Source organism: Oncorhynchus nerka, linkage group LG15 (genome assembly GCF_034236695.1).
Source record: "Oncorhynchus nerka isolate Pitt River linkage group LG15, Oner_Uvic_2.0, whole genome shotgun sequence".
Taxonomy (NCBI): domain Eukaryota; kingdom Metazoa; phylum Chordata; class Actinopteri; order Salmoniformes; family Salmonidae; genus Oncorhynchus; species Oncorhynchus nerka.
The window spans coordinates 62803795-62875883 of record NC_088410.1 but is presented as its reverse complement, the minus strand read 5'-3'; the positions used below and the strand labels follow the sequence as shown (position 1 = coordinate 62875883).

General features: G+C 43.0%; 2 protein-coding genes and 1 pseudogene across 4 annotated transcripts; 2 read left to right on the top strand and 1 right to left on the bottom strand.

Annotated features, from left to right (window-relative positions):
* LOC115143691 (single-strand selective monofunctional uracil DNA glycosylase-like) overlaps positions 1-2518 on the bottom strand; it is a 3276-nt pseudogene extending 758 nt beyond the window's left edge.
* Positions 2519-42652: 40134 nt separating this feature from the next.
* LOC115143094 (heterogeneous nuclear ribonucleoprotein A1-like) lies at positions 42653-49739 on the top strand. 3 transcript variants are annotated; one of them, XR_010458811.1, is made up of 12 exons: positions 42653-42807; positions 43499-43615; positions 45659-45805; positions 45973-46183; positions 46297-46374; positions 46464-46505; positions 46642-46716; positions 46828-46992; positions 47116-47322; positions 47467-47536; positions 49406-49507; positions 49647-49739. XR_010458811.1 is itself a non-coding variant. In XM_029683166.2 (11 exons), exons 1-10 carry the CDS (start codon positions 42796-42798, stop codon positions 47526-47528), a joined length of 1116 nt encoding a protein of 371 aa, XP_029539026.1. In that variant the 5' UTR covers positions 42653-42795; the 3' UTR covers positions 47529-47536; positions 48057-48762. The 3 variants fall into 3 exon arrangements, 1 of the variants encoding a protein (XP_029539026.1); XR_010458812.1 differs by lacking the exon at positions 47467-47536; XM_029683166.2 differs by lacking the exons at positions 49406-49507; positions 49647-49739 and adding an exon at positions 48057-48762.
* A 2851-nt stretch (positions 49740-52590) lies between these two features.
* LOC115143093 (coatomer subunit zeta-1) lies at positions 52591-62923 on the top strand. The gene is made up of 9 exons (XM_029683164.1): positions 52591-52676; positions 52950-53018; positions 56154-56235; positions 56449-56540; positions 56643-56698; positions 58126-58203; positions 60843-60894; positions 61014-61052; positions 62212-62923. Exons 1-9 carry the CDS (start codon positions 52659-52661, stop codon positions 62257-62259), a joined length of 534 nt encoding a protein of 177 aa, XP_029539024.1. The 5' UTR covers positions 52591-52658; the 3' UTR covers positions 62260-62923.
* The last annotated feature ends 9166 nt before the right edge of the window (positions 62924-72089 follow it).

Below are 72089 nucleotides of genomic sequence, written 5' to 3'. Positions count from 1 at the left end.
TTGCAATGCTGTTACAAAAAAACGGAAACTAGTCTACATTCACTCCCAATTTGCAAACCACTGCTGAGACCAAGTGGGAAACAAGAACAACTACCATAATGACCACAAGAAGGACCCTGGTTTAAATTGAGAGTAAGATGTCATTAGCCTCAGGCTAAATCAGTGGTTCCCCAAACGTTTTCACTCGGGCCCCGTTCCTCATTGGGGAACACCCCTGCATATATATTTTTTTTGGGGGGTGGGGGACATGCCCCTCCTCCCGAACCCTCACGTCCCCCCCAAGGATCACGCCCCACTGGGCTACATCATGAAGGCAACATAAAGTTATGGCTCTTCATAATAGCGGGTCATTATTGGTAACAAGCTCTGCTGTTTGAGACTGGGTGAGGGAATAGAAAACTCATTAGGAGGTGTGATTGACAAACTACGTTTACCTGGAATATGTAGTGAGGTATTTCTTAGCCAGACCTGGGTGTAATTGCTTCAAGGTAATATGCTACAGAATGTCCTCACAAAGGTCAGAGGTCAGAGACAGGGCAGCTGTCTACATGCTGTGAGGCAGTACACACCACAGTGAGGTAAATACAGACATTTATCTTCTCTGTAATGGATATAACAGGATCTGAGGAGAGTCATTGTGATGCAGTATGCTTCCACATGGCCTATAAACATGAGAGCTCTGGGGGAAATGCTGCTCAACCGGGAACTGCTGTGTGAGAGGGCCTGGGAGAGCAGAGAGGCAGGACAACACCATCTGACAGCAATGTTACAGCAGAGTGATGAGTCATTGAACAATTTGTAAACACAATGTGAGTGTGTTCAAGTTAAGGTACAGTGGAGGATAGTGATCCCATCAAACATAGCCCGTAGATGCTGATCTAAGGCAACTCCTACCCCCAGGCCAGCAAACTGCATTGTTCATGGAGGCAGCTTGGCTAGAGGTTATGTGCTCAGTAGGGATAGGACGCCTTGTTCCTCCAGTTTGGCCTTGGACACCGCCTCCCAGCAGAGGAGTGCATGATGCCCTCCACTCGTACCTCCATGCCCGCAGCTTGCTGCTCTGCAACCCCCAATCACCATGGTCACGCCCAGGGCAGCCACGGCCTGGCACAGTGCTATGTCACAGGGGGCACAGGAGGGCCTCACATTCCCCAATGACTAGCTCGGGGGGGCATCAGGTTCTTGCCAGTGGTACCCATGAACACGTGGGCACGGGTTGTGTACGAAGAAATGGCAGAATAATATAGCTGGCTCAGCACACAGCTTGCGGAAGAAGTTCCAGAAATGGGTGACTCTCACTTCCCTCTGAATGCAGGCCATGCCTTTAATTAGTCACTTTGGATGCTCCGAAGGGGGATGTCCCACCTCACCAGTGATCTTCAGCCAATCATGGGCATGGTTCACCTTACCAACGGGGACCTGAGAGCAGAGGACTGATGATTAGGTGGATAATAATACAATACTCTACTTTACCTTGAATTTGATCAGATTCAAACAGAGTGGACAATGTTATTTAAACATTCTTCATGTGTACCCTTTAATATCCTTTTCATCCCAATTCCAGACCTTTTCATTCTGCAATGGTGAAGATGAGAATTACCAGTATTCATACATGATAAGAGTTTACATTATCCTCTATCAACCAAAATCTCCACTATTTACCTTTTGCCACTTACAATGACCTTGGAAAGAATGCAGAGTAGAGGGGCCTTGAATGGAAGAACTAGGCTAACAAATCACGAGCATTCCAGTGGCAATCCACGACCTTGGAAAGAGTGCAGGGTAGAGGGGCCTTGAATGGAAGAACTAGGCTAACAAATCACGAGCATTCCAGTGGCAATCCACGACCTTGGAAAGAGTGCAGGGTAGAGGGGCCTTGAATGGATGAACTAGGCTAACAAACCACCAGCATTCGTTGACCTGCTTGCACATCCTTACCCCGGCCTGAGCCATGCCGAAGCGTCCCGGATTCATCAGACAGACGCGGCTGACAGCCGAAGGGAATCGTCTGTCCGCAGCAACAGTATGTCTAATCGAAGCAGCAGGGCAGTTCACAGGCATACGCCAGTGGATTGTAGCGCACGGGCTCACTAAACGACAGGTGGCGAAGGTGAACTTTCAGCTCCAACTCCACGTGCAGAAAACCGGAGGCTACCATGGAACCGTACAACATTGACCACCTGACCCAGTGTGAGTGAACAAATGTGGTTCTCCTCCGGTTTGTCCTTCTCCACAACTCCCTTTCCATCTCTGCAAAGAAAGCAATGGTATTTAGTTTATTAATGGGAGTGCTAACTCAGTTAGCCCTCAACGTTAGTGCCTATTACATTCAATATCCACATACACAATTACGAGTTATTTTAAAGTAGGCATAACAGTGATTTATGCGCAGCTCTCTTATACCAGAACGGTTGCATTACTGTCTTTAAAACAGCACCTTTGTCGCTCTGTACCTTTGGGGTTCATGTCTGTTCATCCTGAACGGATGTTTTCCGGCAACAAAGCCAAGCAATTGCATTCTGGGAGTGGTAGTTCCACGCAGATAGGCTACTAGCCATTCTGAACGAGGTGGTGCTTTTTGTTTTATGTAAACAGCACCACCTACCGTTGACTGCACTCATATCAAATGGCATGTTTCTCCGGGAACACAGAAGTATGCCTATTTTATCCTGTTTCAAAGCTCAATGGTTTTCCGTCTCTGATAAGAGTGTCCTCGGATCTGTACAGAGACAGGTTCGACAAGACGACGCACACACACTTAAATAGGTAACACTACAAACAAAAGCTATAGTAAATATGGGTAGTCTGTTTACTTGGAGCCATCCTCCCTCTCTCTCTTTATTTAATTTATTGGCATGTGAAACATATGTTAACATTGCCAAAGCAAGTGAAGTAGATAATAAACAAAAATTAAATTAACAATAAAAATAAACAGTAAACATTACACTCACATAAATTCCAAAAGAATAAAGACATTTAAAATGTCATATTATGTCTATATACAGTGTTGTAACAGTAAAATAAATAAACATCAATATGGGTTGAATTTTCAATTTGTTTGTTCTTCACTGGTTGCCCTTTCCTTGTGGCAACAGTACAGTGATGTACTGGGCCGTACGTGGGCTGTAGTGCCTTATGGTCAGAGGCAGAGCAGTTGCCATACCAGGCAGTGATGCAACCAGTCAAGATGCTCTCGATGGTACAGCAGTATAACTTTTTGAGGATCTGAAGACCCATGCCAAATCTTTTCAGTGTCCTGATGGGGAATATGTGTTATCCTGCCCTCTTCACAGCTGTCTTTGTGTGTTTGGACCAGAATAGTTTGTTGGTAATGTGGACACCATGGAACTTGAAGCTCTCGAGCTGTAGATAAGAATGGGGGTGTGTTCGGCCCTCCTTTTCCTGCAGTCCACGATCATCTCCTTTGTCTTGATCACATCGAGGGAGAGGTTGTTATCCTGGCAACACACTGCCAGGTCTCTGACCTCCTCCCTATAGGCTGTCTCATCGTTATCGATGATCAGGCCTACCACTGTTGTGTCGTCGGAAAACGTAATGATGATGTTGGAGCCATTGCAGTCATGGGTGAACAGGGAGTACAGGAGGGGACTGAGCACGCACCCCTGAGGGGCCCCCGTGTTGAGGATCAACGTGGCAGATGTGTTGTTACCTACCCTTACCACCTGGGGGCGGGCCATCAGGAAGTCCAGGATCCAGTTGCAGAGGAGGGTGTTTAGTACCAAGGGTCATTAGCTTAGTGATGTGCTTTGAGGGCACTATAGTGTTGAACACTGAGCTGTAGTCAATAGCATTCTCACGTAGGTGTTCCTTTTGTCCAGGTGGGAAAGGGCAGTGTGGAGAGCAATATAAATTGCATCATCTGTGGATCTGTTGGGGCGTTATGCAAATTGGAGTGGGTCTAGGGTTTCTGGGATAATGGTGTTGATGAGAGCCATGACCAGCATTTCAAAGCACTTCATGACTACAGATGTGAGTGCTATGGGTCATTAGCCATTTAGGGAGGTTACCTTGATGTTCTTGGGCACAGGGACCGTGGTGGTCAGCTTGAAACAAGTTGGGGTTTGTTATTAAAAAAATGTATTTCACCTTTATTTAGCCAGGTAGGCTAGTTGAAAACAAGTTCTCATTTACAACTGCGATCTGGCCAAGATAAAGCAAACCAGTTCGACAAATACAACAACACAGAGATACACATGGAATAAACAAACATACAGTCAATAATACAGTAGAAAATAAGATGTAAATACTGTATACAGTGTGTGCAAATGAGGTAAGATAAGGGAGGTAAGGCAATAAAATAGGCCATAGTGGCGAGGTAATTACGATATAGAAATTTAACACTGGAGTGATAGATTTGCAGAAGATGAATGGGCAAGTAGAGATACTGGGGTGCAAAGGAGAAAAATAAATAAATACAGTGTGGGGATGAGGTAGTTGGAATGGCTATTTACAGATGGGCTATGTACAGGTGCAATGATCTGTGAGCTGCTCTGACAGCTGGTGCTTAAAGTTAGTGAGGGAGATAAGAGTCTCCAGCTTCAGCGATTTTTGCAGTTCGTTCCAGTCATTGGCAGCAGAGAACTGGAAGGAAAGTCGGGCAAAGTAGGATTTGGCTTTGGGGGTGACCACTGAAATATACCTGTGGGTGCTGCTATGGTGACCAGTGAACTGAGATAAGGCGGGGTTTTACCTAGCAAAGACTTGTAGACGACCTGGAGCCAGTGGGTTTGGCGACGAGTAGGAAGCGAGGGCCAGCCAACGAGAGCATACAGGTCGTAGTGGTGGGTAGTGTATGGAGCTTTGGTGACAAAATGTATGGCACTGTGTTAGACTGCATCCACTTTGTTGAGTAGAGTTTTGAGTAGAGTAGGCTATTTTGTAAATGACATCGCCGAAGTCAAGGATCGGTAGGATAGTCCGTTTTACGAGGGTATGTTTGGCAGCGTAAGTGAAGGATGCTTTGTTGCGAAATAGGAAGCCGATTCTAGATTTCATTTTGGATTGGAGATGCTTAATGTGAGTCTGGAAGGAGAGTTTACAGTCTAACCAGACACCTAGGTATTTGTAGTTGTCCACATATTCTAGGTCAGAACCGTCCAGAGTAATGATGCTGGACGGGCGGGCAGGTGCGGGCAGCAATCGGTTGAAGAGCATGCATTTAGTTTTACTTACATTTAAGAGTAGTTGGAGGCCACGGAAGGAGAGTTGTATGGTATTGAAGCTCATCTGGAGGTTAGTTAGCACAGTGTCCAAAGAAGGGCCAGAAGTATACAGAATGGTGTCATCTGCGTAGAGGTGGATCAGAGAATCACCAGCAGCAAGCGCGACATCATTGATGTATACAGAGAGTATAGAGTGGGGTGCCACAATTGTGGCACCCCCATAGAGACTGCCAGAGGTCCGGACAACAGACCCTCTGATTTGACACACTGAACTCTGTCTGAGAAGTAGTTGGTGAACCAGGCGAAGCAGTCATTTGAGAAACCAAGGCTGTTGAGTCTGCCGATAAGAATGTGATGATTGACAGAGTCGAAATCCTTGGCCAGGTCGATGAATACGGCTGCACAGTACTGTCTTTTATCGATGGCGGTTATGATATCGTTTAGGACCTTGGGCATGGCTGAGGTGCACCCATGACCAGCTTGGAAGCCAGATTGCATAGCGGAGAAGCTACGGTGGGATTCGAAATGGTCGGTGATCTGTTTGTTAACTTGGTTTTCGAAGACCTTAGAAAGGCAGGGTAGGATAGATATAGGTCTGTAGCAGTTTCAGTCTAGAGTGTCTCCCCCTTTGAAGAGGGGGATGACCGAGGAAGCTTTCCAATCTTTGGGGATCTCAGACGATATGAAAGAGAGTTTGAACAGGCTAGTAATAGGGGTTGCAACAATTTTGGCAGATCATTTTAGAAAGAGAGGGTCCAGATTGTCTAGCCTGGCTGATTTGTAGGGGTCCAGATTTTGGTATTAAAGACTTGGTCAGGGACAGGTTGATAATGTCAGTGAAGACACTTGCAAGTTGATCAGCGCATGCCAGAACAGAGAAGAGCTTGGACTGGGCTGAGCGGGAGCTTTGACTGGGCCAAGAGACCAGAGGTGGCAAAGCTCTGGTTGGGGTGTAGGGTTTGAGCTTGAAGGTAGGGAGGGGTAGTTCCTCTTGCTGCTTCGTATGCAAGTACCATGTTGTTATATTGGATAAAAGCATCGGTTGGAAACCAGTGGAGTGTGAGGAGGAGCGAGGTGACATGGGTGAATTAGGGAAGGTTGAACACCAGGGAGGCTGCAGCTTTCTGGTTAAAACCACTTCTGGGAAAATTTGAATATTACATTGAATGAACTACAGGACAAAATGCAAACCCTCTAACCCTAAAAGGCCTGTGGTGTTGATGGTATCCTAAATGAAATGATAAAATATACAGACCACAAATTGCAAATGAATATACTTAAACTCTTTAAGCTGCTCTTCCTCCTGGGGAAGGCCTGCCCAATCCAAGACCTCTCCATCACAGTTGACAACTCCATGGTGTCTCCCTCCCAGAGTGCAAAGAACCTTGGCGTGACCCTGGACAACCTGTCATTCTCTGCCAACATCAAAGCAGTGATCCTCTCCTGCAGGTTCATGCTCTACAACATCTGCAGAGTATGACCCTACCTCACACAGGATGCCTAGACTTCTGCAACTTGCAACTTATTTTCTATGGATTCTTCAATTACATTGAGATGGTGTCTGACGAGCTGTTCCTTCTTTTTCCTTACTGTTTTTCTGTACTGTTTTAGTGTTTCACCACAGTGAAGGCTCAGATCTTGGTCTCTGTGCTTTTGGTTGGATAGGTTTCACAATTTATTTATATGGTTTCTCTCTCTCTCTCTTTCTGCAGACAAGTAATACAAAAATGTAAACTAGTAAAGTAAAAAATGGCATTTGGATCAACCAGTCTATAATCTTAATGAGCAACAAGGAAACAAAGGAGAAAGAAGACATACATGGCCAGTTTGGTGGCTATCAGGCTCAATTATAAACTGATGATTGACTTGTACAATTCTCTCTCTCTCTCTCTCTCTCTCTCTCTCTCTCTCCTTGTCCTTTGCATGACCTGGAACACGGAGAAAGTAGCATTAGCAAAGCTTTGACACTCATAGCAAGATGGTAGACGAACCCTGCCATCGATCTTTGATGTTACTAATGGCTGCGCAATTAGTTATTACTGACGTGTGTCAGTGTTATCTCCTGTCCTCTGAGACTCCAGGTCAAAGGTTAAACACATTGCTACAGTTTTTTTATTAGTGACATTTATGCAATTACTGTTGGCATTAAAAGCTTCCTATCTGCAAAACAATACTGTGGTAAATACTACATTTTTGTCCCCAAAAACACTACACTTTTTTAAAAATATCGTAAATACTACAGTATTTAATAAGCTTATACACTGCCCATTCCCCTCCCCTATATCACAGTTTGTGCCACCCATAACCATAACCTACATATATACAACTATAGACCATATATTGTGTTCCCTACAGGTTATAGAAAAAAGCAGAAGCTCTGAACTATCCTATCGGCAGGGTAGCCTAGTGGTTAGAGCGTTGGACTAATAACCGAAAGGTTGCAAGTTCGAATCCCCGAGCTGACAAGGTACAAATCTGTCATTCTGCTTCTGAACAGGCAGTTAACCCACTGTTCCTAGGCTGTCATTGAAAATACGAATTTGTTCTTAACTGACTTGCCTAGTAAAGTAAAGGTAAAATCAGACCCAAGTCCCACCTGCCTACAGGTTATGGAAAATGTGCTCTTTTAGTATTCCTCCTGTATGGAAGAGTCCGCAAAAACACTACAGTAAAAACTACAGCATACTACAATCTGCAAAAACACCACATTACTATAGGATACGGTATATTACAGTTTTCTTTTACTACAGTATATATACTATAGTTAAATACTACTGTATACTACAGTATAGTCTGCAAAAACCCTACAGGTGAATACTATAGTATGTATACCATAGTATACTATAGTTTGTAGTTTCAGCTTGTGAAATATTGCCATGCTCTGAACCTTCCCACATGAAGAAATACTATTCAGTATTTGTCTACAACATCCTGTAACTGTTTCATAGGCGTTCTGGACCATCTGTGCAAATTCTAGGTGACAATACACTCAACTGAAAATGGATCAATGTTTCTACAACACTTTCTTTGCACTTTTATTCATGGCAGTGGTCCACAGTTTTTTGAACAATAATTGAACCACTAATAAAGTATAACAAACACATTTTTAACACTAATGGCGTATGTTCAAAGGTGATGTAATTATTTTCCGTATTGATGATTTATCATAGATTTTTCCTTGTGGGTGTATCTTCGGTTTTTTATGTTGTACATCTCATGATCCTCTCTTCAATGCAGAGATACACAAACCAGCGAAAGAATGCTGAAGAAAAACAGGAGAGACAGAAAGAGAGATATACACCTGGAGGAAGAGTAGGACATGGGGGAAATTGAAAAATAGAAAGAGAGGGAGGGAGAGAATGCAGTAAAGGAGTGACTGGGAGAGATGACAGGAGTGTTACATTTGAGACCAGGGCTCCAGCTCCTCCGTGCAGCCCGTCTGGTGCTGTTGCCATGGCAGCAGCAGCAGCCCTGTATCCTGTATCCGCAGCACAGGCAGAGAGCCTGCAGTCCCCAACAACACACACCCCTCCCACGCCTGACCTGCAGCTGAACCTGAGTGAGGTCGTAGGTCGATGGCTGGCAGCATATGGAGGACAGTGAGCAATGAGTAGGGGATAGAGAGAAGGAGGGAGTGAGAGAGAAAGAGGAGTATGTGCCACACAGATGGGGAGAGGGAGGGGGGACGGGGACTGAACAGAATCTAATTATCATACAAGGAAAAGATGGTATTGACAGTGGAAGGGTTTTTGTTTGTTTCGCCATGAAAAAAGAGACTTCCTATCTCTTGTTTTCCTATTATTATTTGAGGGGTGGGATGGCCATTTTTGCTTATTCAGTGTTCTTTATGGATATGTGCAGGTGTTTGAAGAAAGGGGTTGAAACATAGCAAATCGAAATACCGACAGACACTTCAATCAATTTAACCATGGATCATTTAACCCCCGTGTGCATGTATCTCTATGAGTGTGTGTTGGCGTCTTCATGTTGAAGATGAGTGAGGATGGAGGAAGCATAGGTGATGACTTGTTCCTGTCCACCTGACTGAAATGATTTTGCCTGCATGTTTGAACTCTTGTCATGTTCTGTTATAATCTCTACCCGCAGCCAGAAGAGGACTGACCCCATTTGTCTTGGTTTCTTCCTACAATGTCTCACAATGGTGTTTTGAGATATCAGCGATGTACACATTTAAATTTGATTTGCTATGTGTTGTTCAAGATGAGTGAGGATGGAGGAAGCATAGGTGTACCTGTCCTGCATGTCTCTGTTCTGCGCCTGTGTATGTCTCATTGTGTGTGTGTGTGTATCGTAAGTGTGTTTGCATTTATTCATGTCTGAATGGCACACTGTTAGATGAGCTCGCTTGATAGATGGTATTTAAACATCTCCCTGTAATTTCCCCTATCAAGCTCAGGGGGTCTGTGTGTGCCTGTGTGTGCCTGTCGGGTGCCTGTCGGGTGCCTGTGTGTGGGTGCCTGTGTGTGGGTGCCTGTCGGGTGCCTGGTTGTGGGTGCCTGTGTGTGTGTGCCTGTCGGGTGCCTGTGTGTGGGTGCCTGTCGGGTGCCTGTGTGTGGGTGCCTGTGTGTGGGTGCCTGTCGGGTGCCTGTGTGTGGGTGCCTGTGTGTGGGTGCCTGTCGGGTGCCTGTGTGTGGGTGCATGCCTTTTGGGGGCCCTAGGCGAAATTGGCGGCAGAGAGAAACATGGGCAATTTTACAGGTAATTTCCTGCAATTCTACACATTTTGCCATGACTAACAAAATCAATAGGGTCCCCTGGAGGTCAGGGTGTTTTGTAAAAAAAAAAGAAGTTGTCTATTTTGTATTTAAAAATGTTTTTTTTCAAGAAATCATATAACTGTTTGACAACACTGTTTGTAAGCTTTCAAATGATATCAAACTCAACCGCTTCTCTTTTGGATGAAGACATGGGCGTCTCATGGTAGGGTGGGATATGCAAACGGACCAACTTTGAGCCCATTTATCTCCTGCATTCTGGTCCAGAACGTCACTTTCTAACCACTTCCACCATGTGCAAACATGTACGGAAGGTTTTGTTCAAATCAAATGGGGTGCAGTCAGGGAGTGATTGATATCGCATGGAATGACCCTATAGTATAATAGTTTACTCCTCTCTAAGATATGAATGAAGTGATGCCCTACGGTCTCTGTCAGTGTTTCTATCTGTTCTAGAGGTCTTAACCGGATCTTATCCAGGAGGGACTTGGATACAAGGGGGTCAAGTGAGTTCACCTTTGACTCCTCACCTTACTAAGGGGTCATAGCTGCAGGTCTGATTGTGAAGTGTCCTAATATTTAGACATACACAGTGTATACATCATAAAGTGTATACATATCTTGTTTTGAAAATAACGATATGGTCATCATTAAAATAATAACCAAATGATCATTGTAATCACCCTTCAGTCATTGTAATCAGTCATTAACAACAATATTCATATTATTAACAATAATATCATATTGTTTCATTATCATCAGTAGCAATAATAGGCAGGGTATTTAGTCAGTACTTGATCAGTAATAGCTGCTGTAAAACCAAGTATTATCGAAATTCTGAGGAAGCAGAGAAAGAAGAGGATAGTTGACTGGAGCCTCCATAGAAAATACATCACAGAGCGCCCTCTAGTGGCTTGCTGATATCTCATCATTACCTACACAAGGGCTGATTGTCAAGTGGTATGATGACAATGCAAAGGATGCAAGTGTCAGAGAATATGTCTCTCTCTTTCTCATTCACTCGTTGGCCTTCAGACATCTCCGTCATTCCCCTCCTGTGTTGGTCCCCCGCCACCAGATCCTCGGTCACGGGCCTCTAAACATGTTAGGGAGGTACAGGCAGACATCCACAGGAGCCTCTCCATCCATCAGAACACAGGCAATAACTTTAGCAGGGCTCCCTGGGCCAGTCTGGAATGTGCAATGACACAAAGCAACCACACACACACACACATGCACTAGTAGAATGGACACACGCACACACACATACAGGTAAGCCTCATTCCAAGGTATCTCACACGGGCAAAATGGTACTCAACCACACACGTATGCACACACACACACACGCACGCACACACGCACACACACACACACACGACACACACATCTCTGCCTCATTCCAAGTCATCATCCCATATATGCAAATACAACACCCTGCAGTGATGATCCCGATCGTCTACACACACACACACACACACACCTTCCCAACTGTGACCTCTAGAAGCTCTCCGACTAGAGGCTGGATGAGGGGCAGTGAGAGGGTCATCATCCGTCTGCCTCCCTGTGACCATGCCCTGACCCCAACCTCTAACCACACACACACACACATTACCCCAGACAGCTCTCCCTCTCTCCCCAGTCCTTCTCTGTTCTTTCCAAATGCCAAGCCTATTGGTCCCATTCAGCACTGCCTAATGAGTCCCTTACAAAGCCATCAGCTCTACTGCACTGGCTGAGGTAAGCTAGAGGCTAGAGGAAAATGTTCACTAATATACATGATCTGCTTTCTAATATCTATTGCCTTATTAGTTGTAGAGGGATCTTATTGTGGTCAAGTGGTTAACCAATATTTTATTATCTGTAATATAAAGTTTTGAAAGCAAAGAAATCTGTAACTGGTATGTGGCAATGTGTAATCTGATTGAAGTACTATAATGCTTTATTGTTGATTCCTCCCTGTGTATCTCTTTTTAAGTCCAGACCTGGGTAACAGGAACTAGATTCCCCCCCTGAGCTTTCAGAGTGATATCTAAGCTTTTTTCAAAAAAGATTTCCCTTTCTACCTAAGCTATCATATGCATTAAGACATTATATGCTATTATACTATCATTTTCTGTGCACTGGCTATAGATAAGAGCAACAGCTAAATGAATAAATGTAGTACAGTAAGAGCATCAGTGAGGTCTGATGTGATCTCCAGGCCAGGCAGACTAAACGAATGCAGATCCTGCGTGGTGCCTGGTACAGTGAGTACAGGATGTGGACCACATGCTCTATCTGATGATGATTAGGCTGTGCTCCTGGATTACCCTGTCACACCACTCAACTCCTACATCATCGAGCCTCTGTTTCATCTTCAAGTGTCTCCGCTGCCTGAGCCGGGCTGCGAGTACCCTCGGTGTGTGTGTGTGACTTCTTTGCGAGTACCCTCGGTGTGTGTGTGTGCGTTTGTCTGTCGACCTTCCCTGTCTCTGTGCACAGCTGTTCCATACTTTCACCCCCCATTCCTCTTCTCCCTCTCCTCAGGGTGTATACAAATCTACACCAGAAAAAAAGTATCTCTCCCTCCATCTCTGTGCAGCCTTTAGCATATCTTTCTCTTGTCCTCTACTGCTCACCTCCCCTGCCTCCTCCCCTCTCCTCTTTTCTTTATATCTTTCTCTCTTACTCTCCATTCTTTGTCTTCCCCTTTCCTTCCCTCTCTTTCTCCTTTGCGCTTTCTTCTCTTATCTCTAGCTCCCTCCCTCACCTCTCTCTCTCATTCGCTCCCTCCCCGTCTACCCCTCCCTCCCTCTCTCTCTCTCTCTCCCTCTCTGATGGATAACCTTCCCCTCCCGTTGAACTCCTCTGATAATCCAGGGGAAGCAGTAAGAGAGCTTCCATCAGCAACGCTGACAGAGCCGCAAGCCGCTGCAGTCTGACATACCACCACTCTCTGTGTAGTGTGTGTGTGTGTGTGTGTGTGTGTGCGTGTGCGTGTGTGTGTGTGTGTGTAATCAACGTTTATTTGTCACATGATTTGTAAACAACAGGTGTCAGCTAACAGTGAAATGCTTACTTACAGGCCCTTCCCAACATTGCAGAGAGAAAAATATATAGAAAAATCATAGAAGGATAATAACACAAGGAATAAATACACAATGAGTAGCAATAACTTGGCTATATACATGGGGTACCAGTACCGAGTCGATGTGCAAGGTAATTGAGGAAGATATGTACATATAGGTAGGGATAAATGCATAAATGCAGATAGCAGCTATTTGGTTAACTATTTAACTAACTATTTAGCACTATTATGGCTTGGGGTAGAAGCTTTTCTGGGTCCTGTTGGTTCTAGACTTGATGCATCGGTACTGCTTGCCGTGCGGTAGCATAGAGAACAGTCTATGACTTGGCTGGCGGAAGTCTTTCACAATTTTTTAGGGCCTTCCTCTGACACCGCCTGGTATAGAGGTCATGGATGGCAGGGAGCTCGGCCACAGTGATATACTGTACCATACACACTACCCTCAGTAACGCCTTGTGGTCGGATGCCAAGCAGTTGCCAATACCAAGCGGTGACGTAGCCAGTCAATATGCTCTCAATGGTGCAGCTGTAGAATCTTCTTGAGGATATGATGGTCGATGCCAAATCTTTTCAGTCTCCTGAGGGTGTGTGTGTTTGTGTGTGTGTGTGTGGTGCGCACGTGTGTGTACGTGCACACACAGGATAGATGCAATATTACATTATGCATGTCTGATGTGTTTGCTTGTGCTCTTTGTAGCATAACAACTTAGCTGAGATTTTATGAACATGTGTGGATACACTGAGTGTACAAAACATTATGAACACCTGCTCTTTCCATGACATAGACTGACCAGGTGAATCCGGGTGAAAGCTATGATCCCTTATTGATGTCACTTGTTAAATCCACTTCAATCAGTGTAGATGAAGGGGAGGAGACAGGTTAAAGAAAGATGTTTAAGCCTTGAGACAATTGAGACATGGATTGTATCGAAGAGCCTTTACTGCTACTCGATCATCCTATTTTTCCAACTTAATTGAGGAAAATAAGAACAATCCGAAATTTCATTTTGATACTGTTGCAAAGCTAACTAAAAAGCAGCATTCCCCAAGTGAGGATGGCTTTCACTTCAGCAGTAATAAATTCATGAACTTCTTTGAGGAAAAGATCATGATTATTAGAAAGCAAATTACGGACTCCTCTTTAAATCTGCGTATTCCTTCAAAGCTCAGTTGTCCTGAGTCTGCACAACTCTGCCAGGACCTAGGATCAAGAGAGACACTCAAGTGTTTTAGTACTATACTGTATCTCTTGACACAATGATGAAAATAATCATGGCCTCTAAACCTTCAAGCTGCAGACTGGACCCTATTCCAACTAAACTACTGAAAGAGCTGCTTCCTGTGCTTGGCCCTCCTATGTTGAACATATTAAACGGCTCTCTATCCACCGGATGTGTACCAAACTCACTAAAAGTGGCAGTAATAAAGCCTCTCTTGAAAAAGCCAAACCTCGACCCAGAAAATATAAAAAACTATCGACCAATATCGAATCTTCCATTCCTCTCAAAAAAGGCTGTTGCGCAGCAACTCACTGCCTTCCTGAAGACAAACAATGTATACAAAATGCTTCCGTCTGGTTTTAGACCCCATCATAGCACTGAGACTGCACTTGTGAAGGTGGTAAATTACCTTTTAATGGCATCAGACCGAGGCTCTGCATCTGTCCTCGTGCTCCTAGACCTTAGTGCTGCTTTTGATACCATCAATCACCACATTCTTTTGGAGAGATTGGAAACTCTAATTGATCTACACAGACAAGTTTTTGCCTGGTTTAGAGCTTATCTGTCGGAAAGATATCAGTTCATCTCTGTGGATGGTATGTCCTCTGACAAATCAACTGTAAATTATGGTGTTCCTCAAGGTTCCGTTTTAGGACCACTATTGTTTTCACTACATATTTTACCTCTTGGGGATGTCATTCAGAAACATAATGTTAACTTTCACTGCTATGCGGATGACACACAGCTGTACATTTCAACGAAACATGGTGAAGCCCCAAAATTGCCCTCGCTAGAAGCCTGTGTTTCAGACATAAGTAAATGGATGGCTGCAAACTTTCTACAGATGCTTGTTCTAGGTCCCAAGAAACAAAGAGATCTTCTGTTAAATCTGACAATTAATCTTAATGGTTGTACAGTCGTCTCAAATAAAACTGTGAAGGACCTTGGCGTTACTCTGGACTCTGATCTCTCTTTTGACGAACATATCAAGACTGTTTCAAGGACAGCTTTTTTCCATCTACGTAACATTGCAAAAATCTGAAACTTTCTGTCCAAAAATGATGCAGAAAAATGTATCCATTCTTTTGTTACTTCTAGGTTAGACTACTGCAATGCTCTACTTTCAGGCTACCCAGATAAAGCACTAAATAAACTTCAGTTTGTGCTAAATACAGCTGCTAGAATCCAGACTAGAACCAAAAAAATTGATAATTTTACTCCAGTGCTAGCCTCCCTACACTGGCTTCCTGTCAAGGCAAGGGCTGATTTCAAGATTTTACTGCTAACCTACAAAGCATTACATGGGCTTGCTCATACCTATCTTTCTTATTTGGTCCTGCCGTACATACCTACACGTACGCTATGGTCACAAGACGCAGGCCTCCTAATTGTGCCTAGAATTTCTAAGCAAACAGCCGGAGGCAGGGCTTTCTCCTATAGAGCTCCATTTTTATGGAATGGTCTGCCTACCCATGTGAGAGACGCAAAGTCAGTCTCAACCTTTAAGTCTTTACTGAAGACTCATCTCTTCAGTGTGTCATATGATTGAGTGTAGTCTGGCCCAGGAGTGTGAAGGTGAACGGAAAGGCTCTGGAGCAACGAACCGCCCTTGCTGTCTCTGCCTGGCCGGTTCCCCTCTTTCCACTGGGATTCTCTGCCTCTAACCCTATTACAGGGGCTGAGTCACTGGCTTACTGGTGCTCTTTCATGCCGTCCCTAGGAGGGAGCATCACTTGAGTGGGTTGAGTCACTGATGTGATCTTCCTGTCTGGGTTGGCACCCCCCCCCCACCTTGGGTTGTGCCGTGGCGGAGATCTTGGTGTGCTATACTCGGCCTTGTCTCAGGATGGTAGGTTGGTGGTTGAGGATATCCCTCTAGTGATGTGGGGGCTGTGCTTTGGCAATGTGGGTGGGGTTATATCCTTCCTTTTTGGCCCTGTCCGGGGGTATCATCGGATAGGGCCACAGTGTCTCCTGACCCCTCCTGTCTCAGCCTCCAGTATTTATACTGCAGTAGTTTATGTGTCGGGGGGCTAGGGTCAGTTAGTTATGTCTGGAGTACTTCTCCTGTCTTATCCGGTGTCCTGTGTGAATTTAAGTATGCTCTCGCTAATTCTCTCTTTCTCTCTTTCTCTCTCTCTCTCGGAGGACCTGAGCCCTAGGACCATGCCCCAGGACTACCTGACATGATGACTCCTTGCTGTCCCCAGTCCACCTGGCCGTGCTGCTGCTCCAGTTTCAACTATTCTGCCTGCAGCTATGGAATCCTGATCTGTTCACCGGACGTGCTACCTGTCCCAGACCTATTACTTGACCATGCTGGTCATTTATGAACATTTGAACATCTTGGCCATGTTCTGTTATAATCTCCACCCGGCACAGCCAGAAGCGGACTGGGCACCCCTCATAGCCTGGTTCCTCTCTAGGTTTCTTCCTAGGTTTTGGCCTTTCTAGGGAGATTTTCCTAACCAATGTGCTTTTAACCTTTGGGCCGCCTGTTGCTAACCCTGCTTAAGGAGTCCACATGCTTCACAGTCTAAACAGTTAAAAAAAAAATCAAGAACCTTGAGACCTGGTGAACAGCACTGTAGGACTTTATTAAACCTCTTAATCTCTCTGAATTCATTTCCATATAACAGCATGTTGTTATGATGCGTTTGTATTCCAGTCATTGCAGCCAGAGCATCTCCAGGTCTCTCCGCCCGCTGTGTTTTGTCCTAAATGGAGCAGTAAGCCAGGCCTCATTTAGCTCTCCATGGGGAAAAGCCATTTCCATCTCCATCCTCCTCTCCTCATCTATTTCCCACATTAAGAGACCCAAAATAACAACAGACAAAAATATCCAAATCACATTACATTGTAATGTAGTAAAGACCCCTCATCAGAGTGCTTCAAGCGACACCTAGTGATGAAAGGGGATATTGCATGGTCTGCCTATTTCGACAAATTGCCACAAATAGCCACAAATAACCACAAATGGCTATTGATGTGGATGGGGAACACAAAGAGTACTTCAATGCAAATTGTGTACAAATTGATCCGTTATGTAGAGGGGAGAGTCAATAAGAGGACAAAGACTGTGTAGTGGAGCAGCTTGTGACCTCATGCACAGGGAGAACAGACTCTTCCAAATCAAAAAGGATTGGGGATATAGAACACACCCTCGGTCCACACTTAAGAGTCTATAATTACGGCCCAGAGTTTTCCTGGCTGTAACGACGACTGCTTACAGTTTGAGCACATAACTCAAGGCCGAAAGCTACCTGACGTCCTGACAGCCTCTAATGATTATAATCAAGTCATTTTGACTGTCAGGATGATCACTGTCTGACTCATAGGAAATGTACATTCTTTATCAGGGACCTCAATGGAATTTCAGGTATTGTCATAGAAATGGCCCATCAGTTATTTAACTAGGCAAGTCACTTAAGAACAAATGCTTATTTTCAATGACGGCCTAGGAACAGTGGGTCAACTGCCTTGTTCAGGGGTAAAACAGCAGATTTTTACCTTGTCAGCTTTGGGATTCGATCTTGCAACCTTCCAGTTACTAGTCCAACACTCTAACCACCAGGCTACCTGCTTATGTTATGCCACTAGTGAACTTTGTGAGAGTATTAGAAAATGTCTGAACATGAAGTAAGTATTTTTGTCTTTGAGATTCGATTGAGGTGTTCATTTGTGTAGTGCTTGAGCAGGTGTGAGGTTGAAGAATGTGCATGTGAGTGAGTGAGTGAGTGAGTGAGTGAGTGAGTGAGTGAGTGAGTGAGTGAGTGAGTGAGTGAGTGAGTGAGTGAGTGAGTGAGTGAGTGAGTGAGTGAGTGAGTGAGTGAGTGAGGGATTGAATCTCCAAAGAGGACAGATTGATTGATCACACATAGGTAGTTATGTGAGTGCAAGTTCCACTGTTCCCCTGTCACTCAGCTCCTCCTCTGTGTGTGTGTGACTCTGTGTGCATGTATGTGTAGTGGGAAAAGTTACCTGTACGCAGGTGACTCTTCCTCATCTTCTCCTCCTCTTCCTCTCTCCTCCATCCTCCAACTCCACCCCTAATTCCTCTGACTGCGGCTCGTTTTGAGCTTCCCCATTTCTTGTTGACATTTCAGAAGGCTGGATATAGCAAGAGCACGATGACCGCGGAGAGGTGAAGAGAGGTGAAAATCAGAGAAGGTGAGGGAGGGATTCCAGCACCATCAGAAATGTCAAATTATTCAACCTGTGAACATTCTGTACAATGTTGATTGTGATTGAAACAATATGTTTGTAGAATACTATATTGTGATTAATAGAATATAATTCAGTCTAATATAACGGTCTATATATTAGATACTGTTTTTCTAAAATAGCTAGCTGCCTTTTGGTGTTTGTACCTGGCAGGTCTGTTTTAGTGGCGCTAATGGACACAGAGAATAGTTCAATGTCTCCCCCTGGTGGTTAATTTGTCCTCTTCAGTTATTTTTTTTATTATGGACTAATATAGCTGCTTTATGGGGATCTACTGAGTCGTGAGTCATGACTTCATTTTTCGTTTTCGAAACATTATATAATTTATGTAAATCATCTCAGCTAATAACAATCCTCATATTTCCCTGGATACTGTTTTGGACTCAGTCAGAATTGTAGCATGTACAACTCTAAGAGCAATTGATGTTTATAAAAAAAATGTAAAAAACGGACTGCTGCACGTACATTTCCACAGCCCACTGCTGCACCTTCACTCCTTCACCTTTAAGTCCCAACACGAGCACGGACGTACAGGCGGGAGCACGCGCACACACACACACACACACACCTCCCCTCTAGCTGCAGTGTTTTTATGGCGGGCAATTTAGGTGCAGCTGCTCTCTCAGTGATCTCAGAGCTGGGGAGGCTGAATTTAGGTGCAATAAACGGCAGGCCACTGCAGATGGTGCAGATAGACAGAGAAGAGAAATAAGGGAGGAAGAGAGGAATAGAAAGGGGGAAGGAGAACATTCTGCTAAAACATCCTCTGTGTTCAACATTTAAAAAACACTCAATAATGCAGCAGAGCAGAATTAGGCCGAAACCCGCTAATTATCAAAAACCAGAAAAGCGATGTTAAATTCTACAATTGCCCAAAAGGAAGCAAGCTGGTCTTGGGAATCTGTTCACAAACACAAACAGAGCCCCAGGACAGCAGCACAATTAGACCCAACCAAATCATGAGAAAACAAAAAGATAATTACTTGACACATTGGAAAGAATTGACCAAAAAACAGAACAAATTATAAAGCTATTTGGCCCTAAACAGATGACTGACCCAACATTAAGGAAAGATTTGACTATATACAGACTCAGTGAGTTATTGCTATTGAAAGAGGACTCCATAGGCAGACCTGGCTCTCAAGAGAAGACAGACTATATGCACACTGACCATAAAATTAGGTGGAAACTGAGCTGCACTTCCTAACCTCCTGCCAAATGTATGACCATATTAGAGACACATATTTCCCTCCGATTACACAGACCCACAAAGAATTCGAAAAACAAATCCAATTTTGATTAACTCCCATGTCTATTAGGTGAAATACCAATTTGCCATCACATCAGCAAGACTTGTGACCTGTTGTCACAAGAAAAGAGCAACCAGTGAAGAGCAAACAACTTTGTAAATACAACCCATATTTATGTTTATTTATTTTCTCTTTTGTACTTTAACTATTTGCACATCGGTACAACACCGTACATAGCCATAATATGACATTTGAAATCTCTCTATTCCTTTGAAACGTTTGTGAGTGTAATGTTTACTGTTAATTTCTGATTGTTTATTGCACTTTTGTTTATTATCTATTTCACTTGCTTTGGCAACGTAACCTATGCCAATAAAGCCGTTTGAATTGAATTGAGTCAGAGAGACGTCTGGGACACCATAATAAAGGAGGTAGAGAAAAGAAGAGAGAAAAAAGCTTCAGCCAGTGCTTCCGTGGTCTGTCTCATCAACACCCACCTGGCTGCACATACTCAGTACAAAGATTAGTCTACTGTCGTCCGGTTGGTTTTATGTCTTGTAAGCCCAAGCCCATTGCAGAAACACCCAGAGGAGCTCATTTAAACTCGCCCCCACAAGCCCCCCACCTCACGCGCACACGTATGTACGTTACATACATACATACATACATACACACACACACACACACACACACACACACACACACACACACACACAAACACACACAAAGGTTTAGGACTCAAGACTGAGATAAGAACAAGAGGAGAGAGGGTGAAAGGGGGAAGGGTTCTAAAGATGAAAGGAGGACAGGGCTTTGAGACAGAGGGAAAGGAAAGGAAAGGAAAGGAAAGGAAAGAAAAGAAAAGGAAAGAAAAGAAAAGGAAAGGAAAGGAAAGGAAAGGAGGACAGGGCTATAAGACAGAGGGAAAGGAAAGTAAAGGAAAGGAGGACAGGGCTATGAGACAGAGGGAAAGGAAAAGAAAGGAGGACAGGGCTATGAGACAGAGGGAAAGGAAAGGAAAGGAAAGGAGGACAGGGCTATGAGACAGAGGGAAAGGAAAGGAAAGGAGGACAGGGCTATGAGACAGAGGGAAAGGAAAGGAAAGGAAAGGAAAGGAAAGGAAAGGAAAGGAAAGGAAAGCCTGTCTGTCAACTATGTGTCTGACTATCCCTGTTCTCTCCTCTCTGCACAGACCATACAAACGCTCCACACCGCATGGCCGCGGCCACCCTAATCTGGTGGTCCCAGCGCGCACGACCCACGTGGAGTTCCAGGTCTCCGGTAGCCTCTGGAACTGCCGATCTGCGGCCAACAAGGCAGAGTTCATCTCAGCCTATGCCTCCCTCCAGTCCATCGACTTCTTGGCACTGACGGAAGCATGGATCACCACAGACAACACCGCTACTCCTACTGCTCTCTCTTCGTCCGCCCACGTGCTCTCGCACACCCCGAGAGCTTCTGGTCAGCGGGGTGGTGGCACCGGGATCCTCATCTCTCCCAAGTGGTCTTTCTCTCTTTCTCCCCTTACCCATCTGTCTATCGCCTCCTTTGAATTCCATGCTGTCACAGTTACCAGCCCTTTCAAGCTTAACATCCTTATCATTTATCGCCCTCCAGGTTCCCTCGGAGAGTTCATCAATGAGCTTGATGCCTTGATAAGCTCCTTTCCTGAGGAAGGCTCACCGCTCACAGTTCTGGGCGACTTTAACCTCCCCACGTCTACCTTTGACTCATTCCTCTCTGCCTCCTTCTTTCCACTCCTCTCCTCTTTTGACCTCACCCTCTCACCTTCCCCCCCTACTCACAAGGCAGGCAATACGCTCGACCTCATCTTTACTAGATGCTGTTCTTCCACTAACCTCATTGCAACTCCCCTCCAAGTCTCCGACCACTACCTTGTATCCTTTTCCCTCTCGCTCTCATCCAACACTTCCCACACTGCCCCTACTCGGATGGTATCGCGCCGTCCCAACCTTCGCTCTCTCTCCCCCGCTACTCTCTCCTCTTCCATCCTATCATCTCTTCCCTCTGCTCAAACCTTCTCCAACCTATCTCCTGATTCTGCCTCCTCAACCCTCCTCTCCTCCCTTTCTGCATCCTTTGACTCTCTATGTCCCCTATCCTCCAGGCCGGCTCGGTCCTCCCCTCCCGCTCCGTGGCTCGACGACTCATTGCGAGCTCACAGAACAGGGCTCCGGGCAGCCGAGCGGAAATGGAGGAAAACTCGCCCCTGCGGACCTGGCATCCTTTCACTCCCTCCTCTCTACATTTTCCTCCTCTGTCGCTGCTGCTAAAGCCACTTTCTACCACTCTAAATTCCAAGCATCTGCCTCTAACCCTAGGAAGCTCTTTGCCACCTTCTCCTCCCTCTTGAATCCTCCTCCCCTCCCCCCTCCTCCTCTCTGCAGATGACTTCGTCAACCATTTTGAAAAGAAGGTCGACGACATCCGATCCTCGTTTGCTAAGTGAAACGACACCGCTGGTTCTGCTCACACTGCCCTACCCTGTGCTCTGACCTCTTTCTCCCCTCTCTCTCCAGATGACATCTCGCGTCTTGTGACGGCCGGCCGCCCAACAACCTGCCCGCTTGACCCTATCCCCTCCTCTCTTCTCCAGACCATCTCCGGTGACCTTCTCCCTTACCTCACCTCGCTCATCAACTCATCCCTGACCGCTGGCTACGTCCCTCCCGTCTTCAAGAGAGCGAGAGTTGCACCCCTTCTGAAAAAACCTACACTCGATCCCTCCGATGTCAACAACTACAGACCAGTATCCCTTCTTTCTTTTCTCTCCAAAACTCTTGAACGTGCCGTCCTTGGCCAGCTCTCCCGCTATCTCTCTCAGAATGACCTTCTTGATCCAAATCAGTCAGGTTTCAAGACTAGTCATTCAACTGAGACTGCTCTTCTCTGTATCACGGAGGCACTCCGCACTGCTAAAGCTAACTCTCTCTCCTCTGCTCTCATCCTTCTAGACCTATCGGCTGCCTTCGATACTGTGAACCATCAGATCCTCCTCTCCACCCTCTCCGAGTTGGGCATCTCCGGCGCGGCCCATGCTTGGATTGCGTCCTACCTGACAGGTCGCTCCTACCAGGTGGCGTGGCGAGAATCTGTCTCCTCACCACGCGCTCTCACCACTGGTGTCCCCCAGGGCTCTGTTCTAGGCCCTCTCCTATTCTCGCTATACACCAAGTCACTTGGCTCTGTCATAACCTCACATGGTCTCTCCTATCATTGCTATGCAGACGACACACAATTAATCTTCTCCTTTCGCCCCTCTGATGACCAGGTGGCGAATCGCATCTCTGCATGTCTGGCAGACATATCAGTGTGGATGACGGATCACCACCTCAAGCTGAACCTCGGCAAGACGGAGCTGCTCTTCCTCCCGGGAAGGACTGCCCGTTCCATGATCTCGCCATCACGGTTGACAACTCCATCGTGTCCTCCTCCCAGAGCGCTAAGAACCTTGGCGTGATCCTGGACAACACCCTGTCGTTCTCAACTAACATCAAGGCGGTGGCCCGTTCCTGTAGGTTCATGCTCTACAACATCCGCAGAGTACGACCCTGCCTCACACAGGAAGCGGTGCAGGTCCTAATCCAGGCACTTGTCATCTCCGTCTGGATTACTGCAACTCGCTGTTGGCTGGGCTCCCTGCCTGTGCCATTAAACCCCTACAACTCATCCAGAACGCCGCAGCCCGTCTGGTGTTCAACCTTCCCAAGTTCTCTCACGTCACCCCGCTCCTCCGCTCTCTCCACTGGCTTCCAGTTGAAGCTCGCATCCGCTACAAGACCATGGTGCTTGCCTACGGAGCTGTGAGGGGAACGGCACCTCAGTACCTCCAGGCTCTGATCAGGCCCTACACCCAAACAAGGGCACTGCGTTCATCCACCTCTGGCCTGCTCGCCTCCCTACCACTGAGGAAGTACAGTTCCCGCTCAGCCCAGTCAAAACTGTTCGCTGCTCTGGCCCCCCAATGGTGGAACAAACTCCCTCACGACGCCAGGACAGCGGAGTCAATCACCACCTTCCGGAGACACCTGAAACCCCACCTCTTTAAGGAATACCTAGGATAGGATAAAGTAATCCTTCTCACCCCCCCTCTTAAAAGACCTAGATGCACTATTGTAAAGTGGCTGTTCCACTGGATGTCATAAGGTGAAAGCACCAATTTGTAAGTCGCTCTGGATAAGAGCGTCTGCTAAATGACTTAAATGTAAATGTAATGTAAATGAAAGGAAAGGAAAGGAAAGGGAAGGAAAGGAAAGGAGGACAGGGCTATGAGACAGAGGGAAAGGAAAGGAAAGGAGGACAGGGCTATGAGACAGAGGGAAAGGAAAGGAAAGGAGGACAGGGCTATGAGACAGAGGGAAAGGAAAAGAAAGGAGGACAGGGCTATGAGACAGAGGGAAAGGAAAAGAAAGGAGGACAGGGCTATGAGACAGAGGGAAAGGAAAAGAAAGGAGGACAGGGCTATGAGACAGAGGGAAAGTAAAGTAAAGTAAAGTAAAGGAAAGGAAAGGAAAGGGAAGGAAAGGAAAGGAAAGGAAAGGAAAGGAAAGGAAAGGAAAGGAAAGGAAAGGAAAGGAAAGGAAAGAAAAGAAAAGAAAAGAAAAGAAAAGGAAAGGAAAGGAAAGGAGGACAGGGCTATAAGACAGAGGGAAAGGAAAGGAGGACAGGGCTATGAGACAGAGGGAAAGGAAAGTAAAGGAAAGGAGGACAGGGCTATGAGACAGAGGGAAAGGAAAGGAAAGGAGGACAGGGCTATGAGACAGAGGGAAAGGAAAGGAAAGGAGGACAGGGCTATGAGACAGAGGGAAAGGAAAAGAAAGGAGTACAGGGCTATGAGACAGAGGGAAAGGAAAAGAAAGGAGGACAGGGCTATGAGACAGAGGGAAAGGAAAAGAAAGGAGGACAGGGCTATGAGACAGAGGGAAAGGAAAGGAAAGGAAAGGAGGACAGGGCTATGAGACAGAGGGAAAGGAAAGGAAAGGAGGACAGGGCTGTGAGACAGAGGGAAAGGAAAAGAAAGGAGGACAGGGCTATGAGACAGAGGGAAAGGAAAGGAAAGGAAAGGAGGACAGGGCTATGAGACAGAGGGAAAGGAAAGGAAAGGAGGACAGGGCTATGAGACAGAGGGAAAGGAAAGGATGGGATAGGGGGGTCTATTACTCCACAGGAATGTTCAATTATTCAGACACAAATGAACGCATTACACATACGGACACAAGATGTCAAAACATATGCACCGCCATACACTAACACAACTTAAATTATCTCTCCCTCTGTGTCCCACATTCTCTTTCTCTCTCTCACACACACACACACACACAAATGCGCTCGCACTGGACCATAAATCTGGCAAGGACAGCCATGGCCCAGGACTAGAACAGGTGTTGGGGGTATTGGGGGGTGAGAGTACTCAGTGTGTGCCTGCTTGCATGAGTGTGTATGTGTACTTCACTCAGCCAGACCAGGTGGGATCCCATAATGCACTGCAACAGCTCCCTCTAACTCTGTCTTCCAACCTTCATGACCAACATGACTCATCACCTCAACCATATAATCTCTAGGTGAAAACACCTAGTGGTGCTGTGGCTCATATTACTGGACTTGTGTCATTGAGAGGAAGTTGTACATTCATATAATTTGGGTTGAGAGTTATGTCACTTAACTGCCTCTTAGCCTCAACTATCTTGTAGCCTCTTCTTTACAGGTGGCACAGACTTCCCTGGAATGTTTTGGTATACTGAAAGTCAAGGAGCACACATTTACATAGGCTTGTCTCGTATCAAACGCTTAAACTCTTTTACATTACAGTAATAACATCTCATCATAACATATGTATGCTCACGCCAGGAGTCACTCTCTGGTTCACTGGCATAACCTAACTCATACACAGCGTACATCTTTTTACATGGCATTTTAGTCATTTAACAGACACTTATCCAGAGCGACTTACAGGACAAATTAGGGTTAAGTGCATTGCTCAAGGGCGCATCGATAGATTTTTCAACTAGTCAGCTTGGGGATTCAAACCAGCAACCGTTCAGCTACTGGCTCAATGCTCTTAACCGCTAGTCTACCTGCTGCCCTAAACACATCAAAATGAGATCGCACACCTGCAAAAACACACACACGGTTAAAATACATAGCTAACATTGCAGACACACACACAGGCCAACACGTTCTAATGCTTAAGAGGGATGGATATAAACACACACACACGGTGCTGGAACTATTGTGATTTATTGGGGAGTAAGTGGTTTAAGCTGCACATCTCGCTCCGACACATAAACACCTGACAGCGGGCCTCATAAATAAGGCTATACAGACGCCTGCTGGGTAAATTACACTCAGCACTATCTCTTAACCCTTCAACCCTATTCTCAACCAGCTGGTAGAGCATGTTTAGACAATGGATTTAGAAGTGGATAAAAAAATAAAAAAATTCACTTGAACTTGATTGGTCAACTCTCCCAGCCCTTTGGCATCAATTTACATATGTTGTATCCTTTTGGGTTAAGGCAGTTCAATTGTGGCATGCTAGCTTTGCCCACTCAGAGGGCTTTAAGAAAACTTGATATCAGTCACCAAAGATATGGGATAAAAGGAAGGAATTCAGTTGGTGAGGGATTAATATTGCACCAGTCCTGTTAGTAGACATTGAAGAGTAGGAGTATGAAGATAGTTTAAAATGTAAATATGATTGAATTGTTGACAATGCACTATATTAGGCAACATAAATAGGTTATACTACATTTCATGACCCATGACTTAATGTCACCTGTAAAATAATGCCTGAGGGAGATTACACTATACACCACCTGAAAATGTACACCACATCAGTCACTGGCTTCATCAATAAGTGCATCGATGACGTCGTCCCCACAGTGACTGTACGTACATACAGTGCCTTGCGAAAGTATTCGGCCCCCTTGAACTTTGCAACCTTTTGCCATATTTCAGGCTTCAAACATAAAGATATAAAACTGTATTTTTCTGTGAAGGATCAACAACAAGTGGGACACAATCATGAAGTGGAACGACATTTAATGGATATTTCAAACTTTTGTAACAAATCAAAAACTGAAAAATTGGGCGTGCAAAATTATTCAGCCCCCTTAAGTTAATACTTTGTAGCGCCGCCTTTTGCTGCGATTACAGCTGTAAGTCGCTTGGGGTATGTCTCTATCAGTTTTGCACATCGATAGACTGAAATTTTTTCCCATTCCTCCTTGCAAAACAGCTCGAGCTCAGTGAGGTTGGATGGAGAGCATTTGTGAACAGCAGTTTTCAGTTCTTTCCACAGATTCTCGATTGGATTCAGGTCTGGACTTTGACTTGGCCATTCTAACACCTGGATATGTTTATTTTCGAACCATTCCATTGTAGATTTTGCTTTATGTTTTGGATCATTGTCTTGTTGGAAGACAAATCTCCGTCCCAGTCTCAGGTCTTTTGCAGACTCCATCAGGTTTTCTTCCAGAATGGTCCTGTATTTGGCTCCATCCATCTTCCCATCAATTTGAACCATCTTCCCTGTCCCTGCTGTCCCTGCTGAAGAAAAGCAGGCCCAAACCATGATGCTGCCACCACCATGTTTGACAGTGGGGATGGTGTGTTCAGGGTGATGAGCTGTGTTGCTTTTACGCCAAACATAACGTTTTGCATTGTTGCCAAAAAGTTCAATTTTGGTTTCATCTGACCAGAGCACCTTCTTCCACATGTTTGGTGTGTCTCCCAGGTGGCTTGTGGCAAACTTTAAACAACACTTTTTATGGATATCTTTAAGAAATGGCTTTCTTCTTGCCACTCTTCCATAAAGGCCAGATTTGTGCAATATACGACTGATTGTTGTCCTATGGACAGAGTCTCCCACCTCAGCTGTAGATCTCTGCAGTTCATCCAGAGTTATCATGGGCCTCTTGGCTGCATCTCTGATCAGTATTCTCCTTGTATGAGCTGAAAGTTTAGAGGGATGGCCAGGTCTTGGTAGATTTGCAGTGGTCTGATACTCCTTCCATTTCAATATTATCGCTTGCACAGTGCTCCTTGGGATGTTTAAAGCTTGGGAAACCTTTTTTTATCCAAATCCGGCTTTAAACTTCTTCACAACAGTATCTCGGACCTGCCTGGTGTGTTCCTTGTTCTTCATGATGCTCTCTGCGCTTTTAACGGACCTCTGAGACTATCACAGTGCAGATGCATTTATACGGAGACTTGATTACACACAGGTGGATTGTATTTATCATCATTAGTCATTTAGGTCAACATTGGATCATTCAGAGATCCTCACTGAACTTCTGGAGAGAGTTTGCTGCACTGAAAGTAAAGGGGCTGAATAATTTTGCACGCCCAATTTTTCAGTTTTTGATTTGTTAAAAAAGTTTGAAATATCCAATAAATGTCGTTCCACTTCATGATTGTGTCCCACTTGTTGTTGATTCTTCACAAAAAAATATGTTTGAAGCCTGAAATGTGGCAAAAGGTCGCAAAGTTCAAGGGGGCCGAATACTTTCGCAAGGCACTGTACCCCAACCAGAAGCCACCAGAAGCCATGTCATCAGTCCGGTGAAACCTGTGCCGGCTCCACGCACCAGGCCTCCAGTGCGCCTCCCCAGTCTGGTACATCCTGTGCCGGCTCCCCGCACTCGCCCTGAAGAGTGTGTCATCAGTTCGGTGAAGCCTGTGCCGGCTCCACGCACTCACCCTGAAGAGTGAGTCTCCAACAACGGTCTACAGCCCGGAACCTCCAGCGACGGTTCACAGTCCAAAGCTTCCAGCGATGGTTCACAGTCCAAAGCTTCCAGCGACGGTTCACAGTCCAAAGCTTCCAGCGACGGTTCACAGTCCAAAGCTTCCAGCGATGGTTCACAGTCCAAAGCTTCCAGCGACGGTTCACAGTCCAAAGCTTCCAGCGACGGTTCACAGTCCAAAGCTTCCAGCGACGGTTCACAGTCCAAAGCTTCCAGCGACGGTTCACAGTCCAAAGCTTCCAGCGACGGTTCACAGTCCAAAGCTTCCAGCGTGGGTTCACAGTCCAAAGCTTCTAGCGACGGTTCACAGTCCAAAGCTTCCAGCGATGGTTCACAGTCCAAAGCTTCCAGCGATGTTTCACAGTCCAAAACTTCCAGCGACGGTTCACAGTCCAAAGCTTCCAGCGACGGTTCACAATCCAAAGCTTCCAGCGTGGGTTCACAGTCCAAAGCTTCCAGCGATGGTTCACAGTCCAAAGCTTCCAGCGACGGTTCACAGTCCAAAGCTTCCAGCGTGGGTTCACAGTCCAAAGCTTCCAGCGACGGTTCACAGTCCAAAGCTTCCAGCGACGGTTCACAGTCCAAAGCTTCCAGCGATGGTTCACAGTCCAAAGCTTCCAGCGACGGTTCACAGTCCAAAGCTTCCAGCGACGGTTCACAGTCCAAAGCTTCCAGCGACGGTTCACAGTCCAAAGCTTCCAGCGACGGTTCACAGTCCAAAGCTTCCAGCGACGGTTCACAGTCCAAAGCTTCCAGCGTGGGTTCACAGTCCAAAGCTTCTAGCGACGGTTCACAGTCCAAAGCTTCCAGCGATGGTTCACAGTCCAAAGCTTCCAGCGATGTTTCACAGTCCAAAACTTCCAGCGACGGTTCACAGTCCAAAGCTTCCAGCGACGGTTCACAATCCAAAGCTTCCAGCGTGGGTTCACAGTCCAAAGCTTCCAGCGATGGTTCACAGTCCAAAGCTTCCAGCGACGGTTCACAGTCCAAAGCTTCCAGCGTGGGTTCACAGTCCAAAGCTTCCAGCGACGGTTCACAGTCCAAAGCTTCCAGCGACGGTTCACAGTCCAAAGCTTCCAGCGACGGTTCACAGTCCAAAGCTTCCAGCGTGGGTTCACAGTCCGAGCACAGCGTTCAGCCCGGCTTCATGGCTGGATTCGCGGTCTGAGCGGGTGCTATGTCTCACACAGGAGCCGCCACCGACGCTAGTTACCCACCCTAACCCTCCCCATCTAGGTTCAGGTATTGCGGTCGGAGTCCGCACCTTTGGGGGGGGGATACTGTCACGCCCTGACCATAGAGAGCCTTCGGGGTTCTCTATGGTGTAATAGGTCAGAGCGTGACTAGGGGTTTTTTCTAGTTATTTTAGTTCTATGTTGGTGTGTGAGTATGGTTCCCAATTGGAGGCAGCTGAATATCGTTGCCTCTAATTGGGGATCATACTTAGTGTGTCCTTTTCCCACCTGCGATGTGGGATATTGTTTTGTTTAGTGCCTATGTGCGCTACGTACTGCACATTCGTTAATTCTTTTTTTTGAAGTTTCACTGTAATAAATATGTGGAACTCTAATCACGCTGCGCCTTGGTCCACTCATTCTTACGACGTACGTGACACATCAAGTTGAAAGAAACAACTATTGCAAGTTATTACTTATTTTAGTTATTAGTAATAGGAATTTAAGGTGAAATAATTATTCCAACATGTTTTTCAAGTAGAGACAGTTAAAGGGTTAAACTGACATGTAACGGGTTGGCGCTTTCTATTTAACCCCACGGCCAGTCAGGGGAGAAGAGCCCACCGTACACCACTCACTCCCCACAGAGGTCTGCCCTGGACCTCAAAAGCCTCAGAGAGGGTCTGCACTATGGTGTGGTGACGGTTTCACACTGCGCTGTGGTGTGGTGACTGTGGTGGTTTCACACTGCGCTGTGGTGTGTGTGTCTTGTGAAAGCGGGATCTTCTGCGTGCCTGGTTAGTAAGTGTGCATACCATGGCATGCACATTTTGTACATACTATGATACACAACACTGTTATCTTGACATCCTCTTTGTGCTAAAATTAGATTATGGATCGTAACTTATTTGTTGCAGCCTTCTAGTGACTATAAATTAGCTGAAGTACGACCTAAATGAAGTACAAGACATGACTTTGTGTTACACTCCCATGGGAACTGTCACATTTGGCTCGGATTACCATTCTATGTAAATTCGTTAAATTGAGGTGAGTCAGCTAGAAACACCAGGTGTCATGAACAAAACAGATGATACATGGAAATCAACATGAGTGACAAGACCCGCCCATTCACCCTCCTGAAGAGGAAGTGAGATCCCTCCTCCTTTCTTCTTCTTGTCTTTCTCCTGTCGGTTGATTCCAGAGGTGGTGAGAGAGTGGGGCGTGGTGGGAATGTGATGGGCCCTTGTAGGATGACAAAGAGAGGCTGGAGGCCAGATCCATCATGTGCCCCCTTCCTCCATTCCTCTCTGCCTCTGCCTGGGGCTGGGGAGGGACAGGCTGCAGAGGTGTTTACCTTTACCTAACATACACAGGACACACAGGAACACACACACATGCAGTTATGAGAGCACAAATACGCGTGCATGCACACAAGGGTTCCCATACACATACACACTGCACCATACACATCCACACACTATGTGTCTACTGTCTTCATCTTGTAGCCAGCTTGTTGTAACTGTTTCAGTGCCATGTTTTCATTACCGAGTCATTTATTAGATGTGTGAGGTGGGTTTCTGGTTACAGATGGCCGAGGCAAGGAGGAGTCGTTTTCTCTCTTGATAGTTGTGCACATAAACAACTTTTGACACAGGGCAGGTGCCATGGCACACTGCACTGCCAATATATCTGTGTGTTTTGTGGTTTGGCATGAAATGTCTTGAAATTGAAAGGAATTAGTACAGTATGCATTGGCATCACTTCATTCAACTTAATAAGCATTGGCAGTACATCATTCTCTGCTCAATGTTGCCCCCCTGTGGTAATATGAAAGGAAGGCCATGCTCACTCCAAACCCACTGTTGATTTACCATGCAAACTCACATTGACAAATACACTTCAGAATTTGTAAAAAAAAACACATATAATAAACAAAATGACAGTCAAGCCTAACTAACATTGAGGTGAACTAGATATACATTTTGAGGGAGTAGGGATTACAGGACGGTTGTCTCATGGACCATGAATTGTAGGCTACGCAATCTAGGTGTTCTCTGAAAAGCAAGGGCCAACCTGAAGTTTAGGGATTTTTTAGCACTTTTCTACATGAGTTTCTAAACATTCTCATTATTGTACTTTGTCTTTTAACCATCTCCACGAACCTTGTTTGACTAGTTTTACATTACTCTGGTCTTTGCAGCACAACATAAATGTCCATTTTTGTTTAGAGTTTGCAAAACCCCATTTTAGGTTTAAGTTACCAATAATATGATGTAAATTGTCTACCCAGAATTCCAGGGTGTAAATAAATATCTGATAAAAGGAGAGGTATTTTTTTTCTCCATATGTGTTAAAATGTTATTACATAGGTTTTTACATTGGTTCTGATTATCAAACAGTGACAGTTGCCAATCATTCAATGTTCCTATTCATTAAAACATTCAGTCCACAAATGACCAATGTGTTACCGGGTAATAATAATTTTGTTCATTTTGTGCCATGACACAAGTGAAGTTTATTTCCAAATGGTATATCCACCAATATTTCACATTTGTGTTTTTTCATCAGTAATGCTTGCTTATGGGTACCTTAATGTGTGTAAAATATTACTGTTCTCAGATGTTTGTATTCATATATTTTAGATGTGTTTGATTTTGGTTGTTGTTGCAAAACACAATATATCCGTTGTTTAGCTGGAATGTAATGTGTGTATCCTGTATTTGACTGTGATATATGTGGTTATCTCACCTGCCTATCTTAAGAGGAATGGATAAGAGCATCTGCTAAATGACTCAAAGGTCAAATGTAAATGTTTTACATCCATATCTCATATTACTGTATCGAATATATTGATATTGTTTTTAATTAATTAATTAATTAAATTCATTAAAAATATTGATGTCACAAATGTATCATTTCTGCAGTTCTTTATTAAAAATGAAGTTATTTCTTACATTTGATTGTTGTAAAACCGAGCAATACTACTTATTTCCCTGAGAGTGAGGTGGATATATTGCATTTAGCAAAGAAACATGATTATTTTTCTCTCTGAAATGAAACCATCAAGTGATAGATTTTAAACAAATACATGTCTGTCATTGAACAACGCCATGCCATGACTAGATAGTGACAAAAACACACCATAATATCTTTAAATAATAAAAGATAATTTACCAACATTTCTGAAAATGTATATATAGCATTTTGGAATGAAACTCTTCAAGTATGGTTGATAGAAATCTAAATGACTTTGATATTAGCACTTTTATCAAGAAGGGGGCACATTCTTTGCAAAAATGCTGTATATTAAAATACCATAAAGTAGCCGAGCCCAGTCAGCAGTAAAACTATACTGAAAACAGCATGAAAATGGCGATTGATAACAATCCTGAAAGTGAATCTCCTCCCCTTCCTCCACTCCTATACATTGCACTCTTTGGCTTTCTCAGTGATAGGTGGAAAGACTGAGCCAGCCTCCCTCTTCCCTCCCCTGTCTCCACATGTTCCTCCTCCCACCCCTCCAGCCAGCCAGAATCCCCCCCAACCCCACCCCACAGTGCCCCAGAGGGAGCCTGATGAAGCAACAGCACCTGGATGTGAGGCCCAGCAGGTGTGTTGAGCCTGGAGGTCAAGACTGGGCCACTGCCAGGCAGCTCCAGTCCAGCCCCATATCGATGGGGCCCAACCCAGCCAGCCAGAAGGTAATTTCCTGTTTCTCTCTCCATCTCCCTCCATCCTGCAGAGCTACCAAACAGATGGGCTTTTTATTCAGCAGGGGGGCCTCCCCCTGGTCACCATAGTAACACATCTGACACACATTTTCACATAGTTAAGATGAAAAAGTCTGTTGTGGTCATTAAAAGCAAGAATTCCCCACAGTCTGATGCTGTTTCTACTTATATATATATTAGCGATGGGACATTTTCAGGAGGAACAATTTGTAAGGAACAATTTCTAATGGTACTTTTAACAAAAAATGAAGCAAAGTTTAAATTTGGACATCTACCATTCTGAAATGCCCAGCTGACTACACAGACATGGTTCATTTAGCCGTGAGTCCATATCTCAAGCAGTGGACTGGGGAGGATAGGCCCAGAGCTGGCTTTGTCATCTCATCAGACCCCACCACAGGTCTCCCAGTGGTGGAAAATGTACCCAATTGTCATACTTGAGTAAAAGTCAAGATACCTTAATAGAAAATGACTTAAGTAAAAGTGAAGGTCACCCAGTAAAATACTACTTGAGTAAAAGTATTTGGTTTTAAATACACTTAAGTATCAAAAGTAAAAGTATAAATCATTTCAAATTCCTTATATTAAGCATATATATATGTACAGATAGCCATGCCCTTCACACTCCAACCCTCAGACAAAATTGACAAATGAAGCATTTGTGTTTAGTTTGGTGAGTAAGCATGACCATTGATGTTTTCTTGATAAGTGCCTAGAGAAGCTGGAAATGTCTACAGTTCTTACAAATCCGCATCACGCTCTCAGTCTGTTAAACCTTCTGTCTTTGTTAATGGTTGGACGGTTGGTTAGAGGCTACTTTAGGGCAGAAGGCAGAGCAACGATAAGCCACACACACAGAGCCATGCAGTTCTACAAGTCACCGCCAGAGGGCAGATCTACGCATACAGAGTTGGTCCCCCAAAATCCAAGCGAAATGCCTTTATTTTTTTAAACACCTACATAGTATAGTCTCTTCCTTCATAACGTTCTTCTTTGTCTATATGTCATATTCTCAATCTCTCTAATATTATTTTCAGCTTGATACCTGGACTGGAGTTCCACCTGTGCTCTCTGTGAAGACAAGATGTGAAAAGTCTCTCAGACCGCTCTGTTTCATATCCACCACTCTCTGTTAGTGACTAGAATGATTCCACTTACATTCCCAGTTCGAAAAAGCATGAATCTGTAATCGAGTTAAAGGTGAAACAGCTTAACTGTCATCCATACCTGTCTTGTCTCTCTGTCACTTCCATGGTTGAATCCTACTGGATTAGCTGGTAGCTTTGAACCCCACTTTGCACCACATCCCTCCTTCCCCTGGTTTATTTCCCCTCCTACTCCCTCTACCTTCACCCTTCTCTTTTTTCACCAATATATTTTTTTTTATCTGAGCTTGTGCAGGGCACGCATTCGCATTGGGCTTTTATTACAGTGGTAGAGATTTAGAGTGAAGGGATATATCAGTTCGGAGCACACCGAATTAGTTAACAATGCATTATCTGCTTTTTATGGCAGCTATAACTCTCATTATGCCCCTGCTCGGGAGAGAAGGGGAGAGAGGGCAGAGAGGGGGAGAGATGGAAAGGGGGGGGGGAAAGAGATAATTGAATAAGTAAATCATCAGTTTATAATTGAGCCCGATAGCCACCAAACTGGCCATAGTTGTCAAACAGTTCTCCTTAGTTTCCTGGTTACCCTTTATTAAGTTCACTTGTTGATCAAGACTATAGACTGGTTGATCCAAATGCCGTTTGTTACTTTACTAGTTTCCATACTTTGAATTGTTTGCGGATGAGGTGACCGTCTGATAATGTCGGGCAGCAGGGAGGCCTCATCCCTGGCAGAGGATGGCTAAGACCATGAAAACTAAACTGCGTGGTCAGACCAGTCTGGGGGTGAGGAATCTTGGCCGTCTTGCTGGATTGCCCAGGTAGAGGACCCAAAGGTCACTATGTCCACAACCTAGGCCCTCTGATGCAGACTTATGAAAGGGGAGCCCCCATGCAAGGCACCACTCAGAGGAAGGTATGAACCTACACATTAATCACAGATCACAACCTCTCTACATTATGTGAGCAATCTTGTTCATCTTGTTGGGTTGAACAAAGAGGAGACAATGTTCCTGCTGACCTGACAGTTCAACTCAATCCTTTGGTTCATTCACAACCCTTGCTGACTTTTACTTCTCCACATCTTTTTTAATCAAAGACCAGGTAAGAATTTAATTTTCATTATTACAAGAACGCAAAAAGATAAAGAGTTTTGTGTTGTTCAGATTTTTTAAGCAAATTACTTTTTAGGAGGGGAGTAGAAGGTGCTTCAAACAACAGCACTCAAGGTGAAACCAAAACTCAAAACAGCATTTGGATTGAAAAGGTGAGACACACATAATTAAAAATGTATAGTTTTATTTGGCTATTTCAAGTTAAAAATTTCAAGTTGCTTTTGGCAAATCACTTTTTGCTGCATTGGCTAGGAACACATTTACCACAGACACCATGATGGTGGAAGAGGTAACGGTAAGAAAATATATTTATTAACTTAGGATAGCAAGCTCTAATACTTATAAGTGATTTTTCCTAAGAAACAGTTATCTTTGTTTGTACCTTCATTCAAAAAGTGTTCTCGACATGTTAAATATTAGTATATACAGTTGAAGTCGGAAGTTTACATACACTTAGGTTGGAGTCATTAAAACTCATTTTTCAACCACTCCACAAATTTCTTGCAAACAAACTATAGTTTTGGCAAGTCTGTTAGGACATCTACTTTATGCATGACACAAGTAATTTTTCCGACAATTGTTTACAGACAGATTATTTCACTTATTACTTTGACTTATTTTACTGTATCACAATTCCAGTGGGTCAGAAGTTTACATACACTAAGTTGACTGTGCCTTTAAACAGCTTGGAAAATTCCAGAAAATTATGTCATGGCTTTAGAAGCTTCTGATAGGCTAATTGACATCATTTGAGTCAATTGGAGGTGTACCTGTGGATGTATTTCAAGGCCTACCTTCAAACTCAGTGCCTCTTTGCTTGACATCATGGGAAAATCAAAAGAAATCAGCCAAGACCATAGAAAAAAATTGTAGACCTCCACAAGTCTGGTTCATCCTTGGGAGCAATTTCTAAACGCCCGAAGGTACCACGTTCATCTGTACAAACAATAGTACGCAAGTGTAAACACCATGGGACCACGCAGCCGTCATACCGCTCCTAGAGATGAAAGTACTTTAGTTTGAAAAGTGAAAATCAATCCCAGAACAACAGCAAAGGACCTTGTGAAGATGCTGGAGGAAACGGGTACAAAATTATCTATATCCACAGTAAAACAAGTCCTATATCAACATAACCTGAAAGGCTGCTCAGCAAGGAAGAAGTCACTGCTCCAAAACTGCCATAAAAAAAGCTAGACTACGGTTTGCAACTGCACATGGGGACAAAGATTGTACTTTTTGGAGAAATGTCCACTGGTCTGATGAAACAAAAATAGAAATGTTTGGCCATATTGACCATTGTGGTGTTTGGAGGAAAAAGGGGGAGGCTTGCAAGCTGAAGAACACCATCCCAACCGTGAAGCACGGGGGATGTCAGCATCATGTTGTGGGGGTGCTTTGCTGCAGGAGGGACTGGTGAACTTCACAAAATAGATGGCATCATGAGGCAGGGAAAATTATGTGGATATATTGAAGCAACATCTCAAGACATCAGTCAGGAAGTTAAAGCTTGGTCGCAAATGCGTCTTCCAAATGGACAATGACCCCAAGTATACTTCCAAAGTTGTGGCAAAATGGCTTAAGGAGAATAAAGTCAAGGTATTGGAGTGTCCATCACAAAGCCCTGACCTCAACCCTATAGAACATTTGTCAGCAGAAGTGAAAAAGTATGTGCGAGCAAGGAGGCCTACAAACCTGACTCAGTTACACCTGCTCTGTCAGGAGGAATAGGCCACAATTCACCCAAGCTTGTGGAAGGCTACCTGAAACGTTTGACCAAAGTTAAACAATTTAAAGGCAATGCTACCAAATACTAATTGAGTGTATGTAAACTTCTGACCCACTGGGAATGTGATGCAATAAATAAAAACTTAAATAAATCATTCTCTCTACTATTATTCTGACATTTCACATTCTTAAAGTAAAGTGGTGATCCTAACTGACCTAAGACAGGGAATTTTTTACCAGGATTAAATGTCAGGCATTGTGAAAAACTGAGTTTAAATGTATTTGGCTAAGGTGTATGTAAACTTCCGACTTCAACTGTAAGCTTATGTGAATTAATTATAATGTTATTCTGTATTCAATTGTTACATTGTTCTAATCTCTGATATGAACTGTGAGGCTTTATTAAGTCTCTCAAAAATGTGGAACTAGTCATATTGTGTTTTCCTTTGATAGAATAAATCCATAGGAGGAGAGGACCCACCTTTTTTTTAAACTAAATAGATTTAACAAATCAAACAGCCAAAAGGCCTGCATTTCAAACCATGTGGTGGCTTGTGAACATCCAATTGATAAATATTAATGTTTTGCACAACAGGAGGGTATCAGACAACCAATGAACATCCTCAATGTAAAAGGCATTAAGAAAACATACAGGAAAATGATCTGATAGACTGTTTAAGCCAATTATGCAAGATTCAGGATATCTTTATGGAAGAAGTTTCTGCCTATTTCACCTGCATGGATGCCAATATAGCTGATCAAATTGTTGGTAAGGGAATCAAATGTGAATGTAGGGGCATGAGCTGGTAGGTGTTGTGCTGCTAAAAATGGAGGTGCTGTGGACAATTTGGACAAAGAGCATGTTGCCTAGTGGGTGTTAGCGCTTGAAGTTATAGTGAATCCAAATTCCAATGTTATTCAGATACCCTACTGCAGATAACAAATGGAAAGACACTATGATAACAATAAAAACACATTCACATCTTGTCGTTGCTCTGGATATAAAAACAATCCAAAATGTATATTTTATACGGCCGCAAAGCTAACTAAAAAGCTGCATTTCCCAAGTGAGGACGGCCTTCACTTCAGCAGTGATGAATTCATTAACTTCTTCAACGAAAAGATCATGATCATTAGAAATCAAATTACAAACTCCTCTTTGAATCTGCGTATTTCTCCAAAATGTAGTTGTCCTGAGTCTGCACAGAACTGCCAGGACATAAGATCAATGGAGACACTCAAGTTTTTAAATCCTGTATCTCTCGACACATTCACGCAAATAGTGATGGCCTCTAAACCTTCCAGCTGACTACTGGACCCTATTCCAACTAAACTACTGAAAGAGCTACTTCCGGGTGCTTGGCCCTCCTATGATGAACATAATAAAAGGCTCCCTGTCCTCCGGATGTGTACCAAACTCACTAAAAGTGGCAGTAATAAAGCCTGTCCTGAAAAAGCCAAACCTTGACCCAGAATGTTTTTATAAAATGACCGGCCTATATCTAATCTCCCATTCCTCTCAAAATATTTTGAAAAAGCTGTTGCGCAGCATTCTTTTGGAGAGATTAGAAACTCTAATTGATCTACACAGACACGTTTTTGCCTGGTTTAGAGCTTATCTGTCGGAAAGATATCAGTTCATCTCTATGGATGGTATGTCCTCTGACAAATCAATGGTAAATTTCGGTGTTCCTCAAGGTTCTGTTTTAGGACCACTATTGTTTTCACTATATGTTCTACCTCTTGGTGATGTCATTCAGAAACACAATGTCAAATTTCACTGCTATGGGTACGACACACAGCGGACGACACACAGCTGCACATTTCGATGAAAGTTGGTGAAGCCCCAAAACACTGTGTTTCAGACATGAGGAAGTGGATGGCAGCAAATGTTTTACTTTTAAACTCAGACAAAACAGAGATGTTAGTTCTAGGTACCAAGAAACAAAGAGATCTGCTGTTTGATCTGACAATTAATATTGATTTTTGTACAGTTGTCTCAAATAAAACTGTGAATGACCTCTGTGTTACTCTGGATCCTGATCTCTCTTTTGATGAACATATCAAGAATATTTATAGCGCATCATTATGACTTACTTTCTCATTACTCGTAGTCAGATTACATGTTTTGGTTGGCGGGAACGGGCTTCCATTGATACACTTGGACAACAGCCTGAGGACATGATTGGTGAGGATCATTCTTCTTCCAATAAAATAACTATGGCTGGGGTGGTCAATGTATAGAAAATGACATGCTTCAAAGCATTGATATTACAATGGTGCTGGAATCTTGTGCTAATAGCAGGACACAATACGAATAAGAATTCATGAAACAGTCTAATCTATATCAAAGGCATGACACACTACACCCCATTGACTCTGTACACTCATGCAATGCAGTATTTCACTACCTCAAGTAACACCACATCTCTTCCTAATCCAGGAGGCCTTTATAAAGGTATCGGTGAAGACCATGAAGAAAGTGCTGGAGAGGGTGATGAGGAAGGAGAGTGTGGGGTCTATGAAAAAGGAGAGGGAGAGGGTAAAGTCTATGAAGGAGTAGAGGGAGAAGGTGAGGTCTATGAAGAAGGAGAGGGAGAGGGTAAAGTCTATGAAGGAGTAGAGGGAGAAGGTGAGGTCTATGAAGAAGGAGAGGGTGAGGGTAAAGTCTATGAAGGAATAGAGGGAGAAGGTGAGGTCTGTGAAGAAGGTCCTGGTGAGGGCAAAGTAGAGCAAATGTTTGAATTTATTTGTTTAATATTTATTTATCCAGGTTAGTCTCATTGAAATAAAATCTATTTTTCAAAAGAGACTTGGTCCAACCAAGACCAGCAATGATGGTAGCCTCAAGATCCAAACTAAATCACGTTACATTTCACTGTGGTTTCTCGTCACTTATTCTGAATTAGTAGAGTGAGACAATAGTGAACCGTAGTGTAATTGAGTGTGGACCTGGGGGTTAGCTCTGCCTACTATGATGGTAGCCTTAAAATCTCAAATTAACAATGTAACATTTCACTATGGTTTCACTTTACTAATTCAATCTGGCATTCCTCTAATAGACGGGTAATTGGACTGTCTAAAAAATAACCAGTCCAATCAGCGTCCTCTCAGAAATGATGTGCAAATTTAGAACGAAAACCCGCATGGCCAAATGCAGTAGTTTGGATGAGGTTGTCTTTTGATCGGTTGAAGTTGATCCAGAAGCTGACAGGTTTTGAATAATGCCCCACACACAGTAGATACAGGCACAAACCTTTTAAATGAAAAGATGGCCATAATGAATTTGTTAAGTGAAACGGAACAGTTCAGTTTGGATCCAGGCACTATCAGAGGCATCGCTTCTGGGAAAAGGACCTCTCTAGACCCATTCAACTTCAAAACCAGCAGAGTTGAAGCAAATAGTTTAGAACCCCTGCATCAACCTGACCATCATCTCAAAACACAGCACCTTCAACTCTCCAAGGATCCTACATAAAAATATCTTACCAGTTCAAGCTGACTATGACTGAGTGTTGATCAACCTGGCATGTTACTAGTACTGTTAATTATATTGTAACTATTGTAATTGTTTGTGTATTTCAACCATTAGACCATATGCTTCAGAAACAAAATACCTAATAGCAGCTGTTCTGACTTTGGCCAATTAGTGATCCTTTTGTGATTATCTTTGATTTCAATAAAATGCTCCTGATTATTCAGTTGTATCCTGATTCTCTGTATAATATATTAGTCCAAGCAATTTGCAGTAAACTGAATAAAGTGGGAACACTGACCTATCACTGTGTTGGGGCCGTGGGGGAAATTAGCGATTGGAGGAGATGGCGGGAAAGGACATAAGGAAGAAAGTGGAGAATATTATGAATAAACATGAAGTGGGGGATTACAAATGCCTTCTGAAAGATCTGGGGAAAGATAAGGACAAGAAAAAAAGGAGAACAGTGGAAATGGTTATGTGGGAATGAGCGATTTCACAGATCTTTTGGAAGAACTTGAGGAAATTGAGAGTGACGAGAGTGAGGATGAATTAGATGTGGTGGCAGGTGCAGTGATGACTGTTGAGAAGAAGTTGAGTGTAGTGGGAGGCGGTGTGGCGAGGAAGGTTGGCATCAAGTGCAAAAAGTGGGACATGTGTTACAGAGGCTCTGAGATGGAACCTGATGAGAGGGTGGATGAAGTTCCTGCAGTGAGGACCGCTGATCCATATATGGTGATAGGTTGGGTGGAGAAGAAGTTGGGGTTGAGTTGGTGAAAGTAACTAGGAGTGGACTAGTGATGATTTATTGTGTTTCTTCAGACCAGAGGAAGCTGGCTGATCACTTGATCGCTTTGCTCTACATAGCAGGGCACCATTGAAAGGAGTGACAATGGGGGTGGCATTAAATGTTGAGGAAGATCAGTTGAATGTGACGATTCCCGGTGTCTCCGTAGCTTTCCATTTGGTGCGACGCAGATCCAGTGGAGAGTGTGAGGCAAAGGGAGAAGACGTTGTATGTCCTGTTGAGTTTTAATGTAGTGTCTTTGCCAGATAAGGTTAAGGAAGTGTAAGTCATCAGGTGAGAGCGTTTGTTCCGAAAATACTTCAGTGTTTAAGGTGTCAGGTTTATGGGCATGTTGCATCAGTATGTAGAAAGGAGAGTCCTAGATGTGAGAAGTGTGCAGGATGGCATGAGACAAAGGAATGTGTAGTTTTGGTGGAGAAAATTGTGTGTCTTAGTTGTAGGGGTGCCCATGGGGCTGGAAATCAGAGGTGTCCAGTGGGAGAAAGGCAGGTTGAGGTTGGTCGGGTGAGAGTGGTACAGAATGTGTTGTATGCTGAAGCAGTGAAGAGAGCGGTAGAGGAAGATAGTACACAGTGAGGGATCCTGAGAGGATTCATGTGAGTAGGCAGAGACGAATGGAGAGTGATAGGAATAATATGTAAGGTAGATTTCTTGGCATTCATAGCTATGGTTGTACTGCAGAAATAGATTGAAAGTCACAGAAAATTGAGGTTGTTGTGGCAGCGGCAGAGAAATACTTGAAACTGCAAGGTTTTCCTGCAGAACAGTTACAGGAGGTGTTGAGTGGTAGTGTACTGGAGTAGGATTAGATAAGGTAAATAGTGGAATGGGAATTTTTGTATATATTAATTTATTCATGTTTTATTTCGAGAGGTCTAATAGTTGTCAGGGTAATTTTTCCTTTACCCCAATTGTATAGTACCGTATCACAAATTATTTAATGTAGGTAGGCCGTGAATGGCCTCACACTCCAGTACAGTAGGTGGCGGTGTATACACTTTAAATAGGATGCGATTCGCCAACATAATCCCAAAGAACAAGAAGATCACCGAGCTGGAGGGGCGGATCACTATGTTGTTCATTCTGATCACAGCAGTGCTGTTGAGTCTCTAGGCTAGCACAGCTTACGCTAGCTTGGCAATAGCTCTCGCATGAATTAGCTCGTTTCTATTTACGCTACGGTCGAACTAAATATATTTTTTTTAAAGAATGTCGAAGGAGGTAAGTTTGTATTGATTACTATTCATTAACGTGCTGATTGGTTGTAACGTTTTAGTCCGTAACAGTTGTGCTATTTGAAGGCGACGCATTCTTACTTACCTAACGTTAAACATGACAGCAGGCCATTTGATCTGACAGCAGGCCATTTGATCTGCAGTTGTAAAGGTCTTTGTCAGCATTGTTATTTAGCGAGTCACCAGTATTTTCACAACTTATTATGAAGATGCATTTTTGTAAACATTCGCCCATTTGTTCACAATTGCAACTGAATTTTTATGGCGCCTGCATCAAGTAAAGTGTACAGTCCGCCATTATATCTAGCCAGTTAACGTTAGCTAGTAGAGGGCGCGCGGTGACGCTCGATAGTTAACGTTAGCTCTGGGAGATCCGCTTTTGTCGCGGACTTTGAATAAGCAAAAAGCGCTAGTGTGTTTGCGTTAAATTCATTTCAAATTGTGCACTGCTTGTTCATTTGTATTATAGATAGTTTACTAGCTAGCGTTAGCGAAATGGCTTATTCATAGAATGGCTACCAACCCAGGCTCCCGATGCGTTAAAGCAGCAGGCCGCATGCCTAACTAGCAAGTAACGGTAGGCCATTTCTGAGTGTAGTAGTAGACCTGACTTGCCATGGCTAGCAATGATCCCCATTTGCTTCTAATCCAGTGTGTTTCCCTCGTATTAAATTCAGTCTCCCCGTGAGCCGGAGCAGCTCCGCAAGCTCTTCATTGGTGGGCTGAGCTTCGAGACTACCGACGAGAGTTTGCGGACCCATTTTGAAAGATGGGGATCCCTCACAGATTGTGTGGTAAGTATTGCATTGCTTTTCTAATACGGAACAAAAATATAAACTCAACAATTTCATAGTTATTTTTTTAATGAGTTACTGTTCATATAGATGAAATAAATTCATAGCACTACACACCCTAGTACAATTCCAGGCTGTATCACAACCGGTCATGATTGGGAGTCCCATAGGACGGCACACAATTGGCCCAGCGTCATTAGGGATTGGCCGGGTTAGGCTGTCATTGTAAACAATAATTTGTTCTTTACTGACTTGCCTAGTACATTTTTTATTTATTTAACATCTTTTGGTTAAAGATGCCTTTAAAAAATGGGCCTCACAATGGGCCTCAGGATCTTGTCGCAGTATTTTTGTGCTTTCAAATTGCCATTGATAAAATACAATGCTGCTTGTTGTCTGTAGCTTATGCCTGCCCATACCATAACCCCACTCATCATGGGGCACTCTGTTCACAACGTTGACATCGGAAAACCGCTCGCCCACACAACGCCATACTCTGCGGTCTGCGGTTGTTATGCTGTTTGGACGTCTCAGATTATCTAAAATTACGTTGGAATCTGCTTATGGTAGAGAAATTAACATTAAATGATCTGGCAACAGTGCTGGTGAACATTCCTGCAGTCAGCATGCCAATTGCACGCTCCCTCAACTTGAGACATCTGTGGTGTTGTGTGACACAACTGCACATTTTAGTGGCCAATTGTCCCCAACCCATAATTTTAAAAGGCTAATTGATCATTAGAAAACCCTTTTGCAATTATGTTATCACAGCTGAGAACTGTTCTGATTTAAAGAAGCAATAAACTGGCCTCAGACTAGTTGAGTATTTGGAGCATCAGTATTTGTGGGTTGGATTACAGGCTCAAAACGGCCAGAACAATAGACAAAGAACTCGTCAGTCTATTCTTGTTCTGAGAAATGAAGGCTATTCCATGTGAGAAATTGCCAAGAAACTGAAGATCTTGTACAACGCTATGTACTACTCCCATCACAGAACAGCGCAAACGGTCTCTAACCAGAACAGAAAGAGGAGTGGGAGGCCCCAGTGCACAACTGAGCAAGAGGACAGGTGCATTAGTGTCTAGGTGAGAAACAGACACCTCACAAGTCCTCAACTGGCAGCTTCATTAAATAGTACCCGCAAAACACTAGACTCAACTTCAACCATGAAGAGGCAACTCCGGGATGCGGCGTTCCTCTGTCCAGTGTTTGTGTTCTTTTGCCCATCTTAATATTCTTTTTATTGGCCAGTCTGAGATATGGCTTTTTCTTTCGAACTCTGCCTAGGCCAGCATCCTGGAGTCAAACAGCTCAAATAAGCCAAGAGAAACAACTTCCCATTACTTTAAGACATGAAGGAAGTGAATCTGTAAAATGTCAAGAACTTTGACAGTTCTTTCACTTGCAATTGCAAAAGCCATGATGGCACTGGTTCTCATGAGGACCACCACAGGAAAGGAAAACCAAGAGTTGCCTCTGCTGCAGAGGATTGGTTCATTAGATTTGCCAGCCTCAGATTGCAGCCCAAATAAATGCTTCACAGAGTTCAAGTAGCAGACACATCTCAACCTTGACTGTTCAGAGGAGACGGCGTGAATCAGGCTTTCATGGTCAAATTGCTGCAAAGAAACCACTACACAAGAAGAAGATACTTGCTTAGGCCAAGAAACAGGAGCAATGGACATTAGACCTGTGGAAATCTGTCTGAGTCCAAATTGGAGTTGAACTGCAGAGTGAAGGAAAAGAAGCCAACAAGTGCACAGCGCATGTCAGAACTCCTTCAATACTGTTGGGAAAGCATTCCAGGTGAAGCTGGTTGAGAGAATGCAAAGAGTGCAAAGCTGTCATCAAGGCAAGGGGTGGCTACTTTGAAGAATCTAAAATATATTTTCATTTAACGCTTTTTGGTTACAAAATGATTCCATATGTGTTATTTCATAGTTGTGATGTGTTCACTATTCTAAAATGTAGAAAATAGTCTAAATAAACTTTTGACTGGTACTTTTGTAATTATATCAGCAAATTAACGGTTCAATTCCTCAGGTAATGAAAGATCCAGTCACAAAGAGATCGAGGGGCTTTGGCTTTGTCACTTACAGCTCTGTGGATGAAGTTGATGCATCAATGGAGGCTCGTCCTCATAAGGTTGATGGCCGCCAAGTGGAGCCCAAGAGAGCGGTGTCCAGAGAGGTGAGCGGCGTCTGCTGTGACTACAAAACACAAAAACCTCCCAGTTTCACATAATTTGATGTTTTTGGGTGCTGCTGGAGTCTCTGAATATGAAGTGGAATTGTTTTTAATTATCTTCTGTTTCTCTTTTGAAGTGATTTTAATATTTTGAATGTCATGTTGGACAGGATTCCTCAAGGCCAGGTGCACACACCACTGTGAAGAAGATCTTTGTGGGTGGCATCAAGGAGGACACAGAGGAGCATCACCTTAGGGACTACTTTGATCAATTTGGCAAGATCGAAGTCATCGACATCATGACTGATAGGACCAGCGGGAAGAAGAGGGGGTTTGCCTTTGTTACATTTGATGATCATGATGCAGTCGATAGGATTGTCAGTAAGTTCTCAAGTCAACACCATTGATACAGAAAAGCTGCTATTGTGTATTTAGATGTTTTACTTTTTTTCGTCGAGTAATTTACTGATCTGTTTTTAACAATCTCCTTTCAGTCCAGAAGTATCATACAGTGAATGGTCACAACTGTGAAGTGAGGAAGGCTTTGTCAAAGGAAGACATGAACCGGTCCGGTATGTATTGTAGCAGTTGATTCCCAACAACAACTGAAGCTTTAGATGTGATGTTGAGAAAGTGACTGACCTGTTTGTCTGAATTTCAGGGCCAAGAGGTGGAAACTTTGGTAGAGGTGGCGGATATGGAGGTATGAGCACTCTGGTTTTTATTTCCTTTTAAACCATATTCATCCTTGTTCCGTAGGGAATTAATTTACTAGTTGGTTGCCCAGGTGCAATGCAGGCTTCAAGTTATTCTCACATCTGTAACGATTTTTTTCCTAGGTGGTTTCGGTGGAGGGAGAGGAGGAGGTGGAGGATATGGTGATAACGATGGATACAATAACTATGGAGGCAATGGTGAGTTCTTCTGTATTTTTTCTAGATATTGTAAAATAAAATGTGGGCAATGTTTTTGGGAGGATTTGCCAGTTTGTCCAAAAGCTTAACTTGTTTGACTTATTTCCTTAGGTGGCGGCTATGGTGGAGGTCCCGGCGGGTATGGTGGTGGCAACCGGGGCTATGGCGGAGGCGGCGGCGGTGGTTATGGTAACCAGGGTGGCAGCTATGGAGGAGGAGGAGGATACGACAACTACAACAATGGAGGTGGTGGTGGTGGTGGAAGCTACAGAGGTGGTAGGTCAACCAAGCAATGGTGCGCTGCACATATAAATAGTGCCATCACTTAGTTTTGTATCGGGATAGCTGTGTGTGATGGATAGCTTGGAATTTAAAACTACTATCTGTGTCCTCTTGCAGGTAACTACGGAGCTAGTAGTGGTGGTGGGAGCAGCAGTGGAAGTGGTGGTGGTGGTGGTGGTGGAGACTACAATGACTTTGGCAATTACAACAGCCAGTCGTCCTCCAGCTACGGCCCAATGAAAGGAGGCAGCGGCTATAGTGGCGGCAGTGGAGGGGGCCGGAGCAGCAACCCATATGGTGGTGGTGGTGGTGTTGGTGGTGGTGGTAAGTCCCATGTTACACTTCCCCTTGAAGTAAAGAAGAACTGAGCCTAAGTCCCTGGATTTGTAAGGGAGGAAAATATAGGCGTTTCCCTAGTAGCTAGTCCCTTGAGTTGAGCACTTACGTAAGACCTGGCCCATTCTGCAGGTGGTTACGGAGGAGGCTCCGGTGGTGGATATGGAGGGGGCTCCGGAGGTCGAAGGTTCTAGGTTCTGAGGTAAGCGCTGTACTGAAAAAATTGCACTGCACCTCTAGATTGGACTGTTAAATGTAGTTTTGGAGTCCGTACATTGGAGGAATTGAGATTGCCATTTCCACTATGTGGCTTCCTTGGCACAGCCTAATCCAAGATGCAGCATAGTTGTTTTTAGAAAACAAAGCACTCCCTTTACATATGGCCAGTAGGCCTAGGCTCGAGGGCAATCATATACCGTGATACATGTGCTGAAATTGATTGTCTGAGTTCTGTATGGGGGATCCAGCAGCAAACCTTTACTTTCACAGAATCTACCATCTATTGAGCCCCTTGGCATATATGGATTGGACTGAGTTTGAAACATCCCCCCCAACTCCACACACACAATCTGCCCTTCTTGTCTTTGCTATGCAGTGCAACGGGCTTGAATTGAAGGCTTGCTCCTGGCTTTTCTCCTCTTGACCCCACTCAAATGTAGCTGATAATGACGAAAGAAGGAAGGTGCAAAAGTTTAACAATGTTGTTCCGTATTGTCCAACAGGCTACAGTACTTAGGAGAGGAGAGCCAGAGAGGTGACAGGGAAAGGAAGCAGCAGGTTTACCCCCTAGATCTGCTCAGCCAAGCACAGTTGTGGCAGGTTTACATCTGCCACATGAAGAGAAATGTACAGTAGAAAAGGAAAAATCATGTGGAGAGGGAGGGAGGGGAATGGGTGGGTCCTTTTCAAACCGTTCTTGTCAAATGCTTCCCAGCAGGATTATATGATTTTGTAGTTTTGCTTTTTTTGTCTTTGAAGTGTAAAGCATTCCACTAAGGTTTTATGTAGGTATTTAGATTTTTCCCCGCACCTATAGGGTGTTTTTAAGATGTAACCGCCACCAAATCAAGATTAAATAAACCGCTTTTCAGTTTTGTTTTTTTACATTGTGTATTTTGATTGATGGGTTCCTGTTGATTGTGTTACATGAGATGAGTAGTCCTCAACAGATGAGTAGATGGTATGAAGTGTAATTGGAATATCCTCAGAGTACTTGCGTTATGTTCCATATTCAGTATCAAAGCATGTCATTGTTTAGAAAAGTGAATTTTTGTTTAGATAGTTTACCTCAATGCCTTTGGTGAAAATACCCTGCTTGCATACAGAGGTCAAAGGCCTTTGTGCTTCTGGGCCGCCGGGCCGGTTTCTCCCCTAAAGTTTAGCATTGTTGCCACTGGACAAAATAAAAGTTTTGCTTAATGGCTTTTCTGTTGGCTCATAGCTTCACAATCAATTGGAGTCTAGCTTACACACAGAACTTGAGACTAGCCTATCAATTGGAGGAGCCAGCTGAGAGGCTAGTCATTGGGAGGAACCAGCTAAGGGAGAGAAGTAGCAAGATCCCCGCGAGGAGCCAGTGAAGCAGGGGACAGCAGCAGTCTTTGAGTACAGATGGTTGCTCTTGTAAGACTAGCGAGAGGCAGCTCGAGAAAGGAAGGGGTATTTTATATACCATGCTGGTAGGTAAGAAGAGATTTTTGATCAACTCTTGTATTTTTAACACTCACCTTTTTGAAAATGTTAGCAGTCCATGTTAAGTCTCAGGGTAAATTCACTAACATGGGCTCCGTAGGCATTTTATTCCAGCAAAGGTATTTAATCTTAGAATAAGAGGGCTATAGATTTAGTGAATTAGTTAACTACCAGTGTTTTTGGTTGCCCAATTACCTGAATGATGCAAACCTTGACTGCTACTCAACTGCATTTGTGACAACATAAGTGGCCGGATATCCTCAACATTAATGACTAGATCTGGTTACACTAATGTTGGTAGTGCATGAAAATCTAGAATAAAGCCACTCAGTAGCACTAAAAATGTATGTACTTTCTCTAATATCTTTCTCATTTTCAGGAATGTAAGATGTCTGCACTAGTGCACCTCGCATGCACCTTATCTTGCACCTCTACACCTGTACTGCGATGACCAGCGATTGCAGGACCAATTATGACATGGGTATGCTGGATTTTTTTTTTTACTTTAAAAAAAATTGTGATGCCTCACTTTCTCTGCTTTGTGCAGGCCAAATATATTATTTCAAGATGAGGTGTGCGTGCTTTGTGTGGTTTTAATTGCTTTAATGTTTGTCTTTCAGTGTCATTTTAAATGGACAGAAGGGACACTACAGGAATGCTGCTGGACAGTTTTAAACTTTTGTACGAACTTGAAATAAAATGTTATTTTTTAAGCATTTGTCTTTATTGTAAACACTTATGGTCTGTTTTTCCAAATGAAGTATTGATTGTATGTTCTGTAGAGGCAGTTCATTCTGTATAGACTGCTCTATGTGGTGCAGAGGGAAATTTATTTTAGGTTTTTATCACCTATTTGCTGAATGTCAAATTCCTGTGTACGGGGTTTAACGGAAGTAGAGTAAGGAAGAGGTATGAAGTAGAGTAAGGAAGAGGTATGAAGTAGAGTAAGGAAGAGGTATGAAGTAGAGTAAGGAAGAGGTATGAAGTAGAGTAAGGAAGAGCAGCTCATACAGTGGTGTAAAGTACTTAAGTAAAAATACTTTAAAGTACTACTTATGTAGTTTTGGAGTGTATCTGTAGTTTACTATTTATATTTTTGAAAATTTTTACTTCACTTCATTCCTAAATAAATAAATGTACTTTTCACTCCATACATTTTCCCTGACACTCAAACGTACTTGTTCCATTTTGAATGCTTAGCAGAATAGGAAAACGATCAGATGTTTGTCTGTCGAGTATTTTTCTCCGCTCATACAGTGGTGTAAAGTACTTAAGTAAAAATCCTTTAAAGTACTACTTATGTAGGTTTTTAGGGTATCTGTAGTTGAAGAGAACCTCCCTGGGCATCCCTACTGCCTTTGATCTGTCAGACTCACTAAACACACACACTTAATTTGTAAATGATGTTGGAGTGTGCCCCTGGCTATCTGTAAATACATTTTAAAACTAAATTGTGCCGTCTGGTTTGCTTAATATAAGGAATTTCAACGTATTTATACTTTTACTTTTGATACTTAAGTATATTTTAGCAATTTGCATTTAATTTTGATACTTTGATACTTTTACTCAAGTAGTATTTTACTGGGTGACTTTTACTTGAGTCATTTTCTATTAAGATATCTACTTTTACTCAAATATGACAATTGGGTACTTTTCTCCAACATTTTAAATTTTTCAGTGGGTGCTGCAGCACCCTCATCCTCCCGACTTCCTGCGGCTATGTACACACCATCATATATTATTTGACTCTGATGATAAAGAAATATAAAATATTCCTGTAAAGGAATGTGTTAAATATTTAGGAATACATCTGTCAAAAAAACACTTAGTCAGACAACATTTGAATTTCTCTCCTAAAACTAAGAAAACCAAAAATATATTCAATAATTGGCTACAGAGAGATCTTTCTATACTTGGGAGAGTACTTCTGTCCAAGACAGAGGGACTGTCTCATTTTGTGTACCCCTCATTATCGTTATGTGTAAATCCTTCTACTTGTAAAAAGATCAATAAGACCTTTCTTGACTTCATCTGGAAAAATAAGTCTCACAAACTAAAAAAGTCAGTCCTTTCTAACAAAAGAGCTGAAGGCGATCTAGAAGTGTTGGATTTTGTTGACATAAATAACAATTTGAAGTAAGGAATAAGTCATTGTTCTACCCCAGCTAGCATGAGTGGAATATTGACTTTGTTCTTGATGTTTTCGACAACAAGGGTAATATTCTCACGTATGAACAATTTATAACATTGAAAGAGTTTCCAATACTATTCAGAGAGTTTATTTCTGTGATCAAAGCCGTTCCCAGTGGTCTAACTACACCAATGAAAACTCATCTTAGCTTTGGTAATGATCACAAAGTTGATCCAGAACTCAGATTGGAAGGCGTGGGTTTACTTGAGAAATCTTGTTGTAATAAATATATAAGACACATTCTTAATTCACAAATCCAACTTACACACTGGAAAAATGCATGGTTGAGGCCGTACAAATATTTTATACCAAACAAAGTCAAGGAAGTGCACTTCAAAATTTTACATAAGATATATCCATATAATTCTATGATATCCAAATTTGTGGCTATTGATGATATCTGCGTTTGCTGTGAAAAAGGTGAGAATCTATCCCACTTGTTCTTTTAATGTAAATTTGTGTCAGAATTTTGGGGAAACCTTGCAAAATACTTATTTACCATTATGAACACTACCTATGTTTTGACATGAAAGATATAATATGTTACTATCGCAATGAGAACAAAACCACTGACATGATTGTGATTTTTAAAAATTCTTGTTGCAAAATACTTCCTACACAAACAAAAATTCCAAAATTATTTTTTGGATTGAATTTAAATATTTTATTAAAACATTAACCCTATTGAACAATAACAAGAATAATATTTTCCTAAATCATTATAATAAGATATTTTTATAGTGATTACAATTGCACTAGAATTGTTTATTATTATTATAATTTTTTTTTTTGTTCCATCTGCATTTTGAATAAATAATAATAATAAATAAAATAAATAAATAAATAAATAAAAACACACCATCATATATATTTATATTCTGGACTCTGGACTCAGAGCTAGAAACACAAGCATTTCGCTGCACCTGCGATAACATCTGCAAAATAGGAATATGCGACCAATAGCATTTTATTTTATATAACGATTCAGGAGTACGTCATCAATTAAATTATTATATCTTGTGTCGTCAAGACACTCTGTACAAAGGTGGCGACAAAGTCTGGGTAAAAGCTAAAACATTTTTACGTAATTAATTTCATTATTCTTTTGGCCAAATTTCATATACACAAATGTAAATTTACAAACAGAAAACCACATTTTTAATGTGATATTGTACCCCCTAGCTCTATTGTCCATTATTTGTAATCTATGTATGCTTGTGTTCCCTCATGTGCTTTATGTATTGATTTGTTGTTAATAAAAAATAAAAATAATAATATAATTTAAAAAAAAGACAAAGTCTGGGTAAATGCCATTTGAGGACCTGATTTGACTGATGTGAAAGGCAACCAACGGTATGTCTTATCTGACCGCATTTCTGTGTTGCACCAATCACAGAGAGAGTTTTGTCCCTGAATCCACGTCATCTGGTAGTAAGACAAAATGGACGCACTCAGCCTGGTACTGTTAGCGCTCTCATAACATGCATTTCATGCTATTTATGTTAATATTTGTGATTTGAATGACACTATGATATTGATGTATCAGGGGTAGTTGCCTCTGTTAGCCCAACAATGTAGAAGGACACAGTTTAACTAGCCAGTTCACAGAATTAGTAGCTAGCTAACCGGCATGTTATGATTGTTGTCAGATTGCAACTGATCAGTCAGCGCTTGTCGTTCAAGTTGTTTGGCATCATGTTCACTGAACAAAATACAACATTCTCTTCATCAGGAACCCACTCTGTACACCGTGAAGGCTGTGCTCATCCTGGACAATGACGGGGAAAGACTGTACGCCAAGGTAACTAGCTAATCAACAGCGACGAATGAACTACCAGCACCTGCCCCCACAGTCAATGTGCTTCAAATCAAACCTTATTTGTCACATGTGTCGAATACAACAGATGTAGACCTTACAGTGAAATGCTTACTTACAAGCAGGGGCACTGGTGTCAAGGTAATATGTACATGTAGGTAGAGTTAGTAAAGTGACTATGCATAGATAATAGAGTAACAGCCGCGTAGAAGGGGTAGCAATGCAAACAGTCTGGGTAGCCATTTGATTAGCTGATCAGGAGTCTTATGGCTTGGGGGTAGAAGCTGTTTAGAAGCCTCTTGGACCTAGACTTGGCACTCCAGTACTGCTTGCCGTGCGGTAGCAGAGAGAACAGTCTATGACTGGGTTGGGTGGGGTCTTTGACCATTTTCTTGGGCCTTCCTCTGACACCGCCTGGTATAGAGGTCCTGGATGGCAGGAAGCTTGGCTCCCGGTGATATACTGGGCTGTACGCACTACCCTCTGTAGTGCCTTGCGGTCGGAGGCGGAGCAGTTACCATACCAATCAGGATGCTCTTGATGGTACAGCTGTAAAACATTTTGAGGATCTGAGGGCCCATGCCAAATCTTTTTAGTCTCCTGAGGGGGAATATGTTTTGTTGTGCCCTCTTCACGAATGCCTTGGTGTGCTTGGACCATGTTCGTTTGTTGGTGATGTGGACGTCAAGGAACTTGAAGCTCTCAACCTGCTCCACTACAGCCCTGTCGATGAGAATGGGGGCGTGCTCGGTCCTAGTTTTCCTGTAGTCAACAATAATCTCATTTGTCTTGATCACGTTGAGGGAGAGGTTGTTGTCCTTGCACCACACGGTCAGGTCTCTGACCTCCTCCCTATAGGCTGTCTCATCGTTGTCGGTGATCAGGCCTACCACTGTTGTGTTATCAGCAAACTTAATGATGGTGTTGGAGTCGTGCCTGACTGTGCAGTCATGAATGAACAGGGAGTACAGGAGGGGACTGAGCATGCACCCCTGAGGGGCCCCGTGTTGAGGTTCAGCGTTGCAGATGTGTTGTTACCTACCCTTACCACCTGGAGGCGAGGGAAAGCTTTGTAAGCGTCTCTGCTTCACAGCATGTCAATATTCATCCAGCTGCATGAGTAGATGCAAAGTAGCCAACATAGTTTTGTAATTTTACATTCAGCTGACTACCTGGGTAACAAATTGCCTGTGTGCTCAAACTATGACTTATTTTGTGACACTGTCAGTGCTTGACCTGGACTGAAATAGGTTCTGGTACTCATTTTGGGTGCTGGTACTGTTTTATATTTAGGTGCAGGAGCTCTTCAAGCTCAAGCAGTATAACATTTGAGTTGCAAGTACTCTGCTCCGGTGAGCTCCTGCCCAAGTCAAGCACTTGACACACAGTATTCACACCTCTTGACTTTTTCCACATTTATTGTTACAGCCTGAATTTAAAATGGATACAAATTAGATTTTAAAAAATGAAAAGCTGAAATGTCTTGAGTCAATAAGTTTCCAACCCTTCTCTTATGGCAAGCCTAAATACGTTCAGTAGTAAACATTTTCTTAACAAGTCACGTAATAAGTTAAATGGACTCTGTGTGCAATAATAATGGATTACATGATTTTTAAATGACTACCCCGTTTCTCTACCCAACACATACAACTATCTCAAGCACAGATTCAACCACAATGACCAGGGAGGTTTTCCAATGCCTCTCAAAGAAGCGCAGCTATTGGTAGATGGGTAAAAAAAATCAAAATAAATCAGACACTGAATTTCTCTTTTGAGCAGTAGTGTAAAGTACTTCAGTTGTTTTTGGGGGTATCTGTACTTTACTATTTCTATTTTTGACTACTTTTACTTAACTACATTCCTAAAGAAAATAATTTACTTTTTACTCCATACATTTTCCCTGACACCCAAAAGTACTCGTCACATTTTGAATGCTTAGCAGAACAGACAAATTGTCAAATTCACACACTTATTCAGAGAACGTCCCTGGTTACGCCTTCTGCCTCTGTTCTGGCAGACTCACTAAACACACGTACTTTGTTTGTAAATTATGTTGGCGTGTGCCCCTGGCTATCTGTAAATAAATAAAACATTAAGAAAATGATGCAGTCTAGTTTGCTTAATATAAGGAATTTGAAAGTATTTATGCGTTTTACTTTTGATACTTAAGTTTATTTAAAACCAAATAGTTTTTGACTTTTACTCAAGTAGTATTTTACTGGTTGACTAACTTTTACTTGAGTCATTTTCTATTAAGGTATCGTTACTTTTACTCAAGTCTGACAATTGGGTACTTTTTCCACCACTGCCTTTGAGTATGGTGAAGTTATTAATTATGCTTTGGATTGTATACCATTACACCCAGTCACTACAAAGATACAGGTGTCCCTCCTAACTCAGTTGCCGGAGAGGAAGAAAACCGCTCAGGGATTTCATCATGAGACCAATGGTGATTTTAAAACAGTTAAGAATTGAATGGCTGTGATAACTGAAGATGGATCAACAACATTGTAGTTACTCCACAATGCTAACCTAAATTACATAGTAATCGTCATCGGCAAGGACTAGGACATTTTTGTAGGATAAGAAGAAATAGAATAGAGCTAAGCACAGGCAAGATCCTAAAGGAAAACCTGACACTGGGAGACATATTTACCTTTCAGCAGGACAGTAACATAAAACCCAAGGCCAAAAATACATGGGGGTTGCTTACCAAGATGACATTGAATGTTCCTGAGTGGCCTAGTTAGTTGACTTAAATCCGCTTGGAAATCTATGGCAAAACTTTAAAATGGCTGTCTAGCAATGATCAACAACCAACTTGACAGAGCTTAAGAGTTTACAAAAAAAATAATGGGCAAATATTGTACAATCCAGATGTGCAAACCTCTTAGAGATTTACCCCAAAAGACTGTTATCGATGCTAAAGGTTATTCTAACATGTATTGACTCAGGGGGGTTGAATACTTATCTAATCAATATATATTATTGTTTATTTACATGAATCTAAAAAAATAACATACATCCCATTTTGTAACAACAAAATGTAGAATGAGGCAAGGGGTGTAAATACTTTCTGAAGACACTGTATGTGATCTCCGTTTGACTTCTGCCCCACAGTACTATGATGAAACCTATCCCACTGTGAAAGAGCAGAAAGCTTTTGAGAAGAACATCTTCAACAAGACACACCGCACAGACAGTAAGATGTTTTTTCGACCGAATTAATCATATGCGCTTCAGTTTACATTATGGTCACAGGCTTCATTACTTGCTATTCCATCTCTTGCCAAAGGCTTTGAGTGCTGATCTGTTCTCAATTGCATGAAGGCTTCTGTGTATTATAACTGGTATAATAACTGGTATAATGAAGATGTTGTATCATAGACTGAACTCTCTCCGCTTCTTTACCCAGGTGAGATAGCGCTCCTAGAAGGTCTTACCGTTGTGTACAAAAGCAACATTGACCTCTACTTTTATGTTATTGGCAGTTCACATGAAAATGAGGTAGGCTGGTGGTGGTACTCTAACAAAACACACTGAAACATTGCCTATGTTGGGTTGTTTCTCCCACAAAACATTAATACGTTTTGTTATTTGCTCCCCCAGTTGATGCTTATGTCAGTGCTTAACTGTCTGTTTGATTCGCTCAGCCAGATGCTAAGGTAAGACTGCACTTTATTTACACTGAACAAAAATATAAATGCAACCATTTAAAGATTTGACTGAGATGCATACCATTCATATAAGGAAATCAGTCAATTGAAATAAATTCATTACGCTTTAATCTATGGATTTCACCTGACTGACCTTAAAAATAAAAAGTAGGGGTGGGGATCAGAAAACCTGTCAGTATCTGTTGTGTCTGCTGTTTGCCTCATTCAGCGCGACACATCTCCTTCGCATAGAGTTCATCAGGCTGTTGATTGTGGCCTGTGGAATGTTGTCCCACTCCTCTTCAAGGTCTGTGCGAAGTTGCCGGAAATTTGTGGGAACTGGTCCACGCTGTTGTACACGTCGATCCAGAGCATCCCAAACATGCTCAATGGGTGACATGTCTGTTGAGTGTGCAGGCCATGGAAGAACTGGGACATTTTCAGCTTCCAGAAATTGTGTACAGATCCTTGCGATATGGGCCTGTGCATTATCATGCTGAAACAAGAGGTGATGGCGGCAGATGAATGGCACGACAATGGGCCTCAGAATCTCATCACGGTATCTCTGTACATTCAATTTCCATCGATAAAATGCAGTTGTGCTCGTTATCCGTAGCTTATGCCTGCCCATACCATAACCCCACCTCCACCATGGGGTGCTCGCCTACATGACGACATACACACTGTCTTCTATCTGCACGGTACAGTTGCAACTGGGATTCATCCGTGAAGAGCACACTTCTCCAGCATGCCAGTGGCCATTGAAGGTGAGCAATTGCCCACTGAAGTCAGTTGTGACGCCAAACTGCAGTAAGGTCAAGACCCTGGTGAGGACGACAAGCATGCATATGAGCTTCCCTGAGATGGATTCTGACAGTTTGTGTAGAAATTCTTTGGTTGTGCAAACCCACAGTTTCATCAGCTGTCCTGGTGGCTTGTCTCAGACGATCCCGCAGCTTAAGAAGCCAGATATGGTGGTCCTGAGCTGGAGTGGTTACACTTAGTCTGCGGTTGTGAGGCTGGTTCTCTAAAGGGATGTTGGAGGCGGCTTATAGTAGAGAAATTACAAGTATTTCACTACACCTTCAATAACATCTGCTAAACATGTGTATGTGACCAATAACATTTGATTAGATTTAAATGTAACATTCTATTCTCTGGAAACAGCTCTGGTAGACATTCCTGCAGTCAGCATGCCAATTGCACGCTCCCTCAACTTGAGACATCTGTGGCATTGTTGTGTGACAAAGCTGCTTTTTGTGTGGGGTTTTTTCAGCTCATGAAACATGGGACCAACACTTTTACAAATGGCGTTTTACAGTTTTTGTTCAGTGTAGTTGAATAAGCAACTGAATGAGACATTTGTAACACTTTGTTAGTTTCCATAGAGAGGTCAGGATGTGTGTTTTAAGCTCCCTTTCTTTGTCCTCCTGCAGGAAAAATGTTGAGCGGCGGGCCTTGCTGGAGAACATGGAGGGCCTGTTCCTGGCAGTGGATGAGATTGTGGATGGGGGGTAGGTAGAGTACTTATCTCACCCCAAAGCAGAGGTCTCTGGAGCTGTGTATTCTCCTCTAGTATGTCCTTTGACTCCCTGACCAAACCAACTTTTCCATCTAGACTGGATGCTTTCAAAGACAGACATCACACTATGGAGTACAGCAAAATTATTCATCCCCCTTGGCGTTTTTCCTATTTTGTTGCATTACAACCTGTAAATTAAATGGATGTTTGTTGGGATTTCATGTAATGGACATACACAAAATAGTCCAAATTGGTGAAATGGAAGAAAAAAAGTTGTTGTAAAAAATGTAATGGAAAAGTGGTGTGTGCATATGTATTCACCCCCTTTGCTATGAAGCCCCTAAATAAGATCTGGTGCAACCAATTATCTTCGAAGTCACATAATTAGTTAAATAAAGTCCACCTGTGTGCAATCTAAGTGTCACATGATCTCAGTGTATATATATATATATATATATATCTGTTCTGAAAGGCCCCAGAGTCTGCAACACCATTAAACAAGGGGTACCACCAAACAAGCAGCACCATGAAGAACAAGGAGCTCTCCAAACAGGTCAGGGACAAAGATGTGGAGAAGTACAGATCAGGGTTGGGTTATAAAAAAATATCAGAACCTTTGAACATCCCACAGAGCATTATTAAATCCATTATTAAAAAATGGAAAGAATATGGCACCACAACAAATTGCCAAGAGAGGGCCGCCCACCAAAACTCACAGACCAGACCAGGCAAGGAGAGGATTAATCAGAGGGGCAACAAAGAGACCAAAGATAACCCTGAAGGAGCTGCAAAGCTCCACAGCGGAGATTGGAGTATCTGTCCATAGGACCACTATAAGCTGTACACTCTACAGGGCTGGGCTTTATGGAAGAGTTGGCCAGAAAAAAGCCATTGCTTAATGAAAAAATAAGCAAACACGTTTGGTGTTCGCCAAAAGGCATGTGGGAGACTCCCCAAACATATGGAGGAAGGTACTCTGGTCAGATGAGACTAAAATTGAGCCTTTTAGCCATCAAGGAAAACGCTATGTCTGGCACAAACCCAACACCTCATCACCACGAGAACACCGTTTTTCATCAGCAGGGCCTGGGAAACTGGTCAGAATTTAAGGAATGATGGATGGCGCTAAATACAGGGAAATTCTTGAGTGGAAACCTGTTTGTCTTCCAGAGATTTGAGACTGTGACGGAGGTTCAACTTCCAGCAGGACAATGACCCTAAGCATACTGCTAAAAGCAACACTCGAGTGGTTTAAGGGGAAACATTTAAATGTCTTGGAATGGCCTAGTCAAAGCCCAGACCTCAATCCAATTGAGAATCTATGGTATGACTTAAAGATTGCTGTACATGAGCGGAACCCATCCAACTTGAAGGGGTTGGAGCAGTTTTGTCTTGAAGAATGGGCAAAAATCCCAGTGGCTAGATGTGCCGAGTTTATAGAGACATACCCCCAAGAGACTTGCAGCTGTAATTGCTGCGAAAGGTGGCTCTACAAAGTATTGACTTTGGGGGGGTGAATAGTTATGCACACAAGTTTTCTGTTTTGTTTGTTTCACAATTTTTGAAAAATATTTTGCATCTTCAAAGTGGTAGGCATGTTGTGTAAATCAAATGATTAAAAAAATTATTATAATAAATTTCATTCCAGATTGTAAGGCAACAAAATAGGGAAAATGCCTAGGGGGGTGAATTCTTTGGCAACCTGGGTCGTTCCACAAAATTATTCCCTTTTTGATATTTTAAGTATAAATTGTGCACCAATATTGCCTTTTCAAAGCCTGTTATATTGACCACATCGAAAACATTTTTTTTTATAAAGGCTTGCTGAAGTGCCACAATTCAGCGTTTTGACATGTCTCTCTGTGACTTCTATGACGAGCTTAACCCACTTAACCCACAACATTTCTCCAGGTTCTCTCCATAGTAAAGCCCTAGTTATTTTGTTGCTTTGAAAAAGTCATTTCTGAAGATTATTATTTATTTCACTTGATTAGTGATTAATGTTAAGGGAAAATAAACCTATCCCTCATTTTTAAGGTCAATCCTGTTACTCTTTTTAATGTAATGAAACAATAAAAATTATAAACAATTAAACATCTAATAGTCAAATCATAGTGTAAAAGCAGGTGAACTGGTTCTAACCCTTTTGGAAATGTCTTGTGTTTTGTGGTTGAAAACTAAGCAGGTCGAGCAGAACACGCCAACCCTGTTACCAATAGCTAGAAATGTTTTTTTACAATCAAAATGTGTTTTTTGAAGCTTACATTCAATTGCCCCTCCCTGTTGCCCACATCATGCTTCCACTCCCTCTGTCACAAGGGGATTTATGGCAGATTTAAGATGAAATCGTCAAACCTGTTAGTTTATTTGACTTCACTATAGTTATTTTATTTATCTAAAACATACCCACAGATGGATTTTACCAGTTAAATACTCTACTATTACATAATTTAACGTTTCTGAGACTGGATAGGCTCTCAGTCCAATATAAATCAACCATCCTACTAGTCCATATCTAGGTGATACAATAGCCCCTCGAAGTAAGGTTATTTAGGGTTAGGGAGGATGCCCATTTTGCTTAGCATTTAGATGTCAGCCATTGAGAGTGATCTATGCTCTTCTGTCTTCCAGAGTCATTCTGGAGAGCGACCCTCAGCAGGTGGTGTACCGTGTGGCCCTCAGAGTAAGACCATTGATTCTCCTCAGTCAAACACCATGGTTCTGTTATCATGGAGTACTGTACTGCCCAGATGTCAACAACATTTTAAATTGATCTGGACTATATTTCTCTCATGTTTACAGGGGGATGATGTTCCTTTAACAGAACAGACTGTGTCTCAGGTAATTGCGCTTCTTATTTACGAGAAAATCTCATATTACCTAGTAAACCTAACCCTAACTTGTTAAAAGTGTGTACAATTTATTTTAGTACTACTAATAATTGGGTAGGTGCTTACATGAGTCTTATTTCACACATGTACAAGTGTGTATTATACACATGTGAATTGTAAATATTTTTGGGGCATATCCCACATGTGACACCCTTGGAGATTGGGGTCACGGCCAGGGACCAGCCATTATTGACAGCGACCCTGGAGCAATTAGGGTTAAGTGCCTTGCTCAAGGGCACATCAACATATTATTTTCCACCTAGTTGGCTCTGAGATTTGAACCAGCAACCTTTTGGTTACTGGCCCAACTATTTAACCGCTAGGCGACCTGCCACCTGGTGTACTGGAATTTAAACGTGTGTTTGATAGTAATGTGATTTGGATATCAGTGAACAACATGGCTGAGTGATGACTAGGTGGTTTGTCAGGCTAACAATCTTTAGCACATACTGTAGCTTATGCTTCCCAGCTCTTTTTATCCCTAAAATTCCCTCATTGTCTGTTAGCTATTTAATTGTATTTCTCTCCAACAGTATATTAAGCTACTACATTAGCTTTATTTTAATGAACAGGGAAGAGAACAGAGGGGAGCGTACCCAGTGTAGCTGCTAATGAGGCTCCACTGTTAGCTAGGTGGCGTGTCTCCACACCTGGCAGGCTCTCTGAGCACTACGCTGATGGATGCTCCCATCTGACAGGCATTTTACTGGCTGCAGGTGTCTCCCTCTCCCACTCTGTCCATTAATCGTCATCGCCAACCCTGGGCCCGCACGCCTCATAATGGTTACTGAGAGACTTTAGTCTGCAGAATTAAAATGATTCATTCATTGATGTATCGTTCCTGTGTGTAGTAGTATTACTGGTGTCATCACACCACCACTCTTCCCTCACATCACAGTAGGAAAGTTCTGGAAGCTTCCTTCAGTGTTTTATACTGTATATATTATTTTCTACCTGTTGTTGGATTTTGAGGTGATGGACATTTACCAAACTATACAGTTCTGCTTTTTTGTGGGTTGCTAATGGCTTTCATCTTCTATAAACAGTATTAGAGGGACTGTTAACCAAACCGAGTTCTCCTCACTCTGTTTTTCTCTTCTCTATTTCAGGTGCTTCAGTCTGCAAAAGAACAGATCAAGTGGTCCTTACTGCGATAGGAGAGTTGTCTCTGCTGTCACATACACACCTACCAACACTCACTCGCCTGATAACATCATTCCTATTCCTGTGTCCCAGAGATCAATGCACTGAAGTCTTCTGATTGAGCCACCAATCAGAACCAGCCAGGCCTACTGTGGCATTTTCTATCCTCCATTTCCTGTCTTGATTATCCATTCCCATGTGGTGGGAGATCCAGAGCTCTTATCGCCCAGACAACAGGATTAGTTTTTTTGTTGTTGTCTCAACTCCACACACCCTTACTGTCTCTGGCTGTTGGTGATTCCAACCTGTTCTATTACAGTACCAACAAATGTGATCTGACCAGTATGAATCACCTATTCCTATAGGATTTTGCCTATTTCAGTGGGCATTTTAGTGGGCACAGCTGTTGGCTGTGTTAATAATTGTATGGTATATGAAACATGACTATTAGTAAAACACTGAGCCATCTCCTTGCTGTGCTCGTGTCTCTTTGTATACAACCTTTATTAGAGATTCCACTAAATGTGGCAACTTTTTGCTTGTGTAGTTGTGCATGAAGCATACATTTTGTGATTTAAATGTGATAATTACAATGATATGCAAGGCTTTCTTTACATTGCGTTTCTCTTGTCGTTGTGAAAAGAACTTGGATCAAATAAACTTTATTTAAACCTGCAAGCATTTGATTGGTTTTTCTTGTTTGTGGTGCAGTAAAATATTTGTTTGTTGGGGAAAAGTTTGAGGCTATCTTTTGCCGCAGTAGGGCAGATGCTGCAGTTGAAAGGAATTACATCGCCACCTGCTGGGAGACAAAGCCACTACAGTGCACATGTCAGAGTAGTGACAGAGGACATACTAAGATATTTAAACAAATCATTCATACTGACTTGTGTCCAATCCGATGCATGTTGGAAAGTTGCTTAACAGCAGATTCGGACACCGTACGCAGGACACCTCAATAGAAAGTAGGCATGACGATCACAACAGATCTATGCTAGAATGTGTTCGATTTTAGGAATCCCTGGTATACTGACAGCGGATACACATTTTCTCCCTGTGTGTGTGTTTCAAAATGTCAAAAGTTGAGACTAAAAGTGTGTATGAGGTTTGCATACTGAGTGTGCAGAGGGTAGGGAAAGGTCACAGGGAAGCGCTGCTGCCATCCTTTTAATTTTCATCAGGGAACGTTAGTGACACCTCCGAGCCGTCAAGGACTCATTTGTCATCGGCTAATTACCCCGGCAGAGCCATAAAGAGGCAGAGAGGTAATTTATATTGATTACACAGAAACCAGGATAATTGACTGAAATGCCACCGTTTGGCATGCTCCTATGTTTTACATACACACAGACCGGCAGCATCTGAGTGTGTGTGTTCTGCAGGTTGGTGCCTGTATCTAATAACAGGGAATGTTTACAAGTGTGTGAGTTGATGTATGTCAAAGGTCTATAATTAATGCCTATGATATGTGTATTATTGACAACGGGAATGTCCCATGGTTGATGTTCTCGTCTGTCCGTTCAGGTCAGAATGAATATCTTCAGTGTCTACCATGTCTTTATGTTTGCATCTGTCTGTAATTGTCCCACTTTCAAATCTTGACTTCTGCTTGCGTAAACTCAGGGGGAAAAAGCTTGTGCTTATATATATATATTTACCATTTAAACTAGTGTCACCTGCACTATATACTATTAAACAATTCAGTGATTCTACACATTGATTCAGTGATTCTACACATTGATTCAGTGATCCTACACTTTGATTTAGTGATTCTACACATTGATTCAGTGATCCTACACTTTGATTCAGTGATTCTACACATTGATTCAGTGATCCTACACTTTGATTCAGTGATCCTACACCTTGATTCAGTGTTGAACAGTGAAAAGTGTGGCGGCATAGATCTTCGTTAATCTTAGCTCATTTGCAAAGCCAAATAAATCAAGGGTTTTGTGCAAAGCCAAATAAATCAAGGGTTTTGGTTGACATCATTGGATCCACCACCATTAGTCGAAACGAGATGATTGAATGGCCACACTGTGCTATCAGGGATATTGGAGCAGGAGTCTGCCTGATTGCATTCTGCTCCCATCTGTGTTGCTGTTATTATGGCCCTGGAAGCTGTGCAAACCCAAGGCATGTGATAAAGGGGAGAGAAAGACATTCGTTAGGGGATGTGTTTTGCATAAACAAACCCGGAGGTGCGTGTGTGAAAGCAGGGTGAAATGGGATTCTGGGATTGTGTAGCAGTGTGGGCAATCTTAATGTTCAAAGTCAACGTATAACGGTTGTCGTCAAACAGAGAGAGAGAGAGAGAGAGAGAGAGTGTGTGTGTGTGTGTGTGTGTGTGTGTGTGTGTGTGTGTGTGTGTGTGTGTGTGTGTGTGTGTGTGTGTGTGTGTGTGTGTGTGTGTGTGTGTGTGTGTGTGTGTGTGTGTGTGTGTGTGTGTGTGTGTGTGTGTGTGTGTGTGTGTGTGTGTGTGTGTGTGTGTGTGTGTGTGTGTGTGTGTGTGTGTGTGTGTGTGTGTGTGTGTGTGTGTGTGTGTGTGTGTGTGTGTGTGTGTGTGTGTGTGTGTGTGTGTGTGTGTGTGTGTGTGTGTGTGTGTGTGTGTGTGTGTGTGTGTGTGTGTGTGTGTGTGTGTGTGTGTGTGTGTGTGTGTGTGTGTGTGTGTGTGTGTGTGAGAGAGAGAGAGAGAGAGAGAGAGAGAGAGCAGGGTGAAATGGGATTCTTGGATTGTGTAGCAGTGTGGGCGACCATAATGCCACAGCATAACGGTTGTTGTCACACAGGGATTGCGTGTGTGTGTACCTGTGTAGTTTTTATGAGACGTGGGCCTGGGGCCGATATGCAGCTTCTCCCCGCAGTTTAAACTGTGCTTTATGACTTTGGCTGTTTCTTGTTGTTTACAGATTCTCACTGTCAATTCGGGCCCTGGGACGGAGAGACAGCCAAAAACAACACTATCACCACAACGTTCCCCCCTCCCTCCACTCGTTCCACGGCTATAACTTACCACTCGAGCCACCAGGCGCCCCAATTCTACAGAAAAACGTGTAGCAATACCACAAGTAGTAATGTGAACATAAATTACTCTCAAATCTCATCTGTGGTCGCAGTGCATGTAAATGTACTTGCTTGTAATGGTGTGAGGTTGCAGATGTACAAGTTGGTTAGACAAGAGGGAATAGCAAGCAAACTGGCCAGTTGTTCCCTATTCCACCCAGTGTATTGCAGGAGCTGCTGGAGAGACAGAGGGAAAAGTCATTTACTCTTAGACATAGCGGGGCAGGAAAAGATACATTTCCATTAGTTTGAAAGATCGAGAAAGAGAGATCATACGTAGACATACGATGACAATGCTACCATGCCTGATGTCTACACATATCAGTCACACTCAAAATCAACACTTTGGGGGGCATAATGTCAGAGTAATGCTTTCTGAACTCCTGTGGCACTGCATAGCTGCACCACACCCCGAGTCTGGGAACCCAGAGGAAAGGAATTCCCTGCATCAAGTATGACTCCGAGACATGAAACTAGAACATATGGGCCTCAAGGATTAAAGACTGGAATTTATATTCATCATTATGGGATTGGTGTATAAAACTCAAGGCTACACTGCCATTATTCCATTGCATTTATACTGTTTTTATTGTATAGGGCATTATTTTATTTACTAACCCAATTGGGATTATGGTTGGTTGGAGTTTGTTATGTCTGTTCACTACTAAATGATCAAAAAACAGTAGTTCTGTAACTCATTAGGAGATGGTGGCCAACTAATGTTGAACAGAAACTGTTCTTGTTATAGTCCTGATCCAGTGAGCTGTATTACATTATCTTTGTGTGATCAAACAGAAAATAGTGATAGGTTTATGGTCACATCTTGTATATGATTGTGGATATGTTCTTGGATGTTATACAGGGTGAAGGCTGCCGCTTCGGATGTGGCTGGTTTACTGGGTCTTCCTATTCGATGGTCACATGCTCAGGATTGTTTCTGTCATAAATGCCTCCTCTCTCTGGCTCCATGCCCAGAGATCTGTTTTCGTGGGACTCTAACACAGCCAAGGAAAGAAGAGGAAGACAACAAAAAAACACTGCCATTTTCCTGTATGTTTCTCCTCTTAAAGCCACTCTCTTTTCTCCACCCCTCCATCCCCCTCATCCTGCTCCCTGTGGATTCCCCAGCAGCAATGCAGTACCCATTAACAGAGCCCACCCCCCACCTCTCAGACAGATTTACTGCCATTGCCACGCTATTGGCCGCAAAGCTGACAGAAGTGATTTAAAGCTTGCCCCTCATTGGTCCTCGCATGACAAGCAAATTTATTGCTGCACTACGATTCGCTGCCGCCTGCCTTTGATGTGAATTACGGCCTTGTCTGTGATAGGACACAGGAGCAGTGTCAAGTTACTGTCGTAAAACCTGCGTCCCTCTGGGGGAGGGGAAGCGGGGAGGGTGTCGTGTGGTATGCCTGAGTCAAGACTGAGGACGAGAGGAGAGAAAGAGATGGAGAGAGACAGAAAGGCAGAGAGCAAGAAAGAGAGAGAGAGATGCAGCATGGGTTGCTGTATTTTCCAGTCTGTTATTATTTTCTTTTCCTGCAGCCTTTGTTGAAGTCACGCACCACTCAGAATCCCCTAGGACACAACTCAAACTCATTCCACGGAGGGCTAGTTCTGCGTGTTTTCGCACCACCCTTGTACTTGATGGATGAATTAAGGTCACTAATTAATACGGAACTCCCCTTACATGGTTGTCTGGGTCTTAATTGAAAGGAAAAAACAAAAACCCGCAGACACTCGGCTCTCCGTGGAATGAGTTTGACACCTCTGCCCCAGGATGTGGTTTTCATACGGCCTTTATACCTCTTCAAGAGTAGAGTTTTCAGTCTCATGTTATATTCTACAGTCAATCCTTGTGCATTAACTGTTTCTGGCCTTACATTACAGGAGTTTCCCTTCTATACTAAAATGCCTTTGTTCCTATTAAAAAAAAAAAAGCTAGAAATTGAAATGAGGGAGAAAAGAAGGCGTGAAACTGCACTGCGTGTTTTATAGAGGTAGAGATGAGCGCCAGGTTTTATGACTCGGGGGAGTGGAGGCGGTACAGTGTGTATTAAAGTGTAATCAAATGCATATCCTTTAGTGGGGTGCAGGGACGAAAAAAGTCGGTATAAAAGAAATAGAGCACACTTATAAGCTCCTCCACGCACCTTTAACGTTTCGACCCTGCAAGGATCTCCTTCAGGTCATTGTGTATTACCCATGATGCACTCTGAGTTTGAACGCCTCTGTTCTTCTCCTCTCCTTCCCTCTGATTCCATTATCCAGTTTATCCTCCCACTCCTTTCCTCCCTCCTGCTGCCTTCCAGCCCAGAGCCATCTTTCCGTGGGCAGCCAGGCAGTGTATGACATATCATATGGATGTGGTGCGCTGTAAATGACCGTGTCGCATCGCTGATCAACAGGAGACAACTGCCAAACGTCACTTTTACTCCCTTTTCTATCTGTCTGTTGGTCAGATTATCTTTCTGTTCTGTCTCTAACTCTCTTCAGTTTAGCAACGATCCATTTGCCTGTCAGTGTGTATCTTTTCCTCCATTCCTCTGTTTCTGTAGACATATCCCACCCCCCCTCGCTCTCTCAATTTTTCAATGTCAATTTTAAGGAGCTTTATTGACATGGGAAACATATGTTTACATTGCCAAAGCAAGTGAAATAGATATTAAAGTTAACCGTAGACATTACACTCACAAAAGTTCCCAACAAATTAAGACATTTCATATATCATATTATGTATATATACAGTGTTGTAATGATGTGCAAATAGTTAGTACAAAGTACAAACTGAAAAATAAATCAACATAAATATAGGTGCATTTACAATGGTGTTTGTTCTTCACTGGTTGCCCTGATGTAATTGCACACTGTGGTTTTTCACCCAATAGATATGGGAGTTTATCAAAATTTGATTTGTTTTTTAAATTCTTTGTGGGTCTGTGTAATCTGAGGGAAATATGTGTCTCTAATATGGTCATACATTTGGCAGGAGGTTAGGAAGTGCAGCAGTTTCCACCTCATTTTGTGGGCAGTGTGCACATAGCCTGTCTTCTCTTGAGAGCCAGGTCTGCCTTCAGCGGCCTTTCTAAATAGCAAGGCTATGCTCACTGAGTCTGTACATAGTCAAAGATTTCCTTAGTTTAGGCTCAGACATCGGTCAGGTATTCTGCCACTGTGTACTCTCTGTTTAGGGCCAAATATCATTCTAATTTGCTCTGTTCTTTTTGTAAATTCTTTCCAATGTGTCAAGTAATTCTCTTTTTGTTTTCTCATGATTCTCTCTATTTCTCCTTCCTTCTCCCTGATCACACTAACCACCATGGGCCTTAGTCTATTCATACATTCTGACATGAGTTCCAGTAGACAAACAGTTAGTTCTGTGAATTGCCAATCTTGCTCGAAGGACAAAGTAGGACTTCAATTGGGAGACAATGGGGCCCCTCATTGACCAGGAGCCCTGACTGACGGTAGGACTGACAGAGGCCAAATCAGCTCCAGATTGATACCGGGGCCACAGTGGTAATGGACCTATCCAAGCCTGAACCCATCATGTCTATCAGTTAAGTGATTTTTACGATGTACCTCCACTTCACATTGTGAGTCAAGTATCTCCAACCTGTCAGCAGTGAGGAGGAGGGAAAGGTCCAATGTCCGTAGTTTACCTCTGTCCAACCTTTAGTGGAGAAGATCAAGGAACTTCACAGTAATCAATACATGAAAATATACACCCACATATACCTACACGTACTGTATGTTCATTGTAAGCTTCAAGTTAACATGGTTTAGGTATGCTAACATTGGATAGACAACTAAAATGGCCCAACATCAGCACCATTTTGTGCCTGACGCAGCTGCTGAAATTGAGTAGTCCTACCCGAAATGGCTGTTGTTTTTCACCATCCTATGAGAAGGAAAAGTCTTAACAGAATCCTTGGGATATCCCAACTCTGACATCATCCATTTTACATTGACATTTTAGTCGTTTAGCACAGTGTTTCTCAACCCTGGTCCTCCAGTACACCTTGTTGTTGTAGCCCTGGAAAAACACAACTAATTCAGCTCACTGAGGGCTTGATGATTAGATGACAAGTTGAATCCAACCTCCACTTCCTCTGCCTCTCAGAGACACGGCTCCATAAAACCTCTCCATGTGCTGCTTTGATTGTGCCTGGCTACAATGTTTTCAGGAGAGACAGGATTGAAGGAAGAGGGGGTGTGATGATTTACATTAAAGAACATATCCGATGTAAACAAATTGAGTGGTCATGTGATAATGAACTAGAATGTATTGGCCTGAACGTTACACTGTCTCCCCAAATGTATTTTACCCTTATTGGAATGTATAGGCCACCTTCCACCAAAAGTGTGTTTTTTGATCAGTTTAATAACATGCTTAGGGAAGGTGATTTTGGGAAAGAGGTAATCTTAATGGGAGATTTTAACATTAATTATGAAGACAAGTCTTGTAGGAAAAACCTCAAATGGATCACTAATACCTTTGACCTTACACAGCTAGTTAAATGGCCAACTAGGGTGACTTGTTGCTCTAAAACACAGATTGATTTGGTGTTCACTAATAAACCAGAGAGAGTGACTAAATCATTCAATATGGTTACTGGGCTATCTGATCATAATCTGACACTTATAGCCAGAAAGCTGTCTAAGAGCAGGTTTAACCTCTCTACTGTTAGAAAGCCGGATCAACTAAGAATACCTAAGAGTGAATTAAACTATTTTGAAAACGCAATTAAGGGAATTAACTGGAATGATCGCTTGTCCTTGTACAGACGTGAAAGCTAATAGTCAGGTTTTTCTATCCACAATCCAGACTACAATAAATGGTTTCCTATAGAAAATAAAATCCAAACCTGGCCAAAAGAGAACTCTTCCTTGCCTAAATGAAGAAATCTGGAAATTGATGAAAGAACGAGATTATGCTCTAAAAATAGCCCTAAGATCCAAATTGGAGCATGACAGACGTAGGTTTACCATGTTGAGAAATAAGGTGATGAAAGAAATCAGACAGGCCACGGCAAACTTTTTTATTAACACAATTAGTGAAGCAAAGGGAAATTCTAAATTGATTTTGGAGAATCTAAAAAAATTAACAGTGAAAGACCATAGTAACACTGCAAAAAGACTAGAAATCATGGTGAATACCAATCTAACACAGGATGCAATCGAAATAGCAATAGCCTTCAATTCCTACTTTATTGACTCTGTCAGGGTACTGACACAGAGCCCCTCCACTGGTTTATTCGGCTCAGTGCTAGTAAATGATGCTCAACCTGTCTTCATCATAAGGGAGGTTTCTGAGTCAAAGGTGAACAAGGTGATTAGCTCACTGAAGAACTCTAAAGCCAAAGATGTGTTTGGGCTGGACTCTACCTTTCTTAAAAACTACAAAGAGTCACTCATTGGCCCCATTACTAAGGTCACCAATACATCTATTGGTCTCGGGGTGTTTCCAAGAGTATGGAAGTCGGCCATAATAACGGCCATCTTTAAATCGGGCGACCCTTTTTTATTTTTTTATTTCACCTTTATTTAACCAGGTAGGCTAGTTGAGAACAAGTTCTCATTTGCAACTGCGACCTGGCCAAGATAAAGCATAGCAGTGTGAACAGACAACACAGAGTTACACATGGAGTAAACAATTAACAAGTCAATAACACAGTAGAAAAAATGGGCAGTCTATATACAATGTGTGCAAAAGGCATGAGGAGGTAGGCGAATAATACAATTTTGCAGATTAACACTGGAGTGATAAATGATCAGATGGTCATGTACAGGTAGATATATTGGTGTGCAAAAGAGCAGAAAAGTAAATAAATAAAAAACAGTATAAAAACAGTATGGGAATGAGGTAGGTGAAAATGGGTGGGCTATTTACCAATAGACTATGTACAGCTGCAGCGATCGGTTAGCTGCTCGGATAGCTGATGTTTGAAGTTGGTGAGGGAGATAAAAGTCTCCAACTTCAGCGATTTTTGCAGTTCGTTCCAGTCACAGGCAGCAGAGTACTGGAACCAAAGGCGGCCAAATGAGGTGTTGGCTTTAGGGATGATCAGTGAGATACACCTGCTGGAGCGCGTGCTACGGATGGGTGTTGCCATCGTGACCAGTGAACTGAGATAAGGCGGAGCTTTACCTAGCATGGACTTGTAGATGACCTGGAGCCAGTGGGTCTGGCGATGAATATGTAGCGAGGGCCAGCCGACTAGAGCATACAAGTCGCAGTGGTGGGTGGTATAAGGTGCTTTAGTGACAAAACGGATGGCACTGTGATAGACTGCATCCAGTTTGCTGAGTAGAGTGTTGGAGGCCATTTTGTAGATGACATCGCCAAAGTCGAGGATCGGTAGGATAGTCAGTTTTACTAGGGTAAGCTAGGCGGCGTGAGTGAAGGAGGCTTTGTTGCGGAATAGAAAGCCGACTCTTGATTTGATTTTCGATTGGAGATGTTTGATGTGAGTCTGGAAGGAGAGTTTGCAGTCTAGCCAGACACCTAGGTACTTATAGATGTCCACATATTCAAGGTCGGAACCATCCAGGGTGGTGATGCTATGCGGGTGCAGGCAGCGATCGGTTGAAAAGCATGCATTTGGTTTTACTCGCGTTTAAGAGCAGTTGGAGGCCACGGAAGGAGTGCTGTATGGCATTGAAGCTCGTTTGGAGGTTAGATAGCACAGTGTCCAATGACGGGCCGAAAGTATATAGAATGGTGTCGTCTGCGTAGAGGTGGATCAGGGAATCGCCCGCAGCAAGAGCAACATCA

Coding starts and splice junctions, on each gene's coding strand:
- LOC115143094 (XM_029683166.2), top strand. Junction 46,375..46,463: donor GGAAGACATGAACCGGTCCG/GTATGTATTGTA, acceptor TCTGAATTTCAG/GGCCAAGAGGTGGAAACTTT. Junction 46,717..46,827: donor CAATAACTATGGAGGCAATG/GTGAGTTCTTCT, acceptor TTATTTCCTTAG/GTGGCGGCTATGGTGGAGGT.
- LOC115143093 (XM_029683164.1), top strand. Junction 56,236..56,448: donor CAAGACACACCGCACAGACA/GTAAGATGTTTT, acceptor TTCTTTACCCAG/GTGAGATAGCGCTCCTAGAA. Junction 56,699..58,125: donor TCGCTCAGCCAGATGCTAAG/GTAAGACTGCAC, acceptor GTCCTCCTGCAG/GAAAAATGTTGAGCGGCGGG.